At 34.8% G+C, this 72,089-nt stretch overlaps 1 protein-coding gene across 12 annotated transcripts; it reads left to right on the forward strand.

Annotated features, from left to right (window-relative positions):
- The first annotated feature begins 21,962 nt into the window (after nucleotides 1-21,962).
- Nucleotides 21,963-59,351, forward strand: LOC142357905 (uncharacterized). 12 transcript variants are annotated; one of them, XM_075409416.1, is made up of 8 exons: nucleotides 21,963-22,299; nucleotides 41,241-41,365; nucleotides 42,091-43,146; nucleotides 47,833-48,042; nucleotides 51,591-51,797; nucleotides 52,203-52,489; nucleotides 54,522-54,692; nucleotides 58,492-59,351. In XM_075409416.1, exons 3-8 carry the CDS (start codon nucleotides 42,966-42,968, stop codon nucleotides 59,170-59,172), a joined length of 1,737 nt encoding a protein of 578 aa, XP_075265531.1. In that variant the 5' UTR covers nucleotides 21,963-22,299; nucleotides 41,241-41,365; nucleotides 42,091-42,965; the 3' UTR covers nucleotides 59,173-59,351. The 12 variants fall into 12 exon arrangements, with proteins under 12 accessions (XP_075265531.1, XP_075265561.1, XP_075265554.1 ...); XM_075409446.1 differs by lacking the exon at nucleotides 41,241-41,365 and having other exon boundaries at nucleotides 42,114-43,146; XM_075409439.1 differs by lacking the exons at nucleotides 21,963-22,299; nucleotides 41,241-41,365 and adding an exon at nucleotides 22,309-22,412 and having other exon boundaries at nucleotides 42,114-43,146.
- The last annotated feature ends 12,738 nt before the right edge of the window (nucleotides 59,352-72,089 follow it).

Raw genomic sequence — 72,089 nt, forward strand, 5'->3', positions numbered from 1 at the left:
AGTACTCCAAAAGCGAAAGGTGTTTCTTGAAGGCTTCTATTTCAGCTCCAGTACAGACAATTTGCTGTTTCCTCAGTACAGTTTGACCACGACTGTCAACTTTTTCCTCTTTGACAAATGTAACTGTTAATTGATTTTCATCCGCTATACAACTGCAAACCACTAAATTTGGGGAGAAGTTCACTTGAAGTAGAGACGGTGCTGCTTTTTCGGAAAGTCGATTCATTCGTTAGCCACATGTAAAAAATTTTAGCTTTTTTATATTTCTTTGTTGCTTAGAACAGCTTAAAACATGTAAAGTACAAATTGGTGTCTCGTGAAAAAATTTCAAATTTTCAATTTTTGGGCTTAATAAAATCTCTAAATTGATATCGTCCTTCTTGAGAATTTTCTGAAGAGTTTCTGTTTTCTTCCTTCCCTTTGCATAAAAAGTTGCCAAGGGAAATCGAAGTGCTATGCTATCAAAAATTTGTTGCAAATAACAATATGGATAATCTCCACTCTCCCAATTCAAACGGTGAAGATTTTTTGACACCCAACTGTATGATCGTCTCTCACTCGAAGACAGTATGTTGAATGAAGTTGGGGGTAAAAATGACACAGTCTTGCAATAATGTTCTGTCGAAACAGCTAGTTCGTTGATAATAAAACCAGACTTTTTATGTCAAAAACCTTCAAAATCTAGAACAACTGGTCGTGATTTCAACATTCCAGCAAACTGAATAAATTGCTTTTTAAAAGTTTTTACATATAGACAGAAGGCAAGTACTGTCACGTGACCAAGATACTCGTTTATCACTGGAGAGGGTAGGACATACGAATAGCCCGGCCCTTTTTCACTATATTCAAAGATAAAACCTGAAGCGTCGTGAAGTATAGCATGTAACCTCAAAGTTTTGTAAGAGTTGAAATAATTGTCCAGAGAAGAATACCAATCAATCCATCATAGGGTCTCATTTTCATCGCAATATCCAAATCAAGGTCAGGATCCAAGTACTGACATGTTGACAAGAAAAAAACAAACCTTTCACCGTATTGATAATAATCCTTTTTCAATTCCTTGTAAATTTCGTGAATAGTTTTCAAATCAACCGTCGCTAGGGTTGTCATGACGGAAAATTGAGTTTCAAGGCAGCCTAATCCCCTTAATCCCTTTCTGTCTAGGATAACCCTCTATTATCCCATGTTTATGTATCGTAGAACAACCCCCTATCTTGAGACAGTATTAATTTACTACTAAAGAGGCTTGGTAATGTGCGTTGGCACTTAAATGTGCGTTGGCACATTCCGACCTCGCTCATCACACATTTAGCATAATTGTCTATTAAATGAGGAACAGATAAAACAACCCAAAAACTAGAAGATTTCCTCCGACGCAAAAAATTGGTCGTATATAAAACTCCGCATTAGATTGGTGCTTTCTCCCATTATTAAGACAGCAAGGCTAGACGAACTACAAAATAAAAAAAACAAAAAGCATTAATTACATTCAAAACTTTATGTCCATTAAAAAAACGTAAGAACAGAGTCAAGATAGCGTCAGATAAAACTGAAACTATAGAAAACAACTTGTATTTATTTGAAAAGATATGGGATTAACCCATTATAAGGCTCCGTAATAATTAGACAAAAGAACAGAATCAACAATTTAAAAAAAAACTCACTTATGTTTTTTTAAAAACAACTATATTCAAAAGTAATGAAAACCATTAGATATCAAGTGAAAGTATCTAAATGTTTTACAGTAACCCTATGCCTCTATTGCTTCTATAAGAGGGCATTAAGACCTGTCACTATTCAATTTTTTTGTGCTGTTACAAAAAGAACAACAAATAGAGACAACAAAGAAAAGTTCAATTAAAAATTGTGACAAAAAGCTGTCAACGCCGTAAGGCCTATTTCGCCCATCAAAAAAGTTTGATTGCGACTAGGTAAAAAATAGAACAAAACAAAAAAGAGGAAAAATAAAAAAATATCTTTGTATTTTTTGATAACAATTAATTTCAAAGTCATGAAAGACATTAGCTACAAAATGAAATAGTTAAAGAGGTACGATGGTTTGTCCAAACGCAGAGCTTGAGAAATAATGTGTTCAGAGTATGTCTTACGTCTAAAAAGAACGTCCAATAGCAGTATCAAATCGAGAAAACCATAACTTAACGCGTAAAACCACAAAAAAGATTCAAATTTAATTCACTAGAAAGGAGACTTTGAAGAAGAAGCATTCTTTGTTTGCAGGCGCTAAGCTACAAATCGACCAAATTAAGAGAAAAACAGTGGCAAAATTCCATAAGCCATTGTTTATTTAAAAATCACATTTTTAAATTCTTTAATTAAAAACACATTTAAAAGCCAAAACTATCATAAAAGTTCGGGTGAAGAAACTAAATACATTAATTTGGAATTGCTTAGGAATTGCTTGGACCTGTCAACAGTGAGCTTTGATTTGAATTGTTCTGTTCTCTAATAAACAAAGAAAAGATCAGTTTCTTTCTTAGAAGTAATAGGACCGACTGACAACAATCCGATTTTTTTTTGGATTGTAAAAGTGCAAGATTGTACCAAAAACAATTTTTCTTTTGCTGTTCATCCATTAAGAACACTCAATTGTTCCTAATGTTATAGATATAGATAATTTGTTAGTTAAGAGATCAAAAAAGGATAATGCGTTTTCGATAATCAAAGAGTAAAGTTAGCAGAAGTCGGCAAAATTTTAATTCCAGACAGCTCTCAACGGACGTGGAAGTAGCCCTAGCTCCCAATGTAGTCTAGGAAGATTGTGTTAGTTTTTTCTGGGTGTGTACATCCGGCAAGTTTAATCAGGGTAGACTAAATTAGCTTCTTTTGGGAAATTTTTGATGAAAAAGGCTGAATTTTGAAATATTTAGCCAACATTTTGGCCACAAAAAATCAAATCAAAATGATCAGAAAAACATTTTCATTTTTTAGAATAAAATCAACAGTACTATTGTTAACAATTTTTACATAATTTAGCAAAATTGACAAAATTTTGGAAAATGTGAATAAAAATATGTCAACTTGTTCAAATATTCACAGAAATTCAAACCATGACAACTCGCTCTAGAAAACGAAATTCAAAAAAGTCTTTTGAATTTCATATTACGCGCTGGAGGGTATTTTTAATGATACCACTCACAACTCTGTACGAGAATATACTGATCCGTCAAAATTGTCTGAACAAAAAAAACCCATTTGAGTATATAGTTCCTCCCCCCTCAAGAAGGTCGGAACAAAAATGATGCAGTTATTTTGCAAAAGTAGGCCTTTGCCAGCTTTTATGCCTTTTTATACCAGTCTGTTCATAGTTTGAGTCTTTCCAATTGTGGGTAACACAATTTTTGAGAAAAAAAGGAAGTTCCAGAGGCAATCCTGAAAGGTGATCAGGATGAAACTTTTATAAAATGAAACATAGAAAACTGCAGAAAAACAAAATCACCATTATATTTCATTCTTTTCGTAATCAGCTTGCAACGTTTAGCAACTAAATTAAACTTGTTAGTTGTTTGATACATTAAAAACTTTTTCTATTAACATTTTTTTTCACAAGGTCTTCATTAGTAAAAAAAATGATGATTTGGATGTTTTTAAATGTCTGCTACCTCGTTTTTTTTTCACTCTTCAACCCAAACCCATCATAAATCGGTCATCAAATTAACTTTGGACACCATTTTAATAGAAAAAAACTGGAACAGTTTTTCAAAGGATTATTTTAACAAAATGGAAAAATTGGCCGAAGTAAGTTTTTTATGCGGAAACAAAATAAAGTATAAAAACGGTGAAAGTACGCCAGAGATTTAAACAAAATGTTATAATCAATATCCAAACACTTTTTTATCGATGAGAATCAAAGTTCAGCTTGACACTTTGAATTTTTATTTTACAAAACTTGAAAGAAATTGATCTGTTAACTCGATATTCTTTGAATATTGGATACACAATTTGCCTAAGTTTGTTGCAAGAATTTTAAAAGTTGTAATATAACAAAATTTTTTCTATTGATGTAGTTTGTAGTTTTTTTTTACAAAAAATCAGAGGGTTAAAGTAATGTTCACAGTAAATCCAGTAGGCAATCAGCAAACCTGTTAAGAACTTTAATAAATATACAGAATTGAACCTTTATGCACTTCGCCAAGTTAAACGAGGTTGTAAAGAACTTGATTACTTGGTATCAAGGCACGAGTTCATTGGTTTTCATGTGCTTTCAAATAAAGTATCCAGCATTTACGTTAATCTTGTTGGCCTTTTCTTACGCAATTTTTGTACTTCTGGCTTTTTGCCTGTTCGCTAATTCGCATGAACAACAAAATCTAACTTGCTGCAGAAGATGCAGAAGCTGATGACCACCATAGCCAACCCCTTACCTATCGCTGTAAAGTAATTCGCGCGTCGTACGTCCGGTTGTTTGTTTTGCTCATCAAGAATATGAGCCTTCGTTGCTTTTTGCACACTTTATTTTTTTCTAAAGTCAAAATAGTTTTTTATATGTGACCAGCTCGTAAAAATAATCTCGCCAAAATAATTTTTTTCAATGGGTTTGATGTACTGCAATAAAGCATGGAGAAATCAGAGGGTTTTGGTTCTATTTTGCTTGTGGTATCTTTCTTAACTTCAAGAGATTTTCCAATTGTCGAGATTTTTGGACTCGAAGAAGTGTGTAAGATACAGGAAAATTTCGTAAGTTTCGTAAGTTAGATAATTTCGTAAGTTTCGTTTCGTAAGTCACATAATTTAGGTCAAATCAGACAAGTTAATTAGTGTTTGAAATAAGCGTTCTTTCTGAAAGGGTTGTTGTTTCGAAGGTGCCAGAGAGTGATAAATCTTAAACAAACAAATTGATGAACAAAAGCAAATTGAGCTGTCGATATATTTCATTTACTTAGCAAAATTGTATTTGTGCATCAGGCCAAAGTCGAAATGAGTGAATTGACTTAAGAAGAAAACTAGAGAGCGAACATTTGAAGTAAAGCAGTAGTACTAGCATGTACTGTGCAGTAATGTATTGGGTGATCATGGCAACGGTTTAGAAGGTTGTGGAAGACATTCTTCGGAACTTTTATATAAGAAAAGGCAATTTATCAGTTTTTCGAAATACCCTCGGGTAAAAAGTTGTCCGACCCCCCCTGGGATAGAAAGGAGTTATTGGTTGATAACTGGTCAATGATGTGATGGGGAGGAACCCCTAATAGTTCTCTATTGCGAGTATAGATTTCAGGCCGATCCGACCACCTGACACCAAGCTATTAACACCGGAAGTAGTGTGATTTGAAGGTTTTTATGTATTTTACTGTAAAATATGACTGTTTGAGCAAAAAATAATGGGATTAATCAGTCGTAATGTCATTCACGTATGAATTAAGGTTTTTGGATGATCTTGGGAAGGGTTTGGGATGTAAAATGGCGGTTTTTGAGTTTTTTGGTAATTATCACAGGGAGGTAGTTAGCACCTATATTGAAAAAGCATTTTTTCGAAAAGTGGAAGTCGGATTCACCTGAAAATTGGGGGATAGACTAATTTGGGTTCGAGGAATCCGCTTTTAAAGTCGGATTTGACTCCACACTAGCCTGCACAGGACTAGCGCACGTCGATGCTGCGGGACGTAAAATTTGAATTGCTCGTGGAGTATTGTTGGTAGCTCTATGATTTTTGGAGGGTTTGTGTAACCTTTCAAGGGCTTTCGAGTGGTGATATTTTAAATCCCGAATTCCGACCAGAAGTTGGTGCTTCGGGATAACCAGTGTGCCGAAAACCGGAAATTGGCCTTTTTGAGCGGCCGAATGAGTTTGATATGGTAAAATGATGATAACCCAGGATAGTTAGTGACAAAAAATACCCAACCCTGTAAATATTTACGAACTCGGATTTTTCGGGTTTCGGCACCCACGACTCGTTAAAAATCTTCAAGTTGCAAACGACTCGCAACGGCTGATTCGTTGATTATGAAACTTGGCAGGCAAGTTGGTGGCACCCTTTAGTTACTAGAAAAATTTACCAGAAGACGTTTTGACGATTACTTCGCGAGTTACTTTATTGAGTTTAGTGTTTTGGGGTCATCCGGGAGGTCGATGAAAAGTGTACGCGGTTATTGCTCATGTTCTAATAAAAGTTAAGCGATGAAGTTTTGTGATTAGTTGCAAATGAGAGAGAACTTTCCGTGACAGTAATTAGTTTTATTAAATTGACCCCTAGAGCTGAAATTTTGAGCTTTTAGGAATTTTAGACTTTTTGGCTGTTTTTAATTGAGGAATTGAAAAAAATAGTTTCAAAATTGGAAATTACAATTGGTCTTTGGTTTGGGGTTGGGTTTTGTAAATTATTCAACACATGATTTTTGATGGGTTTTGACAGGGATTGATTGCAGCTAGTTAATTTGATAGCGGAAATAAAGGAATAAGTACTTTTCAGAGCAACGTTCAATGTTTACGAAGCAAACACTGATTGACACGTCAAGTGCATATATGAGATGAAGCTGAGTGGATTTGTTTACATACGAGTCCAAAGGTCGTGTACTTAAGATAAGCAGAAAGTTGGACGATTGTTGGCAGCAGTTGAATGACAGAGCATAGTTTGATATTGGTTGTTTGCATAGCAAACAAAGCCCTTCTACAGAATGTGACAGATTTAAAGTGTAAGTTGCGTTGTTTACTTAAGAGATTAAGGTTTGTTTGCTTAAGATAAGATCGCATTGGTGGAGTATAAATTGAAGTGACACAGAGAAATTTTGGCAGAGGCAGATTCTGGAGATTCTGGTAGAACTTCAGAAGTTTGCATTCGCACAAGTGAGAAAAAGTAGTTGGTTCAGTGGGACTTAACTATAGAGGATAGTGTGAAAAGCAGGGAAGAGATTGAGAGTTTAGTGAGACTGAACTCAGGAAGTTTGTAATTGCAAGACCAGTTGGGATACTGTGAGCGGTCTTTGATTTAGTTCATTTGAGATGTGAACCACGGATATCGTTATTATTATTTTAATTACTATTATAAATAGTCTTTGAGTTTGTCCTCTCCATTGATGTGCAAGTAATTGTCTTACATTTGTTATCCATATAACTAGAATTGATATTACGAGCCCCATTGTGAATTGACCTATTTCAAGGCAATCTAATTTGCAACAGAATACAAGAGTGGAAAAGGGGAAATAGCAGAGTAACAAATTAAAGCCTGCTTCACCAATTCAAAACCTTTGGTTATTTTATTTGATCAATCGTCTGGGCGACAAAGTCCCCTCACTGTTGAGCCTAACAGCAATTCAGAAGACGACAGTGGCGCTACTGGGTGGGCTCCGTTTCTTTGCTACTTTTTGCAGTGGATTAGTTTCTGATTATTTGGAGAGCGTACGTATTTTTGGTCAGAGAAACTGCTGAGAGCTCACCGAAAATTGAATTACTTTTGCGATTTGGGTTACCAAGAGTTTGATTATGTTTGGTTAGCAATTTGTGAAGCGTTTTCCTTCACCAGGCTACGAAGTTTGGGAAGATCAACGTGAACATTATTTGAGCACAGGCATGAAGCTTGGATGGAAGGAAGAAGAGATGATGAAGTTGGTGCCTACAAAATTGTGCGGGTGGGCCATGAATGCAGTAAGTGATTTACCAAGAGGTCATTGTCAGTCGACTCCAGGGAAGCACGCATTGACACTGACAGAGACGCTGTATCAGTTTGATATACGATTGTCTGACAATCCATTTTTTTTATGAGAAAAGCTACAATATGTTTGGTAGAGGGAAAACGGGAACTAGGGAGGAAATCATTGAAAGCAGTGATAATATGGATCAGAGAACGCGACAGCAGTATTCTCAAAAGTAGGTAATTGATACGAATAGAAGTGTTGATATTTCTTTAATGACGAATTACGAAAATCTGGCAAAAGTTCTGAAGTGTTTGACATTGGGTCCAGCTGTGGTGTATCAAGAAAAGGAGCTTTCAGTAAAGATCCGTTTGGAGAAGTCGAAGACACGAGAATTGCTGAGAGTGGCAGTAGATTAAAATTTCCAGGTTACGGCGATGAAAAGCGAACTGCTACTGAGGTAGAGTTTACGGAGGAAGTTTGCGGTCAAGTAAATCAGGAAATTTGTAGAGCAGTGCTTTTGGTAAAGATCTGTTTGGAGAAGTGCGAGATACAATTGCTGAAAGTGGTAGTAGATTAAGAATTCCAGGTTACGGCAATGAAGTGCAATTTGGAACTGAGGTAGAACTCCAGGAGGATGTTTGTGGTCAAACAAATCAGGAAATTTTTAGCGCACCACTGAGAGAATATGAAAAAAGGGGATTCAGAAAAATTTCGGCAGAAGAAAAAATCATTGAGCGCAGTGTTGAGTCTTGTGGACCAGCTGAGCATCATGCTATGGAAAAGGATTCTGTACTGGCACCAGAGTCTGCGGAGCTAAGCGATGAACAGTCGGATGATAAATATTTGTTTGAAGATATTTCGGATACAGATTTTTTGGATGTAGAGGACGATGTCAACGATGCGAGAAGCCAGACAAGTTTTGCTGGGAGTTTGAATTCAGTAGAATTTGGCAATGTAACTGCAAAAGCGAGCAATTTTGGCGATGATGTTAAAACTAGCAGAAACGATATGTTCGGAGCCCGGGGCTTGATGGAGTTAAAGGCAGGAGGTTTGGACCAGAAGTTCTGCAATGCAACAAACGTTGCTGATGAGACACAAATGTGTACAACTGAGTGCTCTGTGGACACTTTGGAGAACTGGAAAAGTTCAGGAGGTATTGATCGGCAGTTAGTGTCTGAAACACAGAAGGGCCAAAACGATAAGGCAGCAGGTGACCGGAGTGATTTCGCACAGTTGGGAAAGGAGCTGGAGGAATGGGTGCAATCGCAATTGAATGAAAGTAATCTTAATAGTAGTGTTTCGGTCGAACCAATGGATGAGCATCAAGTGGAAAGTGCTGGAATTTACAGAACAGGGAATTGCGGTCAGAAGTCAACGGCTAAAGTGTTGCACAGTAGGGTTCATGACTATCAACAGCCTAGGAGGGAGGACACTAGAGTGTTTTCGATGGATGTTAAGCAGAAAGTGGAGAGAAGGATTACCTCACGATTTCCGGAGATTGCAAGAATATTGCTGGAAAACCGATCGTTAAGCCAGAAGGAGAGGTGGAGCCGTTTGGAAGCATCAGGACAGCAGTCATGGCAGTATTACAGGAGAAATGGTAGTTACAGTGGAAGAAGAGGTGAACATCCATTCAAGCATCAGAGGAAGAAGGTTTTCGTGTACAGGTGCACGAGTGTATGAGGAGAGGGACGTTGACAGCTAAGTTATTCAAATATTTTAACCCGATTTTTGCCTACATTGTATTCATCTATTTTATCAAGAGAAGTTGATCAAGCACTATAGCCGTAAAGAAATTTTTTTTCAAAGTTGTTGATTTAGGGAAATGTGTAGGTTTGGTAGATCTATTTTCCAATCATTAATTTAGTAATACTGGAGTTTCCCGGGGAGAATGTATGTCAGAGGCAATAGAGTTTGATCGATGGTGATGAGTTAGGTAGAATATGTTAAAATGTGAAAATGCAAAAATGTTTTCAAATCCGATTAAATCAAACGCTATGCAAATTTTGGTGCAGTTAGTTTATATTAACCCGGAGCTAAACATAAATGGTTCAGTTCACTAGATCGACTATGGTTAAAGTACGTAGGAGTAAGTTAATTGGGTCACAGGATAAAGTTTTGCAATTATTCGGGAGAATAATAATCTAGGAGGGAGGAGTGTAAGATGCAGGAAAATTTCGTAAGTTTCGTTTCGTAAGTCACATAACTTAGGTCAAATCAGACAAATTAATTAGTTGTTTGAAATAAGCGTTCTTTCTTAAAGGGTTGTAGTTTCAAAGGTGCCAGAGAGGGGAGCTGAGTGATAAATCTTAAACAAACAAATTGATGAACAAAAGCATATTGAGCTGTCGATATATTTCATTTACTTAGCAAAATTGTATTTGTGCATCAGGCCAAAGTCGAAATGAGTGAATTGACTTCAGAAGAAAACTAGAGAGCGAACATTTGAAGTGAACTGGATACTTTGAACAGAATTGGAATTTCAATTTGAAGTAAATGAAAAGTGCGATTTCGAATTTTCAAAATGATTGGCGTCCCCAAGACTTGTACTCTCAATTCTTTAAGTTATATTCATCATTGCACTCTGAAAGTTTGTGACGAGGTTCCCCTAGTGATTGTTCAACTTTAGTATGGATGCGCGGCCGATTACACTCTTTCGATCAGAGTTATTAGCACCGGAAGTGGTGTTATTCGAATGTTTTTGATATTTTAAGAACAAATTAGATAGTTTATGGATGAAATAACGGTATAAAGCAGTAGTACTAGCATATAATGTGCAGTAATGTATTGGGTGATCATGGCAACGGTTTAGAAGGTTGTGGAAAACATTCTTTGGAACTTTTATATAAGAAAAGGCAATTTATCAGGTTTTCGAAATACCCTCGGGTAAAAAGTTGTCCGACCCCCCCTGGGATAGAAAGGAGTTATTGGTTGATAACTGGTCAATGATGTGATGGGGAGGAACCCCTAATAGTTCTCTATTGCGAGTATAGATTTCAGGCCGATCCGACCACCTGACACCAAGCTATTAACACCGGAAGTAGTGTGATTTGAAGGTTTTTATGTATTTTACTGTAAAATATGACTGTTTGAGCAAAAAATAATGGGATTAATCAGTCGTAATGTCATTCACGTATGAATTAAGGTTTTTGGATGATCTTGGGAAGGGTTTGGGATGTAAAATGGCGGTTTTTGAGTTTTTTGGTAATTATCACAGGGAGGTAGTTAGCACCTATATTGAAAAAGCATTTTTTCGAAAAGTGGAAGTCGGATTCACCTGAAAATTGGGGGATAGACTAATTTGGGTTCGAGGAATCCGCTTTTAAAGTCGGATTTGACTCCACACTAGCCTGCACAGGACTAGCGCACGTCGATGCTGCGGGACGTAAAATTTGAATTGCTCGTGGAGTATTGTTGGTAGCTCTATGATTTTTGGAGGGTTTGTGTAACCTTTCAAGGGCTTTCGAGTGGTGATATTTTAAATCCCGAATTCCGACCAGAAGTTGGTGCTTCGGGATAACCAGTGTGCCGAAAACCGGAAATTGGCCTTTTTGAGCGGCCGAATGAGTTTGATATGGTAAAATGATGATAACCCAGGATAGTTAGTGACAAAAAATACCCAACCCTGTAAATATTTACGAACTCGGATTTTTCGGGTTTCGGCACCCACGACTCGTTAAAAATCTTCAAGTTGCAAACGACTCGCAACGGCTGATTCGTTGATTATGAAACTTGGCAGGCAAGTTGGTGGCACCCTTTAGTTACTAGAAAAATTTAACAGAAGACGTTTTGACGATTACTTCGCGAGTTATTTTATTGAGTTTAGTGTTTTGGGGTCATCTGGGAGGTCGATGAAAAGTGTACGCGGTTATTGCTTGTGTTCTAATAGGAGTCAGGCGATGAAATTTTGTGATTAGTTGCAAGTGTGAGAGAACTTTCCGTGACAGTAATTAGTTTTATTAAATTGACCCTTCATTTTGGACGAATGACCCCTGATTGACCCCTAGAGGTGACATTTTGAGCTTTTAGGAATTGCATGAAATAGTTTCAAAATTGGAAATTACAATTGGTCTTTGGTTTGGGGTTGGGTTTAGTTAATTATTCAACACATGCTTTTTGATGAGTTTTGACAGGGATTGATTGCAGCTAGTTAATTTGATAGCAGAAATAAAGGAATAAGTACTTTTCAGAGCAACGTTCAATGTTTACCAAGCAAACACTGATTGACACGTCAAGTGCGTATATGAGATGAAGCTTAGTGGAATAATTTACATAAGAGTCCAAAGGTCGTGTACATAAGATAAGCAGAAAGTTGGACGATGGTTGGTAGCAGTTGAATGACAGAGTATAGTTTGATATTGGTTGTTTGCATAGCAAACGAAGCCCTCCTACAGAATGTGACAGATTTAAAGTGTAAGTTGCATTGTTTACTTAAGAGATTAAGGTTTGTTTGCTTAAGATGAGAGCGCATTGGTGGAGTATAAATTGAAGTGACACAGAGAATTTTTGGCAGAGGCAAACTTTGGAGATTCTGAGAAAACTTCAGAAGTTTGGATTTTCACAAGTGTGAAAAAGTAGTTGGTTTAGTGTGACTAAACGATAGAAGCTAGTGTGAGAAGCAGAGTGGTGACTGAGAATTTAGTGAGATTGAACTCTGGAAGTTTGTAATCTCAAGACCAGTTGGGATACTGTGAGCTGTTTTGATTTAGTTCATGTGGTAAGTGAACAACGGATATTGCTATTATTATTGTAATTACTGTTATAAATTGTCTTGAATTTGTCTTTTTCATTGATGTGCAAGTAATTCTCTTACATTCGTTATCCATATAACTAGAATTGACATTACGAGCGCCTTTGTGAGTTAACTTATTTCAAGGCAATCTAATTTGCAACAGCATACAAGAGTGGAAGAGGGGAAATAGCAGAGTAACAAATTAACGCTTGCTTCACCAATTCAAAACCTTTGGTTATTTTATATTGATCGATCTTCTGGGCGACAGAGTCCCCTCAGTGTTGAGCCTAGCAGAAATTCAGAAGACGACAAAGTGATGTGATTTCTATTTTAAAATCGGAAATCCAGGGAGGGTATATGCCTGCAAAAAAGTTGATTTCGTAAGCAAGAAAACTGTACGTGAAGAAATTTCTGGTTAGCCAGCGTGTTCTTTTGTTCACTGGCGTTTTTTCAAACTGCTTATTTTCTAGATTTGAAATGTTATGTTGTCTGAAATGCTGAAATGTCAATATAGACTAAAATATTAGTATTCGGTTTGTTTTGAAGCGTAACTTCTACACTTATTTAGAAATTCTTCGAGTTTTGTGCTCTTGAGCGTTTTAAAATTCATTTTCGTTATGTATTATAATGTATTTATGTACTTATTATGTATTTTTCTTTTATGTATTATTTTTGCATTTATCTTTAACTGAGGGAAAACCTAACGCTCCTATGCGTTTTTTTTATCCCGAATAGAATTAGTTTTTCAGTCCAAAGCTTTTTTTCTATAAAGTTTGATAAAACAATTAATATTTTTATCAAAAACTTTTGTCGCTTCTTGTTGTAATTTTTTTTACTAAAGATTGTTATTTTCTCTGCTTTCATGCTCTCTGTCAGTAGTAAAAGCTATCCTATCTTTTTTGCGATGATGAATTCGGGACTTTTCTGGATCTTTCCCGCTAGGTTTGTACTGTTGTTCTCGTGCTTTTGAACTGTGAAAAAATTTGTCCTTCATCAAAAAGATCTTTTCACGTGTAATCAAGCAATATAAGTAAAATTGACTGCAATTTTCTTACATTGCCGTGATTTTGGTCTTAATATTCCGTACTTATAGCTGTACGCTATTTCACTGATGTTTTACTCGACCCAATATTTTGCCATGTTTAATTCCTTGATCTGCATTTTTTTCGGCCTTCTCAATCTTATTAGTGCTCTTTGCATAGACACGTAAAATACCTTAAAAGCGTATCAAGTTTGGTTTCAATGAGTTGACTTCAGTTTTGTCTAATTACTGAAGAATTAAATTCTAAGGTTTTTGGTGTTCAATAAGTCATGGTCATCATCACATTTTCATCACATTGGATATCATGACACTGTTATCATCATGCTTCACTTGTCATAGTGTCAAGTTTCAGATTCTGTTATGTCAAGCATTATGTTGATTACCATCAAGACAGCACAAAGAGCACATGCAAACTCAATTTCAGTTTTTAATTTTAGGTAAATTGATGCATTTTGAGGCGGTCAATCCCGGGTCGAGGTGTCACCGCTAAAAATCGCTAAAAGATGTAAGATTTGCGGTGAATTTGAGTAAAAAGTGTAAGATTTGCGCTCAATGCGCTCAATGCGGTGAAAAAAAAATTTTTAAGCGGTGAAAAATTTTTTTTCACCGCTTATGCGGTGAAAAAATTTTTTTCAACGTTAAAAATCGCAATTCTTACAAAAATTCACCGCAAAACTCACCGCTAATTATACAAATTTTCATCATTGGAAAAGTTGCATTAAAAACATGCAAGAGTAGTGCTGAATGATCAGCAACCTCGTAATATTAAAAAAGATATAATACTATAAGTTATGTCGAACACGCTGTCCATAGAGGATCACCTAATGGATAGACAATTCTGACGGTAGCGCTGAAAAATTTTCTTTCACCGCTTAAGCGTTGAAAAAAAAAATTTCACCGCTACTAGCATAATGCGGTGAAAAAAAATTTTTCAGCGCTACCACGAAGTGGTGAAAAAAATTTTTTCACCGCTAAAATCGCTAATCTTACAAAAAAATCACCGCTAAATTAACCGCTAATCTTACAAAAATTCACCGCTATGAACGCATTGAACGCTAAAAGATGCGGGCACTTTGCGGTGAAAAAAGTTTTTTTTTCACCGCTATTCATCGCTAATCTTACATTATTTTTTGACCAAACCTCGACCTGGGAAGTATTAAGACATAAACATTCAGCTTTTCAATTTTGACATAAAATGAGAGATTGAGGTCACATGTTTTCTCTATTGACATTGTCTGTTTTTAAGGATTTTTCTGTCACTTCTTTGTTGATCAAACAAGAACGCAGGGGAGAGTTACGGATTGATTTTATGAAAGCAACAAAAAAGGTGCAATTTTTAGGAAAAATTGGGAGGAAAATTTGCGTGGGTAACTACCCCACCTTCTCTTTAGTTAATCCAGATTACGACAGGGCATATAGTTACTATGGCACCTTTGTGTCATAAAAGTGTGGCTCTAATAATCAATGTCTCCGAGGCAAAACCGGCGAACAACAACAACACCAACGTAATCAGCAAGAAATGTTAGAGTCCTGATTGCAATAGGTATGATATGTATGAAAAACTGCAAGTGAAAAAGTCCAAGAGAAACAACAGGTGCTGAAAGAGTTAGATGGGAGAGAGGTGGGGTGGGGAGGGGGGTTAAAAAGGAAGTCTACGTAATAGATTTATTGTAGACTAGACGTCGCTGGAACACCGCCATTGTTACCATTCATTAAACATCATCAGATGAGAAGAAAAATGGAGAGAGAGAGAGAGAGAGAAAGAGACAGAATAAAAGAAATAGTGAACGGTAGCTGGAAAAGTAGTCAACCGTGTCATTGCCAAATTCCATCACATCACTCCCTTCAACCAGACTACCCCCCCCCCACCGGTAAAATAGCCTCAAAGAGAGAAAAGAAAACAGCCACCCAATTAATCCCCGGCTTTTACCATAGGACGCATTCAGCGATCACAACCTTACTCTATTACAGGGTCCACATCAAAAGCACAAAACTAACCGCATGATCAAATTGTAAATTGAAATCAACATCGTCACACCGAAAAATCCCCCCCGCCCCCCTCATTACCAAGGAGAGAATAAGGAATGAAAGTGACCGTCGATCTGTGACATGGCGAGCCTGTGTGTCCCTCAATTACGTAATCAAGATCCAAAGAGCTCGAAAAATACTCTATACGCCCTTTTATATAAAAACATGAATAGAGGAAAATTGGACATAAACTGTGGAAAAATAAAAATATGATGATGAGGATGATATTGGCGTGTATATGAAAGACACGAGACACGTCCAATTCATATCTTGTTTACTTTTGTTTGTTTGTTTTCCTTACCACCACAAACAACACTACCACAGCCGCCTCAATCACCTAACAGGCACTCTTGGCTTATTATTATTTCTTATTTTCTCTTCCCGATACACCATTCCCCCTTCCCCTCTTAGTCCAGAGTAAACAACCAGACAAATAAATAAATAAACAACATCAACACTCCTCTTCGGATTTCAATATGCTTTGCATTACACCCCATCTTCTGGTTATAAACTTTATTACCCAAAATCCTCCAGGGGGCCTCAAAATTATTTTACCCCTGTTTTCTGAGTTTTTAGCTCATTAAAAGGGCGTATCTTTTCACACGCCCTCAAATTGGTAATAAGTTACAAACTATCTTAAACTTGCTTTCAGAAAAACTCCTTTTTTAGTACTTAAATTTGATCGTGACGAAAACAGAATAATGCACGGTAGTACATAATTGTTCCGACCCCCACTTTAGTGGGGAGGGAGGAACTATATACTCAAATGGGTTTTTTTTTGGTTCAGTCAATTTTGGCCGATCGATATAATCATCCTAGAGAGCTGTCAGTGGAGAATCTTCAATAAGGAATTAAATTTTTTTTCATTTTTCGCTTTTTATAGGCAGTTATCAAGGTTTAAAGTTTTGTGAATTACTGCTGTTTTTATTCACATTTTCCGTATTTTTGACCAAATTTTTGTCAATTTTGCTTAAAAAAATGTAAAATTTGTTAACTGTACTGCTTTTGTTTTCTCTCTTAAGATAAAAGAGAATTGCTGAGTTGTTCAATCCGAGTTTTTTGGCTAGAATTTATGTTAAATTTTTTAAAAATCAGACTTTTTTCGAGAAACATAGGACCAAATTTGCTTTTTTTAGCCTACTTGCTTTAAATTTGCTGGAAGTAGACACCATAAAACTGCGGTCAAAATCTTCTGAAGCTCAGAAAGGAGCTATTTGTAATCCCGCTGGCTCTATGAGTCTTTTGGATTATAAATTCGCAAATTTAAACTCGATAATTAAAAAAAAGCATCCTTCATTTTTTGACAAACTGAAAGTTTTTTCAAAAATTGATCTATTTTGCAATCACTTGAACAATTGAATGCTTTGTTAGACGCGCAGCAATATCTGGGCTGATCTTGATCTCACCATGGATCCTTACGATAAAAAGTTTTTTAGATTTAATTGGGGCGCGACTTTTCTTTCAAAGCATTTGCGCTATGTAAATGTTTTTATGTAACTTACTGACGACAATCTCAACTCAAGGCTCCATTAATAACAGATATTATTGGCAAAAAAGATGTCCAACGATATTATAATATGGTTTAATAGTTAAGCTCATTGTTTTGTGGCTTTGACCAATTGATTTCGTAAAAATTTTTAGGACTTCTTGAGTTTCGCTTTCATTTGTTATACTTTTTGTAGCCCAACGACTTAGTGTTCCCAATCAAAGATAAAGATAAATTTTTAGTAGGTATAGACGAACCTAGACATTTCTTTCAGTTGTTATCTAATGTCTCTTATGACTTTGAATATATTTGATTTAAGAAAAGATCGGTGAATTTTTGAACTTTGCCACTATTTTATCTTATTTCTCTCAACTTCGGGCGAAGCCTCATTAGAAACAGGCAAATATCAATTCCGTTTGATTATTACATTTTTTTGGAAACGGTCTCATATTCAGATTATGTTTTGACACTACGCGTTTTCAAATATTTTTTTTTTTCAATTTCATTTTTGAGCTTAATCGCATTTTTTATGAGTCCATTTCGTTTCCTTCTCAAATTATCACATTGTTGTCAAATCCAATTGAAAACAAGCATAATTTTAAATTTGAACAACGTTGGAAAAAAAGAGTATCTGTATATTTTAAATGTTTTTGTTGAATAGTTTATGCTTTTTGGGCTGAGGCGAAGATATCTCGCAAAATTTTGTGTATTTTTTTGTTTTTTCTATGCTTGTCTCTCCTTTTATTGTTGTCCAACATATACTTGTTAACAATACGTCTTAATTGTTTCCCCAGGGCGTACAACTCAACCTAGATAAAGATTTCAATTTATAGTTGTTTGTTTTAATGACTTTCAGACTAAATTTTTTAAAATAGCTTTTTTCAACTATCTCTACGTTTGATGATTAATCCACTTTTATTGCGCTTTGTTATACGTTGTGACTGATTGCTTCGACCATTTATTTTCAAAAAAAAGTTCTCGAGATTTAAATACTGTTCAATTTTCGGCTTTCTTTTTGTTGTCGTGTCTACGTTGTCCTTTTATAAGGAAGGCTCGCTGATTTTTGGACGAGGAGAAAAAAAATGATTTACTGTTTTTGCGGGTAACATCTTAAAAGTATAGTGCCTTGAAAAGTGTGATGTCGTAAAATTGTTTGAAGTTGTGGCTTCTTTGTGTATTTGTTATGTATTTGTTATTTTATGGGGTCGTGGCGTGGTCTCAGTATTAATAGGCTCAATTGGCTTCCTTAGGTGCTTCAACTTAATCCATCGCTTTTTGATGAAATCTTAAACCTGTTATGACTTTTGGAAATGTTTTTGTTCCCAAAACAAATTTGGGTTTTTGAGCTTTGTCATTTTAGAAAATAGTTTTTTTCAGTCTTTGTAAACACAGGTCACAACCCGTTGTTTGCAGTTCCTCGGATTTCTTTTACTATTTGTACTCAAAACTTCATAAAATGTTTGAGATTTTTATTTAATTGTACATTTTAGAGGATTTTTGCTTCGTTTTTGGTTTATAACCATAATCGTAAGGGCATTGTGCAATTGAAGATTGGATTCTGGTATGTCTCAATTGTTTTCTACGGAGTTATAAATGAACATTTCATTGATTTCAGGTGATATCTAAAGACATTAATAACTGTGAATTTAATTGTTTTCAAAAATAGATACTTTGAATGAACCGTATTTTTTTAATTTTGCACCTTTTTGCTTTTTTTTTCACTTTTTTTTCGACCTGTTAACCAGTCGCATTGAGAACCGGTCGCATACTTTTTCTAATGAAGTATAGGTTAAACTGTTTTGTTTAGATTTTATCTGACGCGAGTTTGATTTTGTTATGATTTTTTAATGGTAGACATCGAGTTGGGGTCGTAAATAATGCTTGGTTTTCGATTTTTTTAATGGTCTTTTTTAGTAGTTCTATTATCAACAACTGTCATCGGCCCTCTAGCGTGGCATTATTATATTCGATCGGTTGTTTACTGACCGATATCTATGTTTTTGATCTCTTCATCTTTTGGTATACAATTAAGTTGAGAACGTGATGAGCGGGGTTGGAACAATATGTGCGTACGCACATTACCGAGCCTTCTTGTTCATGTTAATCTATAAAAATGTTCAAGTAACGATCAACAGGATGGCAATTTTTGGTTAACAAGAAAGACTAGCGGAATAGAAAGAAAATATCGGTAAAAAGTCACCCAAATTGTCCAGCAGTTTTGAAATTTCCAGGTTTTTCGGCCACTTTTTATCAAACCTATGAACACTGTCAAGAAACAATTTGTTTTAATCATTCGGCGATTTCGAAAACTCTCAGAGGAAACAAAAAGGTCTTCGAAAAGTTTAAAATCTATCGTCCAATAACCGATCAAATTTTACTCCGAGGCATTCAGTGATTGCGTAAGAAACTAACATGTTTTTGAGTTTAAGAAAATAGAGGGTTGATAATAATATATTAACATATATAATATCATAATAACACATTAGGTAAGTGAATCTGTTGTAAGACCTAAGTTTTTGAAAACAAGAGAGCGTTTAAAGCGGATGACGTTTTTGGCGGCCCATTGTGGGTTCATTTAGTTTTGTATTTATTGTGTTATGCCATTAACTGTCTTTTTTTCTCAACTGTCTACGTGGAAGATTAATAAGTTGGTTTTCGAAAATGTTTTCAATCAGCGCTAACTTAATTGAAAGTACGGCAAAAAATTTCGAGCTCTATTGAAAGCAATAAAAGAATTGAGAAAAAATATTATTTTTAACTTACCACGATAGTGCCAGGAGTAGTTGCTTCATGGTAGCAACGTTATTGAATGAAAAGGATAAGTTAAGCCAAGAAAAACAACATTTTGCTCTCTCGCTCTAACCTACATAATTTTCAATAGCCCTAGGTTATCTAACGTTGAACGTTCTGGTCCCCATCTTTAGGTACTTTCATGTCAAGTTACTCCTCAATATAGACTCCAAAATGGGAGATTGGAATGAGCTATCAAGTTTTGGTCGAGCTTACGGCTCACATTATGAGTAATTGTTGCTGCAATTATATTCTTGTCTTGATTTTTCTAATTGATAACGGGCATTTATTTCGGCAACTTTTCAGTTTCATTTTACTCACAGATTAAAATCACCATATTGATTTAACAATGAAATCTCTCCTATAAACTTCTCAATTATTCAATATAAAATCAATTTGCTCTTCTTGAGAAAATCAAATTTCTGACATAATTAAAAAAGCTTTTTCTAATGTTTTTAGAAAACAGAAAAATGTTCTTATGAATTGTATGAACACCATGGCCAATTGTTTTCTACCAAACATTGGAGTTAGAGATCAGAGTCCTTTCTATGTCAAAAGATCCCACTAGAGTCTATATGAAAGAAGATTTATCAAAAAGTCTACTGTTTTTGAAAGACAGCACCCTTCTTCTCTCTTTTTACAATTGTTTTGCTCGTCCAAAAGATAATGGACCAACAAACGCTGAAAATGATGACGTACAAAAGTAGAAGACAGAATCTCCCGATCTAGAGCACGAGGCTTATGGGGATGAAGCAGACAAAGGGCCTCTCTAAAGTTTTTACTGGAGACAGAAAAAACCCAATTAGCCCCAGCCATTACTTAACGGAGTAAACAATTAAACAAAGAAGGCCCACAAATTGTAGAGGAACCCTTATGGAAACTTAGTTGCAAAAATCAGTAACAGGAAAAACCAATTTTGCTACCATTTGTCACATATTCTAGATGCAACAACTTTCATTCGAAGGAGATATGACTGAATAGTAGATAACGTTATTAGAGATAAATCAAGGTCTTATAGGGTTTGTGCAATAGAGTTTTCATTTCATAAACGACTTGCCAGTAAGCTTCTTTACAGCAAAGCTCGTTTGACTGGAATTTGAGAAAATAAATTTGTTGGAAAACAGTTTTATTAGATGGCAGGTTCTGCTTGAAAGACTCCAAAGAACTAAAAGAGAAAGTATGATAGACCCTCTCCAGTGCTTTGTGGTCTTCACTTGTTGTTCATTATTTTTTGACCAAACCTCGACCTGGGAAGTATTAAGACATAAACATTCAGCTTTTCAATTTTGACATAAAATGAGAGATTGAGGTCACATGTTTTCTCTATTGACATTGTCTGTTTTTAAGGATTTTTCTGTCACTTCTTTGTTGATCAAACAAGAACGCAGGGGAGAGTTACGGATTGATTTTATGAAAGCAACAAAAAAGGTGCAATTTTTAGGAAAAATTGGGAGGAAAATTTGCGTGGGTAACTACCCCACCTTCTCTTTAGTTAATCCAGATTACGACAGGGCATATAGTTACTATGGCACCTTTGTGTCATAAAAGTGTGGCTCTAATAATCAATGTCTCCGAGGCAAAACCGGCGAACAACAACAACACCAACGTAATCAGCAAGAAATGTTAGAGTCCTGATTGCAATAGGTATGATATGTATGAAAAACTGCAAGTGAAAAAGTCCAAGAGAAACAACAGGTGCTGAAAGAGTTAGATGGGAGAGAGGTGGGGTGGGGAGGGGGGTTAAAAAGGAAGTCTACGTAATAGATTTATTGTAGACTAGACGTCGCTGGAACACCGCCATTGTTACCATTCATTAAACATCATCAGATGAGAAGAAAAATGGAGAGAGAGAGAGAGAGAGAAAGAGACAGAATAAAAGAAATAGTGAACGGTAGCTGGAAAAGTAGTCAACCGTGTCATTGCCAAATTCCATCACATCACTCCCTTCAACCAGACTACCCCCCCCCCCCCACCGGTAAAATAGCCTCAAAGAGAGAAAAGAAAACAGCCACCCAATTAATCCCCGGCTTTTACCATAGGACGCATTCAGCGATCACAACCTTACTCTATTACAGGGTCCACATCAAAAGCACAAAACTAACCGCATGATCAAATTGTAAATTGAAATCAACATCGTCACACCGAAAAATCCCCCCCGCCCCCCTCATTACCAAGGAGAGAATAAGGAATGAAAGTGACCGTCGATCTGTGACATGGCGAGCCTGTGTGTCCCTCAATTACGTAATCAAGATCCAAAGAGCTCGAAAAATACTCTATACGCCCTTTTATATAAAAACATGAATAGAGGAAAATTGGACATAAACTGTGGAAAAATAAAAATATGATGATGAGGATGATATTGGCGTGTATATGAAAGACACGAGACACGTCCAATTCATATCTTGTTTACTTTTGTTTGTTTGTTTTCCTTACCACCACAAACAACACTACCACAGCCGCCTCAATCACCTAACAGGCACTCTTGGCTTATTATTATTTCTTATTTTCTCTTCCCGATACACCATTCCCCCTTCCCCTCTTAGTCCAGAGTAAACAACCAGACAAATAAATAAATAAACAACATCAACACTCCTCTTCGGATTTCAATATGCTTTGCATTACACCCCATCTTCTGGTTATAAACTTTATTACCCAAAATCCTCCAGGGGGCCTCAAAATTATTTTACCCCTGTTTTCTGAGTTTTTAGCTCATTAAAAGGGCGTATCTTTTCACACGCCCTCAAATTGGTAATAAGTTACAAACTATCTTAAACTTGCTTTCAGAAAAACTCCTTTTTTAGTACTTAAATTTGATCGTGACGAAAACAGAATAATGCACGGTAGTACATAATTGTTCCGACCCCCACTTTAGTGGGGAGGGAGGAACTATATACTCAAATGGGTTTTTTTTTGGTTCAGTCAATTTTGGCCGATCGATATAATCATCCTAGAGAGCTGTCAGTGGAGAATCTTCAATGAGGAATTAAATTTTTTTTCATTTTTCGCTTTTTATAGGCAGTTATCAAGGTTTAAAGTTTTGTGAATTACTGCTGTTTTTATTCACATTTTCCGTATTTTTGACCAAATTTTTGTCAATTTTGCTTAAAAAAATGTAAAATTTGTTAACTGTACTGCTTTTGTTTTCTCTCTTAAGATAAAAGAGGATTGCTGAGTTGTTCAATCCGAGTTTTTTGGCTAGAATTTATGTTAAATTTTTTAAAAATCAGACTTTTTTCGAGAAACATAGGACCAAATTTGCTTTTTTTAGCCTACTTGCTTTAAATTTGCTGGAAGTAGACACCATAAAACTGCGGTCAAAATCTTCTGAAGCTCAGAAAGGAGCTATTTGTAATCCCGCTGGCTCTATGAGTCTTTTGGATTATAAATTCGCAAATTTAAACTCGATAATTAAAAAAAAGCATCATTCATTTTTTGACAAACTGAAAGTTTTTTCAAAAATTGATCTATTTTGCAATCACTTGAACAATTGAATGCTTTGTTAGACGCGCAGCAATATCTGGGCTGATCTTGATCTCACCATGGATCCTTACGATAAAAAGTTTTTTAGATTTAATTGGGGCGCGACTTTTCTTTCAAAGCATTTGCGCTATGTAAATGTTTTTATGTAACTTACTGACGACAATCTCAACTCAAGGCTCCATTAATAACAGATATTATTGGCAAAAAAGATGTCCAACGATATTATAATATGGTTTAATAGTTAAGCTCATTGTTTTGTGGCTTTGACCAATTGATTTCGTAAAAATTTTTAGGACTTCTTGAGTTTCGCTTTCATTTGTTATACTTTTTGTAGCCCAACGACTTAGTGTTCCCAATCAAAGATAAAGATAAATTTTTAGTAGGTATAGACGAACCTAGACATTTCTTTCAGTTGTTATCTAATGTCTCTTATGACTTTGAATATATTTGATTTAAGAAAAGATCGGTGAATTTTTGAACTTTGCCACTATTTTATCTTATTTCTCTCAACTTCGGGCGAAGCCTCATTAGAAACAGGCAAATATCAATTCCGTTTGATTATTACATTTTTTTGGAAACGGTCTCATATTCAGATTATGTTTTGACACTACGCGTTTTCAAATATTTTTTTTTTTTCAATTTCATTTTTGAGCTTAATCGCATTTTTTATGAGTCCATTTCGTTTCCTTCTCAAATTATCACATTGTTGTCAAATCCAATTGAAAACAAGCATAATTTTAAATTTGAACAACGTTGGAAAAAAAGAGTATCTGTATATTTTAAATGTTTTTGTTGAATAGTTTATGCTTTTTGGGCTGAGGCGAAGATATCTCGCAAAATTTTGTGTATTTTTTTGTTTTTTCTATGCTTGTCTCTCCTTTTATTGTTGTCCAACATATACTTGTTAACAATACGTCTTAATTGTTTCCCCAGGGCGTACAACTCAACCTAGATAAAGATTTCAATTTATAGTTGTTTGTTTTAATGACTTTCAGACTAAATTTTTTAAAATAGCTTTTTTCAACTATCTCTACGTTTGATGATTAATCCACTTTTATTGCGCTTTGTTATACGTTGTGACTGATTGCTTCGACCATTTATTTTCAAAAAAAAGTTCTCGAGATTTAAATACTGTTCAATTTTCGGCTTTCTTTTTGTTGTCGTGTCTACGTTGTCCTTTTATAAGGAAGGCTCGCTGATTTTTGGACGAGGAGAAAAAAAATGATTTACTGTTTTTGCGGGTAACATCTTAAAAGTATAGTGCCTTGAAAAGTGTGATGTCGTAAAATTGTTTGAAGTTGTGGCTTCTTTGTGTATTTGTTATGTATTTGTTATTTTATGGGGTCGTGGCGTGGTCTCAGTATTAATAGGCTCAATTGGCTTCCTTAGGTGCTTCAACTTAATCCATCGCTTTTTGATGAAATCTTAAACCTGTTATGACTTTTGGAAATGTTTTTGTTCCCAAAACAAATTTGGGTTTTTGAGCTTTGTCATTTTAGAAAATAGTTTTTTTCAGTCTTTGTAAACACAGGTCACAACCCGTTGTTTGCAGTTCCTCGGATTTCTTTTACTATTTGTACTCAAAACTTCATAAAATGTTTGAGATTTTTATTTAATTGTACATTTTAGAGGATTTTTGCTTCGTTTTTGGTTTATAACCATAATCGTAAGGGCATTGTGCAATTGAAGATTGGATTCTGGTATGTCTCAATTGTTTTCTACGGAGTTATAAATGAACATTTCATTGATTTCAGGTGATATCTAAAGACATTAATAACTGTGAATTTAATTGTTTTCAAAAATAGATACTTTGAATGAACCGTATTTTTTTAATTTTGCACCTTTTTGCTTTTTTTTTCACTTTTTTTTCGACCTGTTAACCAGTCGCATTGAGAACCGGTCGCATACTTTTTCTAATGAAGTATAGGTTAAACTGTTTTGTTTAGATTTTATCTGACGCGAGTTTGATTTTGTTATGATTTTTTAATGGTAGACATCGAGTTGGGGTCGTAAATAATGCTTGGTTTTCGATTTTTTTAATGGTCTTTTTTAGTAGTTCTATTATCAACAACTGTCATCGGCCCTCTAGCGTGGCATTATTATATTCGATCGGTTGTTTACTGACCGATATCTATGTTTTTGATCTCTTCATCTTTTGGTATACAATTAAGTTGAGAACGTGATGAGCGGGGTTGGAACAATATGTGCGTACGCACATTACCGAGCCTTCTTGTTCATGTTAATCTATAAAAATGTTCAAGTAACGATCAACAGGATGGCAATTTTTGGTTAACAAGAAAGACTAGCGGAATAGAAAGAAAATATCGGTAAAAAGTCACCCAAATTGTCCAGCAGTTTTGAAATTTCCAGGTTTTTCGGCCACTTTTTATCAAACCTATGAACACTGTCAAGAAACAATTTGTTTTAATCATTCGGCGATTTCGAAAACTCTCAGAGGAAACAAAAAGGTCTTCGAAAAGTTTAAAATCTATCGTCCAATAACCGATCAAATTTTACTCCGAGGCATTCAGTGATTGCGTAAGAAACTAACATGTTTTTGAGTTTAAGAAAATAGAGGGTTGATAATAATATATTAACATATATAATATCATAATAACACATTAGGTAAGTGAATCTGTTGTAAGACCTAAGTTTTTGAAAACAAGAGAGCGTTTAAAGCGGATGACGTTTTTGGCGGCCCATTGTGGGTTCATTTAATTTTGTATTTATTGTGTTATGCCATTAACTGTCTTTTTTTCTCAACTGTCTACGTGGAAGATTAATAAGTTGGTTTTCGAAAATGTTTTCAATCAGCGCTAACTTAATTGAAAGTACGGCAAAAAATTTCGAGCTCTATTGAAAGCAATAAAAGAATTGAGAAAAAATATTATTTTTAACTTACCACGATAGTGCCAGGAGTAGTTGCTTCATGGTAGCAACGTTATTGAATGAAAAGGATAAGTTAAGCCAAGAAAAACAACATTTTGCTCTCTCGCTCTAACCTACATAATTTTCAATAGCCCTAGGTTATCTAACGTTGAACGTTCTGGTCCCCATCTTTAGGTACTTTCATGTCAAGTTACTCCTCAATATAGACTCCAAAATGGGAGATTGGAATGAGCTATCAAGTTTTGGTCGAGCTTACGGCTCACATTATGAGTAATTGTTGCTGCAATTATATTCTTGTCTTGATTTTTCTAATTGATAACGGGCATTTATTTCGGCAACTTTTCAGTTTCATTTTACTCACAGATTAAAATCACCATATTGATTTAACAATGAAATCTCTCCTATAAACTTCTCAATTATTCAATATAAAATCAATTTGCTCTTCTTGAGAAAATCAAATTTCTGACATAATTAAAAAAGCTTTTTCTAATGTTTTTAGAAAACAGAAAAATGTTCTTATGAATTGTATGAACACCATGGCCAATTGTTTTCTACCAAACATTGGAGTTAGAGATCAGAGTCCTTTCTATGTCAAAAGATCCCACTAGAGTCTATATGAAAGAAGATTTATCAAAAAGTCTACTGTTTTTGAAAGACAGCACCCTTCTTCTCTCTTTTTACAATTGTTTTGCTCGTCCAAAAGATAATGGACCAACAAACGCTGAAAATGATGACGTACAAAAGTAGAAGACAGAATCTCCCGATCTAGAGCACGAGGCTTATGGGGATGAAGCAGACAAAGGGCCTCTCTAAAGTTTTTACTGGAGACAGAAAAAACCCAATTAGCCCCAGCCATTACTTAACGGAGTAAACAATTAAACAAAGAAGGCCCACAAATTGTAGAGGAACCCTTATGGAAACTTAGTTGCAAAAATCAGTAACAGGAAAAACCAATTTTGCTACCATTTGTCACATATTCTAGATGCAACAACTTTCATTCGAAGGAGATATGACTGAATAGTAGATAACGTTATTAGAGATAAATCAAGGTCTTATAGGGTTTGTGCAATAGAGTTTTCATTTCATAAACGACTTGCCAGTAAGCTTCTTTACAGCAAAGCTCGTTTGACTGGAATTTGAGAAAATAAATTTGTTGGAAAACAGTTTTATTAGATGGCAGGTTCTGCTTGAAAGACTCCAAAGAACTAAAAGAGAAAGTATGATAGACCCTCTCCAGTGCTTTGTGGTCTTCACTTGCTGTTCGCTCTGCCAACGAGGTACGAAAGCCTACAGGAGAGCTTCAGCACGACAACAAAATTCAAAGATGAACGACACCCACAAACTATCGCTGTCTGTCTGAAAACCTCAGCTTATCTGAAAGTTTTGAAACACATTTTTTAGTGAATGAAAAATCGGCAACTGAAAAATTGTTTAATTGCCAATCAAAAGAAATGTCATAGAAATAACGAGAAAAAGAGAAGGGTGGCTGAACGATAGTAAAATGGTGCAACACAATAAAGTACTCGGCAACTTTGACAAAATGTAAACTAAAATAATGTCTCTTTCAACTAATTCAGCATATCCAAGCATGTGGAAGTGTTTCAAGTCAGATCTTTTTGATATCTTGGCGATTTTGTGTTATTAGTAACTTGGAAATCATTTTGTTTTGATGGAAATGAAAAATTCTGTTGCCATAAAATTTCTTGATTTGCACTCGTTTTGTTGCTCGAGAACAGACTCCAAATGAATGGGAGATTCTGAATTCGTAGTTTTTCTTTAACTTGTTTCTGTAGACAAAACAATTTTTTAAAATAATTTTTACCTGTGTGTTTTAATAAAAAGCCTAGAAGAGTCTAAAAGCGAAAGATGAAGGAAATTTTTGCTGCCCCCTGCTTAGTTGTTATATAATTTTTACGCCCCAGATGCACTTGCTATTTTTTTACGTAGTAACATGCTATATAACTACAAAAAATTTGTAATTCGGGGCATGAAAACACAAGGTATGAAACAAAATAGATAAAGTTAACTCATTGACAATTAGGGTTTTGTTCTGAACCTTATTCTGATACTTATCACGCATAAAATTAAAGTTAAAAAGTGAATACCCCAGTCGACTTCAAATGATTTTTTGCAGGGTTCTGGCAGTCTCTGCCAGAGTCTTTCAAGATAACCAGGCTTTTGGCCAGAATGTTTTTGCTGCCATAGTCTCTCAAGATTCCATTTTATTTTAGAATCTATCAACTTTTTTTACAAGTAATATATATACTAAAAGACGCTCCTAAGCCCAAGAACTCTTTTAAAAATCGTCCGAAAATTGAAATAATTGAAAGTACAAACAATCTTTATGCCATCTATCTAGTCTAATATAATGCGTATGTATCTATTATTGCTTCTTTTATATGGTATATTTCGGTCGAGAGAACTATAATGGTTAACATGACACGCTAGTATTCCATATTGTACGAAAAAGTGGTTGCGGAAAAAAACCCACCCAACAGTAGATAGGAAAAAAACCACGGAGAGAACCCCCATTAGAAAACCCTCACTTAAATAAACCCAGTGAAAGAGACTCAGCCTCATATAATTTAGCAACACATTATTACAGATAAAGACAAACGATTGAAATAGCTTCTCAAAATGACATATTTGGTTCAATTGCTTGAAAATATTCTATTAGCTCATTATTGTGTGCGGCACAAACGATTCGATTGATTCTACTGTTTCTCTCAATTTCTGTAACCATGTGTTTCCTCACTTTATGTTGTGCCACGGTAAATTCTTGAAGCGCTTGTAGTCTGTGTTTGGTCTAAAATTTCCAAACGTCGGGCTTGCTAATTCGAAGCATCGATTCAAATCCTTTATGTAAATTTTCTATTGCCTTGATGGTTTTCGGTAGGTGCTCAGTGAGGATTTTATAGAAGTTCTCGCTCGGGACAGCGTTTGAATCTTTCATCAGCAAACAATTCTTTGTTGTCACTAAGCAACTGCAAATTCTTTTCGGTTCCAAAGACTGTAAAACCTTTTTCTTGACTGTTGAAAGCTTCCTTCTTCAAAGAAAGTCGTCGCCCTTGTTGACATCAAGGCAATAGTTGAACACCTTGCCTTGCTTCTGAATATCAATTACATGGCAATCTGACGAGGACAGGTTGGTGTCGTTCCCAAAAATTCATAATTCGATCAACGAACAAGAAAAACTGTATGTCATTTATATGTAGAGTACATTCATACATTTCTAGCTGTAAATAGTCTCTAAATCTCAACTCCACTATTCAAGTTTGAGCACCATCTGTTCCCCCCTTAGAATTTTTTTTCTGTTCCATCAACATACTCGATAGCTGGTACAATTGGGCCTTGACATTCTAAAAGCCTCAATTGACGTAAACTTTTACAATAATCAGGAAATCTGTTTTTTTTTCGGTCACGCTATTTTTCCCAATTACAGTACCGATGAAACGTCAATCAGTTTTTTAGTCACAAAGCGTACCTTCATTTCAGCCAAAGCATAAAATATTTGAAACTGCTGAGTAGACAGCTAAAAATACGTGACCAAATTTGTAAACAAGTGAAAGGGGGTGTAAACATCAAATGAGATGTAAAACTCAATCAGGTGGAAAATAATGAAAAAGATGGCAAATTGAAAAATTATGGTCAGTTGATTTGGTGAAAGCTTTTGTCTTGTAAAATAATTCAGAGGTTTTATCGGCTCCTTTGAAATTTCTTTCAAAACCAAATTCATTTACAATTCTGAGGAAACCAAAGGAAACGCCAATTCCAATAAAATATACTTGACTGGCGTGGCTTGTTTCGAAGTTCGAGTGAATCTTAACGTAACCGCCCAGCCATAACAATTCGCAGGTTTATTTTTGGTATTATAATTTTAGTTATAACTTTTGGAAACTACATTTAATTTTAACCTTTAAATACGGAATGAAAAGCATGCCAAAAAATTGTTTAAATATAAATTGCACAGCAAATTAAGGGCATTTCGTGTGCTGACTATCAATTTTTTTTATTAACTTAATGTTGTTTCAAGCATTTTTGATGATAATTGTTTTTTTTATTGAAATCGAATGTTACGTCTCAATAAATACAGGAGTGAATAACAATATAACAATGCATGGCTGTTAGTATTTTATTGTAACACTTAAAAAAATCATCCAGTAGTTTGCGATTGAGTGGATGAACCCTGCATGTGGTAACGATGGAAAGAGGGGAACGGCGATCCGGAAGCATATCTAAACGGTATCAACTGATGAACCAAAAAAATTTGCAATCACCTTGACATGAACTTGTCTCGTTTTGTAAGAATAGCAATACAGCATAAGACAAGAACGTAACCTTTTTGTTTTTGGCATTTGAAAGGTGCTCTGAATTTGAACATTTTCAACTCTGGGACAGCCAATTTATTTATGCCATGTCTTAGTGTAGTGGATAACAAAAAGAATAACAGCTGTATGAGTCCCCCAATATTTCCAGCCTTTTTGCTATCTCCAGCCAGACTGCTTCATAGTCAATTTTTGTTACAATTAACTCGAAACCCACAATTTTTTTTCAACTCGAAACCCATAATGGTTGGGGCTCCATAATTTTTTTCAATCAACGAATTTTTTTTGAAAACACGTTTTCGGAGCAGAAAGTATAGGTGGCCAACGAACTGCTCTCAAAGAAAAACGTAGAAAACTATTAATTACTACAAACCCTGCCCTCACTTATCCCCTTACCAACAGATTGGTTACATTTTTTCACTTGATAGAGAAATCCAACAGCAAACAACAATAGCAACCGGAGACAACTAAGCAAAAAAGCCAGGATAGGATGGCAATTTGTGTGAAAAATAGTAGAAAAATATAGAATATAGACCATTTTTGCAAAATAGGGCATCAAAAATGATTAGAACAAAACTCCTCGTAGTGTGAAGAAGTTAGATCAAAGCACAAAAGATTTGGAATAAAGTGGTGAAATTGAGTCGGGTTCTTTAAGGCTACTAGAACCATTAGAACAAATTTAAAACAGAGCTGATCAAAGTTGTCAGTATACACTAAAACTGCACTAAAACTGCACTAAAACTGCAACACTAAAACTAAGAGTTGTCAGCTTACACTAAAACTGCGTCGAATCATTTCGAATTTTTTTAGAAATTCGCACTGAAATTTCCTTCAATAATTTACTGATAGAACTCACCACAGGAACCACAAGTACAGAACAATTCAAATATCTCAAAACCCTGTTGTAAGGGGAAACTTAATTTTAATGTCATTGAAAAAATTATCAAATTAAGACAAAGAAAAGCAAAAGAGGTCGGGTTCACCGTATTGGTATAAAAGAATTAGGCAAAAACTTTTGAAAGTTGGTTTCCCCAATGCATCATACGTCTGAGAAATTGTCAGCAAAATCTCTGCTCAGGTCTCTCACAGTGTGAGAAATTCATTTAATAGCTATAGTTTCTTCAGAAAATGTTTTCAATTAATTTCATTTTGATAAATTTGTTGAACTGTTCAAAATTTTTGCATAAGTTTTCAGCTAAGAAACTTCTCTTTAACATATTAAGTTTTTCTTTCAATGTTGTCTATGTCTTCTCAGATTTATTTATTTGCGTTCTCCTAGTGAAAAAAGAAAAAAACTGCTGGTTTTGAAACATTTTCTGACAGTTGTATTTAGGATTGCCAAGTCTTATATCAGACTTGGATTTAGAATTGCCAAGTCTTAGAACGGACTTGGATTTAGACTTGCCAAGTCTCAGCCCAGATTTGGATTTAAACTGCCAAGTGTAAAAAGTGACATGATCATTGGTCTGAATCAGTAAAAAAATGAGCCTTGTAATTAGACTTGCCCAGTACTGAAATTGACTTGGCGTTAGGTCCGGGTACCCTGCAGTATTTTTTCTCCGTTTTGAGAACTGTTGGCAATTCCCTTTCAGTACTTAGAAATTCCCTTTTACAAAATCCTTTAGATTGGCAATTACCAAAAAAGTTATTTCAATTTCATCATTTTCTGCGACCAAATGAACTTGAAAAATACTGTTTTTATTGTTCTCTCTTCTTTTCTTAAAATTGAAACATCAGTTCCAGAATTTTTTGAGTTGTAAGTGAGGTTAAGTGACTACTGTTTCAAGACACAAATTTCCTGAGGCTCCTTTAGATCCATCCAGCGTGTTTTTACGTGCTGAGACCATTTTTGTACATTTAATTCAGACTACCTTTCCAGAGAAAACGGAGAAGAAAAATCAACATCAGCTATTTATTAACATGGAATTATCTGAACAAATTATCTTAATTATAACATGCAACTTATAATCAAGCTTGACTTTAAAGCAGTTTAAATTTTCAGATATAGTTACTCGACCTATTACGGGATTCAATAGTTTGTTGCGTGGGACGACAACTCAACGGTATTGACATTGAGTCAACATAACCATCTAATTGATGATATTAATATTTGAGTAACTGAATGCATTATTACTCAGTGAATATCCATGAGATTAGAAAGTTTTGAGCTGACGTCAATGAGTAGTAGCCTTAAAGACCCCGGCTCAGTGTCACCACTTTATTCCAAATCTTTTGTCCATTGATCTAACTTCTTCACACTACGAGGGTCTTTATTTTCTCTCTTGAACTAAACTCTCATGTCAAGCTCAGTCATCTGGTCACATTCTCTTAATATTAACCCGGATCTGAGTCCCGTAACATTTCAGTCCTGAATCATAGTATTTCCATTTTACTATGACCAGATTTTTACTATGACCAGAGTTCTGATCAAGGCAGTTATTGGACATTTCATATTATAATTCATAGTATAATTCTGAATTTCTAATGAACATTATGATTTTTTCTCTGTATTTAATCTGAACATTATGACCTTGAATAAAGTGCATATATATATAAAGCACAAAGTTAGCATCACTTTCGCTTGTTATATTTAATATTTATAAATACTGGGACAATTGTGAAGAAATGTTCCAATAGTTGCAAACAATTATCTTATCGCTGGTATAAACTGAACCTTTACTTTACAGTTTCTGATTTAATATTGAAAAACATTTTTAATTTTTTAATTCTTCGGAAAACGTCCGTTTGGCAACCCAAATTATACATGTTTTGTGCCTGCGTATTTCCCACGCTTACTCATACGTTTAAGCACGGAAACATTTTCCGAAACAAAAAATAATTCAATAATGAAATAATAAAAAATTGAAACTCTCTCGAAACCGTAACATAATAGAACTTAATTCGAAGTTACGATGCTTTATAAACTTTCCTTAAGCATTAGTGATAATCCCTCGCCCTTGGTTGTTCATTCGAGCCAGGGGTCATTTTTTCCACCGGATTAATAGCAGAAGCAGAGGCAAAAATTTGCTGAATTCTTAACCTCATCCGTTTGCTAAGACCTTAGTTATGATTTCTATGTGTTTCTATGGCTGCGAAGGTCTCAACGCAAAGTTTTTTATTAAAATTTGTGACACCTCAAATTTGTTCACAAGTGCCCTGGTTTGACAATGAGTGTTTGGCGAAATCCAATATAGTTGATCCTATTCAAAAACAAGGCGGCTCGGCAATGTGCGATCGCACATAAAGTTCCGACCCCGCTCATCCGCAATTTTGGCATAATTGTCTACCAAATGAGGAACAGATAGAAAAACACAAAAAATTCAAGTATTTTTCAAAAAAAAAACTGGTGCATGAACGAAAAGATAGAGTCCAAAGCAAATAACTCAGTGGAGTTAAAAATAATGCATTAGATTGATGAGATATGCCAGTATTAAGAAAGCGAGCGAAGACGAACGGCAAAGTCAAACAACAACAACAACAAACCTTACTTACATCAAAAAATTTATGTCCGTTTTAAAAAACAAAACTTATTAACAAAGTCAAAATAGCGTCAAATAAAATGAAAATAAACAAAAATGACTTGTAATTCATCAGAAAAAAATAGTTATTTACCATTTTATAATAAAGCTTGGTAACAATCAGACAAAAAAGAACAGAAACTTTAAAGTAAGAGAATTCGCAGAATTTTTTTTAAAAAAACAATTAATTTCAAAGTGAAAACCATTAGGAATCAACTAAAATATCACATAGGTTTACAATTACTAATGCTTCTATAGAAGAGAATTATGAACTCTTGGTATTCAATATTTTCTGCAGTTACAAAAAGAACAACAAATAGACAACAAACTAAAAATCAATTAAAACATGCCAGAAAACGCTTTGCAAGCCGTCAAGCCATACTTTGGCCACCAAAATATGTTCGATTGCACCTTTGTCGAACACCAATAATGTAATATGTGGCAACTAATTTTTGAAAATAAGCAACATTTAGACAAAATAAAAATATGCAAAATTATGTAATATTTGTTTTTTTTTCGAAAAAAATTTATTTCCAAAGACATGAAGACCATTAGTTACAAAACGAACAAATTAAATATCTTCGTCCATTCTCCCGAAGGAAGCTCTAGAGAACCGCAATTATCCAGAAACTGTCTTACGTCAACAAAAAGAACGTCAAATATGACAAAAATCAAAATTTCATTTGCTTTTTTTTGTGGAAAAATCCGTGTCGAAGCCAGTAAAGTCATAACGAATTCTTTCAAAGCAAAAGATTTTGTGACACCAATCCCTTTTGACACCTTCCCTTGACAAAAATAATGTCATCTTTAATTTTTAATTAGCGGGACCAGGTAACAAACAGACAAAAAAAGTATGAAAATTGCGAAGTTGAAATGTTTTTTTTTTCATTTTGGAGAACAATTGTTTTCAAAGTCATGAAAGCCCTTATCTATCTTCTAATATCATAACATCGACTCATCTACTCTTGCATGAAAAATCAATCAAACCGGGTCATTGTACAGGACATTAAATGCGACTAAAAAGACAAAGTAAAAAGGACAGTTAAAGACAAAATTAAAAAATTCAAGTAAATATTTCAAGAAAGTATTGTCGAAGTGGTAAAGAACCACAATCTATATCTGTAAGGCGTTAAAAATTATCATTTGTGTGTTATTTTGAAAGCGAAAATTGTGATATATAAACTGACAATAACGTGACAATTTGAGAAAACTAGAAAACATGAACAAATATCTAAAAATTTTAAAAAAAATTGTAAAATCTAGTAGTATCAAAGCCGGAACACCATAACTGAAGAAGTAAAACCGCAATAAAGAATAAATTTGAATTCAGTAGAAAGAAGGAGCGCTCTTTGATTGCTGACACTAAGCTACAAGTTGACCAAATTAAGAGAAAAATGGTGTCAAAGTTCAATAAGCCATTTTTTTAAAATCAAATATTTCAAAAGTCGAAACGACCATAAGCTTTCAAGCAATCAACTAGATAAAACAATTTTGAGCTTATTAGGAAGCCAATAGGACCTATCATTAGTGAGCTTTGATTTGAAATGTTCTGTTATTTAATTATTATAAAAAAAGATCAAATTTTTTTTTATAAAAAACCGACTGATGACAATCCGAATTATTTTTGGACTGTAACGGTCCAAGATTGGTACAAAACTAGTCCTGCTAATGTTGATTGTCCATTAGGAATTTTAGGTTTTTGGAACGTCATTGATAGAGATATTTTGTTAGTTAGAGAATCAAAAATAAATCCTTCGTTTTTGATAATCAACGAATAAAGTTAGCAAAAAACGGCAGAGTTTTATTTACAGAGCAATCTCAACGGAAGTTGAAGTCAAATTAGCCCCTTTTTCAGTCTACAAAGATTATATTAGTTTTGTTTGGGGGTTTACTGCCGGCAAATTTAATCAGAGTGGACTAAAGAAACTTATTTCCTGCTGTTTTTGATGAAAAAGTCTGAATTTTGTGAAATATTTAGCCGGAATTTGTGACAAAAAAATCAGTGAAAATAGCCGACAATATATTTTGTCTTTGAACGTAAAATCAACATTTTATTGAAAAATTTTAATAAATTTTATCAAAATTGGCGAAAATTTAGTCAAAAATTCCGAAAAAAGGTGAATGAAATCAACGGAATTCACTCTATTTTCTCGAAAGTTTAAACCTCGATATCTCCCTGTCAAAAACGAAAATCAAAAAAATCTTTTTAATTCCATATTCTACGCTGGACAAGCTTTCTAATGATACCAGTCTGAACTCTCTACGATGAATATATCGATCGGCCAAAATTGACTGAACAAAAAAAACCCATTGGAGTATAAAGTTCCTCCCCCCCCCCTCAAGAGGGGTCGGAACAATTAGGGACGGGAAATCAAATATGACTAATTCAAAAATAAAATTCATGATAATCAGTGTATCGTGATTGATCCTTAGTTAACATTTTATCTTGCGTTTTGAAGACGACCGAAATTTTGTGAATGAAAAGGTTATCCTCGGTGTTTCCCCAAAATTATCAAAGATACATAATTTGTACAATTTCTTTATCAATGACAGATTTATATTGGAAAGCTGGGTTACCTTTCAAATAGAATAATTTACGCCGTCGAACAGTTGCTGTTGGGGGGTCTATTCAGGTGCAAGTACTGCGAAAATGGACCAGTACTGGATTCGAACCAGCATCTCTTACTTGCAAGCCTAGTGTGCTACCCAATTACTTATGGGTTCCTCAAGGCTTCATTTCTCCAGCCAAGTATACCTTGAACAAGTAGAGCTTCTTGTCAAGCTATGTCAAGCTTATCTTATGCTCAATTTACATTAGGTTGTTCTCTTTCAACCTTCTAACACTCCCCCTTAAATTGCGCATCCTCTCTTTCACAGTTTCTAACTATATTGTCTCTCTTTTGCGGTTAAGCTCAGAGACTAGGGTCTGGGCCCATAACCTGTTGGGGGGTCTATTCAGGTGCAACTACTGTGAAAATGGACCAGTACTGGATTCGAACCAGCATCTCTTACTTGCAAGCCTAGTGTGCTACCCAATTACACCAACTGGTCTTAAGCTCTCGAACTTGGGCATCTCTTATAACCCGTTCTTACGTTCTTTCTTGTTCCTCAAGTCTTCATTTCTCTAGCCGTTGAACAAGTAGAGCTCAAGTATACGTTGAACAAGTAGAGCTTCTTGTCAAGCTATGTCAAGCTTATCTTATGCACAATTTACATTAGGTTGTTCTCTTTCAACCTTCTAACAGTTGCCATCGAAACTATTCATATTTTCATATTTAAGATTAAGGTGCCAGGTTCTAAGGGAAGCATAGCCGGGTTAATTTGTATGAAAACACAAAAATGTGTGATCATTACCTTAGAAGTTATTGGTCTTCCATTTGTATGTTTTTCTTTTTGATATCCGTGAACAGTTGGTTATTTACATTGAAGGAAAGCTGAAGTTGCTCTGCAAGAGGCAGAAATCTTTGAGTAAATTTGTCGAACCTGTTTTACAGTTTGAAGTACAAAAATACTGGCGACTGCAAGGCCTAATTGAAAGACGGTCTAAAAAAGTCCGAAGATACGACAACAAGCTAGCCGCCAGAGTTGAGTTTCTTACAACGTACATGTAAACATTGACCAGTAATTGAGTACCGTAACCAGACAGTGACAGATACTATGAAAATATAGTATCATGTTACAAAACATGAACAATTCAGCTTTTTTCGCGACAAATAAATTCACCTAAAATATACACAAACTATTACTTCCAACCATAAAAACGGTTTGAGATCAGCAATTGTCAAGGACAGTTAGGTGAAAATGACTTAGCACTTTTATAAGTCCTTCTTCGTTATAATTTTTCCTCAAACTGAAAAGCGTGAATTTTGAAGAGTTTTGCTTAATTAATGAAAATGATACTTAGCTTGGGTTTTGTTTACAGAGTAAGTAGAGTACAACATCTTGGCTATACATCATGAAACTATATGTATTGTTAGTTGACATTTTTTTGCGTGTTGAAGAATTGCAAAACATAGTTTGTACAAGTTCGTTATCAATGTGAGATCTGTATTGGAAATGTCTGTTGGCTTGCACTTTACTTTAAAATACACTAATTTTTGTCAACAAGCGGCAAACGTCGTTAACTAAATTATTCGTTAAATAAATTAAAACTTATTTAACGTCGTTAAATAAATTAAAACCTGTTTTAAAGCTTGAAGTACAAAAAACTGTCGGCTGTAAAACTTAATTGAAGGGAGGAGGAGCTAAAAAGTTATGGCAACTGGCCGACGGTTATTGTTGAGTTTCATACAAGGTCAGGCATACATTCACCAGCAGTTGAGTACTGCAACCGTCAGTGCCAGGGATTATGAAAATGCTACAGCATGTTGCAAACTCTAACTTGGTTTTACATTGATGTAGTGGGCGAAAAATATTTTCAATTGAAGGCATTAAGTCTATTTTCAAGTATTGTGCACGCGAGATCGAACACGATTTATTCAAATATAAATTTTATGAGAATCGGTGTTTCCTAATTATAAGTATTTTTAACCATTTGGAACTAATCTTCACAGTTGTAAAATGAAACTAATGACCACTTGATTTTGAAAATTAACTCAAATTTTCAATAAATTTTTGTAAGTAGGAATTTAGCTCTTTTTGCGACGAACAAAATCCTTTCCAATACTAAGCAAACTATTTTTCCCTCCACAAAAATGTTTTGAGATCAGAAATGGTTGAAGAAAGTTAGGTAAAATGCTTTAGTTCTTTTATGATCCCTTCTTCGTTATATTTTTTCCGCAATCAGAAGAGCGTGATTTTTCAGAGTTTTGCCGAATTTTTGAAAAGGATACTTTGTTTTGCTTCGGATTTGTGTTACGCTATCAGATAAAACATCTTTGCATTATATCACAATAATATTTGGATCGCTACTCAATATTTTATCTTGCGTGTTGAAGATGTGCGAAATATTGTGAATGAAAAAGTTATCCTAGAAGTTTTCTCCAAAAAATCTCAAAGATATATAGTTTGTACAAATTAGTTCTCTATGTGAGTTTCATAGTGGCAATCTTTTTTGGATTGAAGTTTAAATAGACTATTTTAAGTCATCAAAACACTTTCTATCGGAAGTTGATTCATTTTCTTATGAGGTTAAATTACTCAGGGTTCTTTGGCAGGGTTATTTTATGGGAAAATGATGAATTGTGTGACCAATTACCGTTGAACATTTTTAAGTCTAGAGCAAAGGAAAAATTTTTCAATATTTGGTTTCTGTTTTTGACAAATTTGATTAGTAGTTAATTTATAATGACGGAAAGCTAAATTCTTTGTGCAAGAGGCGAAGTCGTTGAGTAAATTAGTCCAACTTTTGGAGTAAAAAAATTGATATTATTCACCACTTTTTGCTTCGAGTCTATATCAAAATGGCAGTGTTTTGCCTGATTTCTACTTTTCCTACGGACTAATTAGCTATCATTATAACCCAATATATATTTTTTCAGCAATGCGCCTTAACTACAAAACCCGACAGCTCTAATTATAGGTTACCTATAAAAAATAATCGTAAAATTATCAGTTGCTGAAAAAACGCCCAAGTTAAAACTTGCTTTGCAGAAATACATGATTTTTGCATCGGTGCATTTTATCCATTAACGTGTAAATTAATTTCTATTAGTCTAATACTTTCGATAGACGTGTAACGGTATTTACTCAGTAGTCTACTGGCCCCGTTTCAATCAATCTTTAACTCGATACGTCGACTAACAATTGTTTAACAATTACGTTCTCCGTTATTTACGCATATTCATTCATTATGACATGAATTCCACATTTCACAATTTTTTTAGAAATCACTGAAAAACAGCTCAAACGGCTACTCGTTGCAAGCATATTAAACTTCATAACTTCAGTTTTATCTTGCATTAAAAAAAATGTTTTTACACGGATAGACGGTGACGTTTGCGTTGTCTGTGAGCAGAGAAATGAAATGAGCCGTACATTTATGTGACATTATAAATGCATTAATAATGATAGCTCTACAATAAATCTTGTGATCCTGTTTTGATTTTATTTGTTCTTTTTTCCTCCACCTTTTCACTCAAGTCAAATATGAACACCTGTGTTGTGTATGACTGTTTACTTTTTTGGGAAAAGTAAACAGTATGAGTACTTCTAGTATGGAATGTTTTTTGAGAGCGTGTGTTAGTATTTTGTACATTGTTTTCCACGTATGTGTACTTAAAATACGGTAAGACTGTCTAATTTTTGCAAATGTCCAAAAAATCGAAGAACTGAATTTCGGTCGTTTAGAAAAATATTGTTGACAATTTTGGCAGCACCTATTATCTAAGAACGTATCAAGTACAAAAATAAGAATAGTGAAAAATAAACAAAGATACAAAGTAAAGCTGGCCTTATATGGAATAGTATAGTGGTTAGGGATACACAAATCAATATCGTCATTGTCTTTTATTGCACTCCTCGGCTTGCTATGAATTATGGATGTGTTGATTGTAAGGAATAAGTGACGACACCTCTTGTGGGGAGAGGGAAGAGACTCGTTTCAGTCTCAATTGGACGAATTCCGTATTGGTGTCAGATATAAGTTTTGTCTAGCAAGATCTTCCAGCATAGCCATTTTTGCCCATTTATGTCCAGAATATTACAAGATTTTACAAGATAACCATCTTTTCTCGCCTAAATTTGTCCCAAATCATAAATGGGACGAATTCAACATTACATTATTTAAGCGAACGTTCCTTGAAATCTAAAATAATTTAAACAATCAAATTGGCTCCCTGATTTTGAAGTTCGAATGCAATCTCTTTTTAAAACGTTTTTTTTAGCAGTCTTAGATTTTTGGAGCTTTTGAGCATGTGCTACGTCGTTTTCACCACCTTTTGAGATTGTTCCAAAAGTTTTTGTAAACTTCTCATTCAAAATGCGATTATTTACTGAAAAGAACCTGAATGAATCGCTTGATTCTGTAAAATTTTTCGAACTCCAATTTTGAATTGCAAACAAAATTATTTGAAAAAGTTTTTTTTCTGCACCAGACTGCAGAAAATAATTTCTCTCAAAGAAACTAGCAAAATGATTGTTTTTGGAAAAATAGTGTAATTGTCTTAGTGAGATGTTAGTCTAATTGAGCGCCGCACATGATTCGCAAGCGCTACTTGTCCGTTTAATGAATAGACCTGAAAAATTGTTCATCCTTGCATTTCTGTATGAAAGAAAGAACCTAGCACAGTAATTGCTTTAATCCCAGTTAGAAAACTAACTCAATTTTTCAAATTCCGTCTGAGCTGAGAAATTGGAGTTGATTGAAAAGTTATTTGACAGCTTTTAACCGATTCTTCAAATTTCTAATTGAAATTTCATTTTAGAATTGAGGGGCAGATAAAATTCAGATGGACACAATTATCTATTCAAAGTCCCTCAAGAATTAACTGCGCTCAATTATAATTTATGCCCTAAAGAAAAATGCCAAAATATAGAACAATACTTTCTGGTTTAGCCTCTACGCATTTTTAACCAGGCTTTTTTATGAAAGACAAGTGGGCTACATTGGACTATAACTCTCTCTCAGATCATTTTGAGGTCTATCTGGCAGCTTAGTTGGAACGCCTTCTCGGACCTCTTCCAATCATTTCAAAATGATGCGCATAAATTTGAAATGCTCACCCCCCCCCCCCCCCCCCACCCCCCCACACACACACCCACACACCACACATATAACACATACATAAATACACACACACACACACGCATGCATACACACACATACACATGCACATACACACATCACATAAACAACACTCACACATAGATACACACACATACATACATACATGCATGCATACATACATACATACATACATACATACATACATACATGCACACACACAAACACACATACATACATACATACATAAATACATACATACATATATATATATATATATATATATATATATATATATATATATATATGAATAGATAATTGTGCAATACCAATTTCCTAGAAATCACTTAAGTTATCACACGAACAATTGTGTTCCCCCATCTCGACTAGACTTTTTATCAACTCCGCCATTCCCCTCTCTGTATTTCAAATTGTAGTGTTCACCCCGCTGTGGGACTAAGCATGCCAGCCATTTCTCTAGTCTTTAAGATTTTGAATGGCTCTTGTCTTAATGTCGACTAAATTGCCTGACAATGCGTTGAGATTAAAAGTTATGCTAATTGAATTTCACCAGCTTATAACTCTTCCCCATTTTTATTGATTTATTTCAAAGAATAGCTTTTCCAGCTAAATTTCCTGCCCTTTTCTTACTTAAATTTCTACTAGTGCTATTTTTATTCGGCTGCACTGATTTTATTGTACATTACTGGTTCAGATATTTTTATTGGCCTGTATATTTGAGGTCAGATTAAATCAAGTTACTCTAACAAAGAACTGCCCAAGTTATATTCACTTTTATTTCACTTTTTTATTTCCAGGAAGAATTATTATTCCACTAGGGAAATACCACTGATTATTCAATACAGAAATTCTCAAGATGTAGTCATTACAGCTCGTATTGACTTTTGGTGCCAAATCTCGTACGTCATAAGATTTTGAAGAAAGCGAAAAAAGAGTGTTTTTAATTAGTGAAAACAAGAGCTCGCTATCTGAAGTTATTTTGTTTTCTTTGATGTATCTGCAAAATTTTTCAATGCAGTCACGTGACCGAAAACGGGTTAAAACAACTTTGCTCACGTAGTAAGAAAAGGAAACGGTTTTAATTTACAACTTACTACACACCAACAGAGGGAATTTTAAAAATTGGAACACAAGTTGTACCAAATCGGCTGATATTAGTCAAATCAAATCAAACTACGAAAATTTGCAACACGCGCTGCTTGTATTTTGCATTCTGCTTTGATTACAAGCTACAAATTTTAAAGAAATTTCAATTGATTAACATTGCATCTTGTTGACGTTATTATCTGTTCTCAAATCTTTTCTCTTTCCTTCATTCAAACACTTCTCATTTCATTAGATGTGAATTAAATCGTGATTACATCGATGTTATTCGACAATTTTGAGCTTCAAAGAATACTTAAAAATGCTTATCCAAGTGGCTCAGAGAATATCTTCAATTCGGAATAAATTCGATATGTGGTATCCTTTTATCTTAGCAGTTGTACTCTTGAACAAGGGTGTTGATAGCGCTTCTGCTTCTAATAACGAAGGTCCACATTTCATGACAGAAGCTAAAAGCAGCCCAACAGACGTGAACAAAACAGGTTAGTCCAACATAATCTCTAAGATTATTAAAGCTATGCATTTCCTGTTGTTGCCCAAGCAGCAGAACCCGGGTCGACGAAACTGCTGAAGTTTTTACAGCAAAGGATTTGAAGATTTTGACTTAGGTTGAGGTGCCAGATGTGATCTCAGATCAGACCCTTTCCAAACTTTGTCCTCTGATCAGGCAATGCCAGAACGAAATGACCTCTGATCAGACCTCCGTGATAAGCGAAAAATAGTGTGATCTTTGTGCGACCGTAGCCGTCTCTGATCAGATAAATCGAAACCACCGCGGCCTCTGATCAAACTTTTGTGCGATCCAATTTTTTGCGCGAGTTTCTGGCAACTTGAAATTATTGGGCAACCTTAGCGCGTCCCGTGCCTTCTGACCATACCATTCTCAAATACGTGTTCAAGATATTTGAATTAAGTAAAGAAAATGAATTCCAACCGATAGTACTGAATCTTAGTTTGAATAAAGTTATTATATCGTTAAAGCTAAGACAAAATCAATTGACAAAATTACTATCAAAAGTTTTTTAAACGCGTTAAATGAGTAAACAGAAAACACTGGCAATAAAACAGTTCAAATCAGAACCGTTATTTATTGCTTTGTGAGCAGTCTTCACTGTTAATTATGATCAGATCACACTTTTCTGTAGTGCTTCAAGATCCTTTTCCAGACTTTCGTTTGACTTATGATCTCACTATATCTAGAATTTGATCTCAAATCAGACTTTTGTGCGACCATGGCCCAGACTAACGTCAAATTTTTATCTCTTTCAAAGATCTGTAACTCGAGCCCAATTTTACTGCTCTTGTGCAACACAACAAGTTTCACAAGAGGCGGCTCAGGTCTGGCACCTCACCCTGGGCAGCGCTAAAAAGATTAGTCTAAATTGCAACGAAAATGAGCGCGCTGATTATGTTGAACTAGATGCTTGCGCGACCAAAAAAAACCTAAGCACCACTTGGGCGCATGCATCGATTTTCCCGAATATTTTTCAGCGCTTTTCCCATTCAATTTTTTTCAGTTTTTCAGACTTTCATTAAGTTTTTTTAAAATCAAATTCGAAGGTTACTTTTTCTCAAATTATGTAGCAGTTCTAATTTTTAGAATATAAACCATGATATTTGAAGAGAAGTTTCTGGAACCGAGTATTGACTGCAATAAAGTTTGTTTAGTTCAGAAAGAAAACAACTGCGCTTCAATGAATAAAAATGTGCTTGAGACCCTCAAATTTCTTTTTCACAGGAAAATAACTTTTTAATTGCTGAAAGCTAGAAAAAATTTTGGTTATATAAAAGTACAAGATCTTATAAACGATTCTGAATAGCGCTGAAAATAGAAGCGGAAGTGAAGTGCCAAAGTTTAACTGAAAAAGTTTTGGATAGCGTCATAAAATGCCGAAAATTAATAAGTAGGAAAGTTGTTCAATTAGCGCGTGAAAAGCTGATCGAAATGCTGAATTGCAGCTGAAAAATTATGGAGAGCCATGAAAAATGTAAACGGAAAAAAAGTGGAGTCGGTTGTTTTGAAGCTACTAGGTTAGTTGAAAAACTGGTCTGTCGAAGAGTAAGTAGCGTTGAATTGGTTGAAGTGAACAAATAATTAACGCAAAATTTTTTCCAATTGCTAAATAGAGCTAAAAACGCTAAAGTAGAAAATCTGAATTCCCTATTCAAAGACTTCGGCATAGTTGTGCGAAAAAAGCATTAAATAAGCACACTAGGCTTCGACCCGTCTGAGAGCAATCAAAGAATTAAACTTAAATGATTGTGTCTAAGGAAAATATAAGAGATAATTCTAGATAAAAGAAATGAACTTTCTTAAATGATTTGGGACATACCGCAGAATAAAAGTCATAAGAGAATATCATGTTTTAATGACTTTTTATAAAAAGTTTTTCTTCAAATTTTGAAGATAGACGCACATTTACACACGACTACACGCATATGGGCTCGCGTGTATTTTTGCCTATTAGTTTCATGATTGTTTCTTTGTTTCGATTTATTTTTTGCTTCCTTTCAGATGTTCAAAAACCTATGCAGAAAAAATTACTGGATTAATCTTGATTTTTAAAAATTGTCAAAAACATGTTCTTGAGCTTATATCTATTTATGAAAATCTTTATGTTGCATTTTTAAAGATACACACAAACAGGAAAACTTAATTTTTCAATGGCTATTTATTTCAAATGAGTCTTTTCTTTGTCAAACTTTTTCTATATTTTGTAATAAGGATTATACGTAATCTTTAATTGACAATTTATTTGATAAAACGTTTTTCAGAACTGCTAAATATTTTATGACGGCGTTGAGTTCCATTTTTTTTTTAATATTTTAGAAATCGTTGAATAGCAGATGAACGACAAACTCGATGTGATTGCAGTCAATTTAGAAGTTTGTCAGATAAACCTGCCGTAAATATTTTTTATATAATAACAATAACATGTCTCAACATGTTTTTCTCACTGTCAGTGAACTTTGTCTGGATAGTGTCTATCAATAAGGATGAGAAAATTTTAAAAATCTAAGAGAAAGTTCTTGAAGTTGATTGAAGTGATTGAGGTGTTCAGTTTTTAGACAATTTTGTGTGTTGTAGAAAGTACTTGGATCAAACACGTACTTTCTCCTATAATGCTTTTGCTTTTTTTCGTTGAAAAAGAGCATTTGGCCCATTTAGTCAAAATTTCCAAAAATAACAAAATATCCCAAACAGAAGCACTATAAAGAAGTAGCGGATTCTGTCTCACCACTTAAATCAAAATTAAGCGTTTTCAAACAAAATAAAAAGTATTAACAAGAATTACCTGGCAAAGTGTTAAACGTATTTTTTTCCAGATTTAGAAATGTTGGGTTTTGTGTTTTCTACTAATTTCTAAAAAATTTCTCCAAATTTCCGATATAAAATCAAAGTCATTCAAATAAAGCAACTAATCATTTAAAATCGTTAATCTAAAGTTGAAGCTAATTTTGAAGTTGATAATAACAAGAGAAAGTAGTCTGTATTTTTTATCAATTCGGATAAAAAACCGATCTCCTTGCGAAAAAAATTTCAGCATCTTGAAAAATACGAAAAGGTTTGGTTCTAGTTTCATTACAAATAACAAAAACTTTTGTGAAAAAAATTTTGTGCCAACTACATTTAAAGATTTTCAAGAGTTTTGCTATTTTAATTTCAGTAAATTTTTACTATTTTGACATCAAAGATCTTCTCTGATAGATCTCTAAAAAATTTTTGCTTAACAGAAATTATTGCAGCTGATAAATTTAAGATATCACATGGCAGTTCCGCAGCTCCACAAAAAGGAAGAAATTGTTAAATAATCTCAGTGCAACTAGTAAGTGGGGGTTAGGAGTCGGGGTGAAGAGGTAAATCATGCAATGCAAATTTGAAAAATATACAATTCAAAGTCAAATGTTTAATAAGTCCTTAAATCATCAACATCTCAAACATTTGCTTGTATTATTTTCAGGACATCAAAGACAGAACAATCACATTAAATGAGAAATTTTGCGTTTCGGTGCTGTATCAAATCATATATTTTTGATTTTCTGTTTCTATGAAAACTCTTGGAACAGTTCCAATAAAATTAATCATATAAATGAGAGCTGAATTGTGCAGACGTATCTAGAAAATTTAGCTGCTATTTGAGTTTCCGGCTCTCTATACTTTTTGTACTTATTTTTCATCCTTGTCTGTCTCCGGCTCGATATCTACCGATCGATATCTACCGGCTAAATCCCTCCAAATGGAAAATTAATAAAAAACTGTTTTTGTTTAGTATGCCTTAAAAAAACAATGACATCTGTCGAGTTTATGTTTGTAATGCAATGTAACCAGCTAAAATATACTAAAGCTCGAAATATACATTTTTTTTTCAAGTAAATGCGCATTTTGGACTAATCATGTTTTAAACATAGGTTTTGATTTGCTTGAAAGTTTTTCTGTTTATTTTTTGATTGATGTTGTAGATCGTTAAATATTCGACAACTTTGTAGATTGTTAAAAATTCGACAACAACAAAAACAATTTTCAGAGTGCATAGAAATGCATCTTTGATTGCAGATTCTGCGGTGACTTCAATGGCTAAAAATAGTTTCTTCTGGTTTATAGGTTTTGGTATTTTGCTGGCTTATTTTAAAGAAGCTACTTTTTGTTAATATAACATTAAAAATTTGCTGAAAAAATTGTCACCTTTTTGTTTTTTCAAATTTTTCCAGAAAGCATAACATTTTTTGTTTTTTCCAGAAAGCATAACGGACAAACAGAGCTTGTCTGTTATGCTTTCAGTGTTGTTACCTTTTTTAGAATCCACTGTATTTTAAATTGACAATACCTATAATTTTTTATCTGTTTTCTTCTAAGATTTTTGAAAACGTCGTCTCTAATGCCTATAGCTATTCAGTTTTCAAATATTTTTCATAAGGTAACAACTGCACAAAAAATTTTAAGGTTTTTCACTAAAACTTCTTGTTTTTTATGGACAATAAAGCACCTTTTAATGAATTTCGGAGCTAGAAATAAATTTATCGTACATTCGTTTGGAATACTTAAAACGAAATCTTAGAACGGAAAGTTTTCAACTAGAAGATCCGATTTTTAGGTTCCTAACAAGTCGCACTTCTACTTGTTTTTTTAGAGGAAAAATTTCACTCGGGTATTGATGTTCACATTTCAGATTCCTGCCAGAGTGCCTTCTATCCTTGTTCAAACTATATTCTGGGCAACTCTGTCCTCATAGCCTACTATGGCATTACTCTTGGCTACGGGGCCAAGTTAATCTCGGATGGGGCAGAGGGACTGCTGGATCTTGGAGTGGCGCCAGCTCTGATCGGGGGTGTGATTCTGCCAGTGTCCGGAGTGGTGCCAGACAGCATGATGATATTAGGCAAATGTTTCCTAACATTATTATAATTCATTAAGTGTATTGTGACAACTGCAAATTTATTACCCACTCCTTTATGGAGCCCATTTTAACCTCAATGTTATTATGTCTAGACAGTCTGACTTACAAGAATGCGATGTGAGATCATTATTTACATCGATTACTTTGTTCTGACCCAACTAGTTGCTGAGGAATCATATACTCAAAGACAATATTTTTCTAGTCAATTCTGGCAAACAGAAAGATTTGAAAGATATGAATATTTAATCAAAAAGCCGTCAATTGTAGGATACGAGAGTCTTAAGAGTTTCGCCGTTCTCGAGGAGTTATTATGGATTAAAATTTGGTGTTTTTTGACCGTTTCGCTCTTTTTACATATTTTGCCTAGAAATTGAAAGCTATGGAGCGCAGAATGCTTTAAATTTATTATCGAACTGTTTCATCGTTGTTCTTGTAAGTTCATCTGGCCAATTTTGCCCCAATGAAATTTTAAAAAGTCGGCAGCAAAAGTTGGCAGCATCATTTTATTTAAGTTTTCAGACACGCTTTTCTTTATGAGTGTCACTTAAAATTAATTTTGGGACAAAATTTTCGCTAATTTATGTTTACTTCCATAACTTGAGCTGATTTTGATTTTTATATCTTTCGTTTTAGAACTTATTTTTAGAGGTCAAATCAATATAGGCCTAATTTGTACTCATAATGATGATTTTTGAAGTTTTTTTTCTGCAGTCAAGGTTCAAGGCGAGTTCTTGGGACAGATTTTTTAAGACAGTTATCACCATTCGCTATTCAACGCATGCTGGGTTTCAAAGTTGTTGTCAATGGTTGTTTAGCTTATTTTTAAACGACCCTGAACGCTTTTCAATTTTGTATATTTGGAAAATGCTCGAGGTTTAATTATTCATCTATGTCTATGCAATTATTGATAAGTTAATTTTAGTCAAAATTCAGTATAATTTTTTAAAAATAAAAATGCTCTTAAGAATAAAAAAATCAGTTGATTTTAAAAAAGGAGTTCCATTTAAGTTATATTTATACAAGAAGATCAATCTTTGATTAGTTTCGTTTTTAATTTCTTTTCTTCGAAGATTTTAGTTTTTTTGATTTTAAATTGATTCAAAATTATACCTCAATTCGATTTTTCTTTTTTGTTTTGTGACTATTGTACCCAAGTTGTTTTTTCAGCGTCATTTACAAGTAAGTAATACATTTATACCCATGTGGAGTACATTATGACCTTTTAAATCTGTATTAATTCAATTACGCATATCTATATCATTAATTAAACAAAGAAGAAGAAAGCAAAACGAAATAAATTTTCTGAAAAATTTAATCCAAACAATAAAAGTTTCTTTTGCTGGTTAATTCTCGAAAATTGTCTACATTAATATTTTGATATATTATTTATTTAATTTTACTGAGCCGTCATGAAATTTTCATTTAGTATTTTTAGATACTTGAATGTTGTTTCATAAAAATTTGTCGCTCTTACAATAATATTTTATTCTGTCGTTTTTTTAGATGATTTTTGTCTAATACGAATTCAGTGGGAAACACGTTTGTACTAGCAAAATGAATATGCAGGTGCTAATAAATTTTTTATAGCTAAAGCTCTCCGACAAGATTTTTTGTGTTTTTTTCCCTGAGATTAAAATTTTAGACGCTAAGTGAATATCAAGGACTCTTGTACTATAAAAGTAATTTATAAACTAATCAAACGTTTTTCACGTTGTCATTTGCATGTGCCATTTGAACAAAATTTTTGCGTAAAACTTCGTCGCATTTATTTCAAGTTCAACGTGGAAAAAAATTAATCTCCTGAGAGAAAAATTGAATTATTCCTAAACCCTGAAAAATACTGTTTTCAATGAATAAGTGTGCAAACAGAGAGCACTATAGAATTTAAGAGTTAGTAGAATTTAAAATTAAAAAAATCAAGTAGAATTTGAACATGTTGCCAACTGGGAATGATCATAGCCTACCTACTTGAAAACAAATAAATTATTATTATTATTACTATTATTATTATTAGTATTATTATTATTATTATTATTATTATTATTATTATTATTATTATTATTATTATTATTATTATTATTATTATTATTATTATTATTATTATTATTATTATTATTAATTTTATTATTACTTTTATTATTGTTGTTATTATTATAATTTTTTTTACTATTGCTATTGTCATTAGTATTATTATTATCATCATCATCATTATTATTATAATTACTATTATTATTACCCGGGATACTGCCAAGCAGATTTTTTGAAACACGAATTCAGTAAAACACTATGCCAATTTTGTCGGCCCATTTGTTTTGCAAATTTTACGTAGATAGATTATGAGAAGTTATGAGTTTTGAAATTAATAAAAAAAAACAAAGTTTTTCGGTGGATTAATACTTTCTTTTCAGAAAAATTATCAAACGGCATGAGCGTTGTGAGTTTCTGATCAATTGTTATCGTTTATGCTGGTCCCATTTTAAGTGAATTTCGTACCGCATTGTCAAAAGTTGGCCTTTCTTACCATGCATTTCTTTCAGTTTATTTTCTCTAAATTTCAATGACAAACGTTTTTTTTGTTGTTTTTTAGGTTGTTTCATGCAGTTAAATTGTGTTATAGAGACAGATTTCTGTTGATTAGTGAAAAAAAATTGGCTGCAAACTTCAGTTTAATGAAACCGGCTGTTTCTAAATTAGTCAAAATTAGATGTTTCTCATAATTTTTATAACTATACCAGTCATCCCTATTTTTAAATTTATATTGAATGCTATAGTAATCATGTAAATATGTGAAACAAATTCAACCATGGTCTTTTCGAAAAAAATGTCTAATGTAGAAAACACTGAACGAGACTCAAAGTGGATACTAAAAAAAGTTCATAAGGGCTGGAAGAACATGGAAAACGTAAAGTATTGTTTCAGCAGTCATCGTTCATCAGATCCACTTTTTGCAATAATTAGAAGCCTTAAAAACACAATTTCAACGTTAATGAGTATAGTCTAAAATGATACAAGTTTTTTTTCTGATCTCTCCCCCCTAAAACACAAAATAGAGCTAAACTATGCTTGACAAAGCATTCACATTAAAACTATAGGAATGTAGCGTTCAAAGTAAACTTGAAAAAAGCATATTTTGATTTTTTGTTTCCCGGCACTTTTTCTCATTTGTTTGGAATGTGACAGGAATCAAGAGGGTGGTTGAAGATTTTTCGGTCTGACCAACACTTATAATTGAATATGATCGGTCTGGAACCCTTCGGTCCACGACCCAATCGGTCTGGCCAATACCTGTCTTGGGTCGCGGACAGATGACAAATGTATTCGTATACGAAATGAAAAATATGGTGCTACCATATTTTTTTTGTGTTTTCAATAAAAATTTTTGGATGCTACCAAAACATCAAAAGACATCTATCATTAATCAATTCAAATACTAAATGCGTAAACTAATTTCAAAGAATTAATGGAAAAAGTGAGTTATGGCAGATAGGGAGGATGAGGGAAACAATTGATGGAATGATTGTTTTTTATAGTGTCTGGACTTGGAGACCGGGAGACAGCGCAGAAGCAGATCTCAGTTGGAATGGGAACCCTGGCTGGATCCACAGTTCTACTGCTGACAGTGGCCTGGGGTGCCAGTCTGGTGGTTGGAAGGGTAGACTTGGTGACGTCACCCACCTGTCATGGTCTGATGGCCAATAGTGAGAACAAGTGCACTGGATACAGTCTCACAAAGCAGGGTTTGTTGTTACAATTGGCAATTTGCGTACATTGAGAAGGGTTTGTTTTAGCATTCAATGTCAGGATGCTTTCTTCCTGGAAATCAACCGCAAAACTTCTTCATTAACGATGTACGTAAGAATATGATGCGTAGAATTAGGGAAGAATATGCTGCGTAGAATTAGGGAATTAAATAAAATTCTTGTTTTATTTAATTATCCTAATTAATTAAATTTATTGTATCAGTGAAAATACAGAAAAAAGACGGGCGAAAAATCACCACATTTGAAAGAAACTTGCGAACAATTTCTCTAATTTAGAATTTTTTAAAGGATGAATTTTATAATAGTTTGATAATAATTCGAAGTCTTTGTTTTCCCGTTTCCATGCTCTCCCATAGTTGTAAAGTTTATTCTTTGTCGCAGGAGTGGAGGTGTCGAAGGAAGTAACTATGACAGCCGTGATCATGTTAATAACAACTCTGCCCTACTTCATAATACAGTCATCCGACTGGTACTTCGGGGCCACTCTTGTTCACGTGCAGGGGGGACAACCAGCCTATGTCAGAGTAGCAGCCCTGGTGACCATGCTGCTGGCCTTTACTTCCTTCTGTGTCTACATTGGCATGCAGTTTTTCATGGCTCACAGGGGCACTAACACTCCACCAATGGTTAAGCATCAGAAACACAAAGAAGAGCAAATTATGTTCAGGGTTGGTGTAACAATTGAGAAAGTTTCCGTTGACCTACTTCCTTTTAATATTGAGGAGAAATTTGTCATGGAACAACAAGAGACAAAACAGGCTGCATCTGACAGTAGTCAAGTTAACATACTTAACATTTAATTGTAAAATCTGCATGAAAAACTCTTTTGATTTAAACTACTTTATTTTGATCGATAATTTTGTTGGAGTGTATTTGAAACTGCTGCAATTTCCGGATGTAAAAGCTAAATGATAAAGCCAATTTGCTGAACAAAATGAAGGTGAGAGAAAAGAACCACAAACTGAACCACATCTTTAAGAGAGCACGAAAACTAGGGGTAAAAAATTTCGATGGCGGATACCGCATTTTGTTCACTTGTGGCGATTTCAAACAGTAATTTTCAGCTTTTCAGCACTAGCCCAATTATTATTATTATTATTATTATTATTATTATTATTATTATTATTATTATTATTATTATTATTATTATTATTATTAATATTATATATATATATATATATATATATATATATATATATATATACACATATATATATATATATATATATATATATATATATATATATATATATATATATATATCGTGTTTGTATCATCACAAGTGAAAAAAATTTGGACTCGGCTCTCGAAATTTTTTACCCCTAGCTTTCTTGCTCTCTAAGAGATGTGGTTCAATATGTGGTTCTTTTCTATTTACTCAGCAATTTGGCTTTAACAATTAGCGTTCACATGCGAAATTTGCAGTTCCAAATACACTTAATCGGGATTATCGATCAAAATAAAGTAGTTTAAATCAAAAGATTTATGCATGCAGACTTTACATTTAAATGAAAGTTACTAAGTATGTTAATTTGACTTTTGTCAGATACAGGCTTTTTTGTCTCTTGTTGTTCCTTTTGTGGCTTTTTGTTTTGGCATCCGTCAAATGCATTTTCTGTTGTTTGCTATGAGTGCTTAATTCCTAAGTTTTCAAAGCAAAATTGCCAAAAATCAGATACGAGACAATTGGTATGCCTTTTTCGTGATGACAGTTTTTTTGAAGTGCCAAAAACTGTTTTTTAGGTATTGAGATGGGAAAGGTTTCCTTCTAACTTGTGGGCCCAAATATTTCTCAGAAACGAAAGAATTTTGAAATAATTTCAATTTTTTCCTCTGTTCAGCATCTAATTAATTTTTTTCTTGTCATGCAAAATTTTTTCAAGATTTTTTGTTAGAATCTTTTTGTACGTTCTTGATCCATGGCGCATGATTATTAATGTTGGGCAGTTTGCGGAACTGTGCTCTGCACACCAATCTCATTCAGTTTTCGCATTTAACGCTTTATGTATGTTTTAATTTCAATTATAACATTTAAATTACTCTCAAAAATTAAAGAATATGCAACCAAATGTGAAATAAAGAGCAAAGTTGGCTTAAAATACACGTCAGTTCAATAAAAAACTATATGAAAAAATTGACTTTTCTGTCATAAATTTTTTTACATCTCAAAACAAGATAAATGAATGGAGTAAAACAAGACAGATGAATGGCGAAGACTTTACTAAAAATGCTTTGCAAAAAAATATATTTAGCATATTTGGTAATTTCCCCAACTTTTCAATCTGCTGCATACAAAAAAGATTGGGGCAAAGTTTATTTTGTTTGTGACACCGATTAACGAATGGTTAACTTGATGACGTCAATTTGTCTAGTGAGCTTCCAACTTCCAATAGTTTCCAATGGTGTTCTATAGTGTTTTTTTAATTAAGGTGCATAATCACTTTTTTCTTCTTGATGGCTTTTTTTAAAACTTTCCATGTTTTTTTTCCAAAATTGGATTGATTTCAGTTTTCAAATTTTTAAGGGTCTAGTTCTTTTCATCTTTTTAGTTACAGTTTCATCAATAAAAATTTGTTAAATTGTGCAGTTTATAACCTGTGAAGGGCATAACTTGCTGTGCAGTTTCATTCATATGTTCTTGTTCGTCCGAATCGTTAGTTATTTAATTAATTGTCCAATTAATGCACTCTCAAATTCTAGGCAGCTAAGATGTTCTACATGTCCTCTGCAATACCACCCAGACGCATGACAGATATCATGTCTCCCAATGGGTCTGGAGGAGTGGAGAGTGGGATGGAGGGGATCTCGGAGGAACACAAGCAGTACCTCCTTAGTAGGAAGTATTTTGCCAGTTGGAGACTAACCACTCAGGTGTATTCACCTTGTTCACTGTTTTCGGTTTTGGAACTCCACGAAAAAAGCCCCCACTTAATTTTATATAGGAAATAAACCCCCACGGAAATAAATCCCACATGAATTTTAACGAGCTGCGCTTCTAGCGCGTTTGGCCATGCCTCAGGATCCATGGTCATGCGTTATCTGCCCCTGGGACTTGATATGAAACTATTATCACCGAAAAAAAATAATTACGGCCAAAATTCAAATTCAAAATTGCGGTTTGTTTCCATGGCGTTTATTTCCTATCTAAAATTATGAGTAGTGTCCACTATTGGGTAACCTTTAGATAACTGTGTCTGTTTACCGCCGATGAACATAACAATTTGTGATTGATTTATTATTGATTTTATTTTTTACAATGTTATGCATTACTTGTTCCGACCCACTTGTGGGGGAGGAACTATATACTCAAATGGGTCTTTTTGTTCAGACAGTTTTGGCCGATCGATATATTCATCGTAGAGAGTTGAGACTGGTATCATTAGAAAACTCCTCCAGCGTAAAATATGGAACTAAAAAGTTTTTTTTCGTTTCTTACAGGGAGTTATGGAGGTTTAAACTTTTGAGAAAAGTTGAGTGAATTCCGTTGTTTTTATTCACCATTTTCGTCATTTTTGACCAAATTTTCTTCAATTTTGCAAAAAACTGGTTACTTAAAAAAGTTAGATTGAAATTGATACCCTACCCCCGTATGCCATAGTAAACTACACCTTTATGTTCCGATCCCAACTTTAGTGGAGAGGGAGGAATATATATACTCAAATGATTTTCTTTTGTTCAGTGAAATTTGGCTGATCGATATATTCATCGTACAGAGTTGTGAGTGGTATCTTAAAAAGCACGTACATCGTAGAAAATGGAATTAAAAAGATTTTTTTGAACTTCTCCTTTTACAGGGAGTTATCGAGGTTTAATGTCTTATGAATATTCGACAGTTTTTATTCAAATTTTTAGTAATTTTTGCTCAAATTTGGAACAATTTTGCCAATATAAGTTTAAATAAATTAAAATTTTTAACGGTAGAGTCTTATTGTTACCGTAAATGTTTGATTGGAGTTTCTTTGGCTAAAAATTGTGATAAAATTTCCAAAATTCGGACTTTTTTCATCAAAAGTTGCCCAAAACATGATTTCTTGGTCCACTTTGTTTGAAACGGAGGCCCAAAAGTCGCTAACATAATCTCTTTTAACTCCAAAATATAGCTATTTGAAGCTCGGCGCAATATAAAAGTCATCTGGAATTAAAATGTTGCCGTTTTTTGCAAATTTAAATCGATAATCATTCAAAATTCATCATTGCTTTTTTTAATATTTGAAGTCTTTCACTGAACAATTGCCCTAATTCACAAACACTTGGAACACTTGGTTTGTTGGAAGACAAAATCAGGGAAAGGTTTGATATTGTCATGGATTCTTACAAACAGAAATTTTTTTTATTTTCATTTTGGTGCTGCCTTTCAAAGAGTTTTAATGTTTTGCTTTCGTTTTTTTAACGCTAATTACTGACAATTTTTTTTTATTCAGGACTCTATTATTGAAAACTCTAATTTACGTAAATATGAGGCCAAATTTAGATATAGCTTGTTTTCAGAGAACTTAAGGGTTTCTATGGCTTTGAGGAAGAGTTTTTGTAAACTTTAACTGATTTCTTGTGTTTTGCCTTCAATTTTTATTCATTTTGCTGTCGGATTGCTAAGTCTATACTTTCAAAAATAAAAATGGCTTCTTCAGGAGGTGTAAATGAACCTGAAAAATGCATTCGGCTGTTAGCTAAGGTCTCTTATGTTCTTGAATGTGTTTCTTTTAAGGAAATTTCGATTTTTTTGAACTTGTCAATTTTTTTGAACTTGTCATTTTTTTTAGTTTTCTTTGTCACCCTTTACCTTGTTCTCAATAAATACAGGTCAAACTGTCTGTCATAGCAGATATAAGGTAACCTTTGCTGCGGATTTTTTTACATAGGCTTCTAGGTTTTGGTACTACGAGTTTTTACAAAAAAATTTTGTGATTTTTGCGCATAATTGCCCATTTTTGCTGGTATTTTTGTTTCCTTTGAATATTGTCACAATACTTAACAATCTAACTGAAAAAGTTCTTACAGTTTTGGTAACCGACCATATTTAATAATTTCATAACATGTGGATTTAAGCGTTGCGAAACCGTTCGCTTTGAGAAATTGGCAGAGATTTTTAAGTTTGCCTTTTATTTGTTGCATACTTTTTGTCGTACGCCAAATGTTTGGAAACTACAGTTCTCGGTGGCGAAATATAGAGACACACGAACTAAAAAGCTGATATTGGTATTTGGCTTATACTTCTATTGACTTTCAAATTGAACTTTTACCAAAAAATATAAATTTTTTTTCTGGTTTGCGTTTTCTTTCGCAGTTTACATTGTTGTAGCAGTTTCGTCACGTCGCCTCATTATTGAGAGATCTCTTTGATATTTTGTTGAACCAAACATTTTGATTGATGTCTTTGGGGCTTAGAAAATTTTTGAGAAATTTTTTATTTTTAGATACTTTTCAGTATTTGTGGTTCTTTTTTGCTGTCATTTTGAGATAGTCGTTATACTAAAAAAGACGTTATGATGTTCAAAAGAGACAAAAATGAAGATTGAATTTTCTCGTGGTTAATGTTTTATAAATTTAATGGCTTCGTAATGTTGTTCGTGAAGTTTTTTTTTAGTTTTGCTTGAAATTGATGTTGTTTTAAAGTCTTATGACTTAGTCTCACTAATAACAAGCGCAATTAGTTTTCGAAGAAGTTGCAAGATAAACTGTTTACTCTTTTAGTAGAAATATCGTGTTGACTATGACTTTTGAAGTCATTTGTTTTTTAAAAAAGACAATGGATTTCTGAGATTTGCCAATATCCTCAACTGGTCTTGGTTCTTGGTTCAACCAGTTTTAATAAAATGTTTGTGATTTTTCATATAGCCCATTGTTTGTAGGTTGTGGTTTTCTTTTCAAAGTATTACAATAATGGGCGGTCCGCTGGTTATTTGAAAAAAACACACCCAGATTTTTAAATTTTTTTTAGCGAACAGCTTAATGTTTAATTGGCTGGGACATCGTTTTCGTGCAAGTTTTTTTGTGCACATTTCTTTGTTTTTTTTTCATTTTGTCGGTAGTCGTTCTTTTTGTGGTCGTATGACATAACCTGGATAATGGCAGCTCTCCGTCCAGCTCTATGGGTGTATAAACGAATCTCTCAATGATTTCAATTGTTGCATAATGTTTTGAATCAGTTTTACATTAAGAACATTTTTGAATCAGTTTTACATTTCAACATTTTAGAAAAAATAAAAAAAAGTTATATTTGTAATTATTTGATTTTTATCGCCTTTTGTTCTGGTATTCATATTATGGTAGTTACAGGTCTCATCGACCCTCTTAGGTAGGTTGTTTTATTCATTTAGTAGTTTTTTAAACGATATGTTTATATGTTAATTTTTTTTATCTCTTCCTCATTTGTGGACAATTAAGTGAAAAATGTAGATGAGCGGGGTCGGAACTTTATGTGCGAACGCACATTACCGAGCGTCCTTGTTCTAATGTCTAGTCCCATACCTCATCAAGCTATGCAAACCAGTATCAGTGCAAAACTGCGTATTAGTTTGTTCAAACATGTTTACGAAAACAATTATTTTGTTCTTTCGAAAAGAAAATGGTTCCTCGAAATTACGGAAGCAGGCGCATTTACAGTAAAACAAATTTTAAAATTATTATGCATTAATAACTTGATCCTAAAATTGAAGAGAACTAATTTTAGGCAAACAAACGAGCTCGTGACTTATTCGATGGTTCGGCAGATCAGCACCAATATGGATCCACATTTTCGGAGACAAACATGAACGGAGCAGTAGCCTATGACCACTCAAAACTCATCTCCGAGAACCCAAACAACCCAGTCCAATCCCACAAGCAAAAACTTTCGATGTCCACAATTAAATGGGACGTTTTGGGCTCGGCCGTCGGGCGATTGACAGTAGGAGTGGGGCTCGTTACAATTTTCTCGGACCCAATGTGCGATAGTTTAACCCGCATAACTGACCCAAACAACCCGGAATATATTCCGATTAGCTCCTTTTATATTTCGTTCATCATAACTCCATTATGCTCAAATGCCAGCGAATTAGTGTCTTCAATTGCGTTCGCGATGAAAAAGGAGAAAGAAAATTTGGTGATGACTTACACGCAGTTATACTCCGCGGCTATTATGAACAACACAATGTGTTTAGGCGTGTTTTGCGGATTGGTTTATTTCCGAGACCTAGAATGGTATTTTTCAGCTGAAGTGACATCAATTTTGTTCACAGAATTTCTAATGGGCGCCCTTGCGTTGAACTGCAGGAAAATATACAAACTCTACTGGGCAGTTCCCGTAACTTTAATTTATTTTCTCTCACTCATATTAGTAATGTTTCTGGAGAAAGTTTTGAAGTGGGGATAAATTTAGGTCATGGAGGTTTTAATTTGAACTGACACTAGCTGATTAACCAATTTTCACCTTTCGACTGATTATACTAAATTGATTCATGAATAGTAATTTGTAATAATGAAATATTTCTCTGATTATTCAATCATCATGCTTGCGAAATATATGAATTGAATTAACTTGTAACAGATCAAGTTTAGTTGTTGACTTGTTGATAATTAACCGATAACACAGCACCGCGCATACAATATCTAAGGGTTGGAAATCTGATCTCTTCCGTCTGACCCCCCCCCCCCCCCCAGTTATAGAGCACGTGCCATTACATTGTAAATCATTAGTGAAAGTAGCACGTGCTTTGGGACTGGAGTGCCCAAAACAAAAAAATATATCCAACTTATAAGCCTCATTGCCCATTTCTGATAGAGGCAATGACTTTCGTATCTTTTTCACTAATACTGAACAAAGTTTTTCAGCCTGCATTTTCAATTGAACAATTTACCTGCGTCTGAGGATTGCTGAAAAATCGTAAAAAGCGTCAATGACATTAAATAGAGCAAAATTGTGAGCTGAAATTAGTTCTCCAGTACAGCCTCATTACGCCTTTATCTTTTAAACGTCTAGTAGACGGTTTGTATAGTATTATTGTTCCGCCCCCTCTTGAGGGCGGAAGGAACTATGTACTCAAATGGGTTTTTTTTGTTCTGTCAGTTTTGGCCGATCGATATATTCATCGTAGAGAGTTGAGACTGGCTTCATTAGAAAGCTTGTCCAGCGTAGAATATGGAATTAAAAAGATTTTTTTAATTTTTGTTTTTTACAGGTTTAAATATCGAGAAAATAGAGTGAATTGTGACTAGTTTTGGACCAATCTTGGTCTGGTATAATCCAGAAATATTTCGGACTGTAATAAGTCGATCTTTTTTATAAAAAAATCGATCTTTTCTACATTACTCAAATAACAGAACATGTAAAAAAGCTCACTAATGATAGGTCCAATTAGATTCCTAAACAACTCCACATTGTTGTATCTAGTTGATTACTTGAAACCTTATGGTTGCTTTGACTTTTAAAAGCATTTGATTTTTAAATAAATAATGACTTGTTGAAATTTGCCTCTATTTTTCTCTTAGTTTGGTCAAATTTTAGCTTGTTGCCAGCAATGAAAGAATGCTTCTTATTTCTATTGAAATCAAATTCAGTCTTCATTATGCCTTAAGTTATGGTTTTCTGGCTTTGATATTACTAGATTTCACATTTTTAAATTTTTTTTTTAGGTATTTGCCCACTTTTCACGTTTTATAGTTTTGTCATATTATCAGGTTATTAACAGTTCGTATATCACATTATTGACTTTCATAATAAGTTTCAATTGATAATATTAAAATCTTTGAAGATATAGATTATGATATTAACGGCTTCGACACTACTTTTTCGGGGAGTTTATTAGATTTTTTTAAAATTTGTCTTTATCTGTCCTTTTTACTTTGTCTTTTTAGTCGTATGAAAATTCCAGTACCATGACCCGGTATCATTGGCTTTTCATTAAAGAGTAGATGATCCGATATTCTGATATTAGTAGATAGCTGATGGCTTTCTTGACTCTGAAAACAATTATTTTATAATTTAAAAAAAGACACTTTGTAACTTAGGAATTTTGCTACTTTTATTGTCTGTTCGTTATCTAAACTCGTTAATTAAAGCCAAATATGAAATGTCAAAGAAGAAAGTTTCAAGAGGGATTGGTGTCACACAATCTAATGTTTTCAAAGAAATCGTTGACTTTACTGGCTTCGACACGGAAACAAAGTAAATTAATTTTTGATTTTTGTCATGTTTGACGTTCTTTTTGTAGACGTAAGACAAATTCTAGATATTTTAAATTTTCAAGAGCTTGCTTTGGAAGAATAACCGAACCTATTTAATTATTTCAATCTGTAATTAATGGCGTTTATGTCTTTGGAAATAATTTTTCGAAAAGAAATAAAGTGTTACATAATTTTGCATTTTTTTCATTTTTATCTATTTGTTACCTATCTTCATTAATGGGAGGTTACATAATACATTATCGGTGCTCACAGAAAGTGTAATCAAACATATTTTGATTGCCATAGTATGGTTTTACGGTTTCGAAAGCGTATTCTGGAAATTTTTTATTGATTTTTTGTTTGTTGTCTATTTGTTGTTCTTTTTGTAACCGCATAAAAAATTGAATACCGGCAGTTCTTAATTCCTTCTATAGAAAAATTGAAAATGGTAATCGTACACCTATGGGATATTTTAGTTGATTTCTAATGGTTTTCATCACTTTGAAATTAAGTGTTTTAAAAAAATAAGGTTTTTTTGAAAAAAGTTCACAAATTTAATTTTCAACGATTTTGAGGGACTTCAATGAATTTTAGCACAATAATTTAGCCTGCAGAAAAACGCCACGCAATTTAAAAATGGGGAAAAATGAGAAAAAATTCATTCTCGAACAATTGAAGTTCATACTTTTCTTCAAGCCTGCAAACATGCACAGATTTTTTCAAAGATCAGAAATCATACAGCACAATGCTTTTTAGTACCTCACTTTATTTGTTACCTATTAAGAACTCGGAGTTTCTTGACTGAGGTAACATGGAAAGAGCAGAAGACTTTTGTACAGGATCTGGCCTTAACTATGACTCGTCTGTTGCGAAAATCCGTCTCTCACTCAGAAACCAATGCGGGTACTAATTTAGAAAAAAAACCCTAAATTTTTTAAACAAAATTATCAGCATTGACTTGTTATCTACCTTACAATAATCTTTACGTTAAAGTCATAGACAATTGTAGCACCTACAACGAAACATTCTTTTGCCCTTTGAGTTGTGCAAATATTTGGAAAGAATTTGAACAGAGCAGTTCATTCCTTATGCAAAAAAATCCAAAGTGTCTTTTTTATTTGATTACAACTTTCGGTATGGAGGTGTTCCATGGAGATCATCGTTAGTATACCATACCAAGTCCGGAACAGCTAGCGAGTTCTTGCAATCAACTGCTTGTTCTTGCACAGTTGGGGCTTAACATTCCCCTTAATGACCTTTTGGCTCGTCAACAGTGTTGTGCTTAATAATATTCTTTTCCCAAATTGTCCCAGAGGTTGATCTTGGTTCCAATGAAGGTGGTATCCTTACAGAACTGTAATTATTTATAGACGGAAAGATAATAAATTGGACAATTTGGTTAATCAAGGGTGTCACTGACATGACTTCTTTTTGTCGAAAACGAGCGGAAGTGATTTTCGACAAGAGCCTCAGAACACAAAACACAATCATACAAAGCACTCGCAATCAAAGGAAACTAATATATTTAATCAAAATCAAAATAACAAACAACATTTTTATGAGCACATTCGAAAGATAACCCCCACCCAAATTAAGTTGTTTTTGATATCACATTTTGACGCCCAACCACATCAGGCAACGAATTCAACCCCTGAAAAAGCTAAGTATTGCTCTAAAAAATTGTTTGAAAAGGAGAACAATTGATCTGCACCATGAATTTTTTTGATGTTTCAGTATCCAAAGATCTAGAATTTTCACAAAAACAGTCCGAATGTAACAGCAAGAGGGTTCGCAAAACATCACAAGAGATTGAAAAGATCAAAAGACAGTCCTTAAAATTTTATCTTATTATTTACCCCCGCGCTTTGCTGTTCGGTTTTGGGGTTTTACCCGCCCCAATTCCCCCGGTTGGTTGCCTAACCAACCCCCCGCGCTTTGTTTGCTTTCGGTTTTTGGGGTTTTAGCCGCCCCAAATCCCCCGGTTGGTTGCCTCCCAACCCCTTGCGCTTTCTTTGCTTTCGGTTTTTGGGGTTTTATCCGCCCCAAATTGCCCCCGGTCGGTTGCCTCGCACCCCCCCCCCCCCGGTTGGTTGCCTTCCCAACCCACCGCGCTTTTTTTGCTTTCGATTTTTGGGTTTTTACCCGTCCCAAACCCCCCAGGTTGGTTACCCTCCCAACCCCCCCCGCGCTTTCTTCTTTTTCGTTTGTTGGGTTTTTATCCTCCCCAAATTCCGCCGGTTGGTTGCCTTGCCAACCCCCCGCGCTTTTTTTGCTTTCGGTTTCTGGGGTTTTAACCGCCCCGAAACCCCCGGTTGGTTGCCTTCCCAACCCCCGGCGTTTTGTTTGCTTTCGGTGTTGGGGTTTTGCCCGCCACAAATTCCCCCTGGTTGGTTGCCTCCCAACCCCCTGCGCTTTCTTTACTTTCGGCTTTTGGGGTTTTACTTGCCCCATATTTCCCCCCGGTTGGTTGCCTTCCCAACCCCCCGCGCTCTCTTGGCTTTCGGTTTTTGGGGTTTTACCCGCTCCAAATTCCCCCCGGCTGATTGCCTTCCCAACCCCCCGCGCTCTCTGGGCTTTCGGTTTTTGGGGTATTATACGCCCCAAATTCCCCGGTCTTTTGCCTTCCGAACCACTCACCTTATCTTTGCTTTTCTTTTTTTTGGGTATCATACAAATCTTAAATTCCCCAGCTTGATTACTATCTTAACTTTTCTGCATTTCACTAATAGGTGTGGCCCTATTGGTAAAAGCTGTTATAGGTAGATCTCAGGTATCGAGCAACAGAGCTGCCGGTAATTAGAACGTAGGTATACGTAGTACAAGTTGCAGCAGGTAGGTAGCAAGTATTAGGTAGGTAAAAATTAGGAGCTCGTAGGTAGGTAAGTTTGGTATCAGTTTGCAGGTAGGTATAAGTAGGTACAAGTTGCAGCAGGTATGTAGGAGGTATTGGGAGGTAAAAACTGGGAGCTTGTAGGTAGGAAGGTTGGTATAAGTTTGCAGGTAGGTATGAGCAGGTACAAGTTGCAGCAGGTAGGTAGCAGGTATTAAGTAGGTAAAATTTGGGAGCTTGTAGGTAGGTAACTTTGGTATGAGTTTGCAGTTGGGTAGCAAGTGTGAGTTAGTTGGATTATTAACAACACGTAATTAGATTTACTTTGTATAAATTTTTAGAAAAAAAGTAGCAAGTGACAGGTAGGCATATAACAGGGAGGTAACTGGTATATGTAGGAACACCTGGATAGCGCTGGTAAGTAGCCCTTCAAAAGTTGTCAAGCAGTTAGTAATTTGAAGTTAAATTTGTTGTTGCTTATCTGGTGGGAGTTACATAAGCCAATAACCAAAATAAAATATTCTCCAGTAAGGTAGAGAAAACAGTCTACGTTGTAGTCATGGTAGACACTCGGTCAACCGCTAACTCCGAGAGCGACCAAAGGGAAACAACTATCTAGGAAAATCTTCACCAATGTTCCAGTGCACTAACAGAGAGCCTCTCTGAAAAAAAGCCAGAAGCACTTCAAAAACAGAAGAGGCTCGAATCCTCCAAAATGATGATAGTGGACGATATACATTTTCACCTTGACTACCCAAACTCCTATGATAGATGAATCAGAAGATGTTGACATACTACAGGAAACAGTCGAAGAGATAAAAAAGAAGCAGTGAAAACTTGAAACCGTAGTGTCTCAATTAATAATTCTGATTGATCCATCAGAACAGAGCAATTCTTCTCGCGAACATAGTCGTCTTAAGATAGAAGTTACAAAATGCATCGATAAATTCAAAAAATACGTAAAAGGAAAGTCACAAATAAAAACTGGAGAGGACTTCAGTCTGAGTGTTGGTGCCACCACAAGACCTAATTGACCGCCGGACAGCTCTAATTTTTAACTTTCTAAGCCAGTTCTACCAGTTCTACCAGTTCTAAGCCAGTTCTACCTTTAATATCAGCAACCAGGAGCAATATGCAATTAGTTCATCAGCGTCCTCTGTGAACAACAATGTTAGTTTTTCTGTATCCAGCAGCTTACTTTTGATTCTAACGCCGCACCATCGTCATTGCTTAACGCACATTCCTTCAATTGGCCCACTGCTCAGAGTATTTTCCCTGAAACAAATCGTAAAGCATCAAACAAAAATTTCGATCATCGAGGACTTCTAATCGCGGAAAGCTCAAACCAATGTTCAACCAATTCAATGTCAGTATGATTCCAAAAATCTGTCCCAAAACTGCATGCAGAAACGTTCAAGGGTGATCCAATGAAGTGCATAGAATGGTATAGCATTTTCAAAGCAACTATTGACCAATCACCCATGTCCCCAGCTGAAAAAAATGATCCATTTGCAACAACTGCTCACAGGAAAAGCTAAAGCACTAGTTGATGGCTACGGTTGCAATGGTGATCTATAAGCAGCAGCTTTATCAAGACTGCAAGAACATTTTGGCAATCCAAAGAGGATTGTCAATGCTTTTCTTGACAAATTGTCTAACTTTAGAAACCCAAACTTATCAAATCAGGAAAATCATACACAGTACTCTTGTTTCTTCTAACGCTTGTCGACACATTTCAACAACTCGGTTTTATTCATGGTCTTCACTCCACCATCAACATGAAAATAGCTTTAATAAAATTACCAAATCCAGCCAGACTCGAATGGAACCGTTACGTTTTGGAAAAAACCATCACACAGCCATCCTTAAACAGGCTTGGTGAGTGGCTCCTAAACTATGCAAAAGCATGCCGAGATTTAGCAACAAACTCAAACTTCCCACCTTCTCGCAATATTAGTGTTCATAAAGTGGCTGGGAAAACATCGCACTCTACTAGAAATAAGGATAATTCAAATCCAAAGCATCAATTCCTGAGTGATAGAGATCAAATGCAATTTCAGTCTAAGACGAAAGAAACCGTTAATTGTCCGAACGGTTTCTTGACAACTATCAATACCTCTACAAATGCATACTTTGCCAAGCACTGAGTCCCTTGAAAAGGAAAGATGATGTAATGAAATAAAAGGTTTGTTTCAATTGTTTTGGACATCATCCGGTAGATCAATGCAATTCGAAAATTGTCTGTCGCTCAAAAGGTTGCGGCAAAAGACATAACCAAATGCTGCAGGATAGTTTTGTGATCAAAAGCAACTCAAAAGTTAAACCAGAGCAATTTGTTGGAGCAGGCCAGGTAGCGTTTGTGGCAGTTCAACTGTTAAATGGAAACCAGTCTGTGAAGACATACGCATATCTAGACAACGGTAGCCATCTAGACAACGGTCAAAATCTCCTTCTGAAATCAACCTCAGAAGAACTTATTCTTATCCTCGAAAAAACAGGTAAAATGCCTATAAGTGGTTATCACACGACTAAGGAAATTGATTGCTCTAAAGTTTGCTTTGACATAGAGCCAATAGTTAGCTCAATCGAACCTGTCAGACCTAATGATGTTATGGCAGTACCAGATTTGAATGTCCGCAGTGAATGTAGCTCAACTAAACGCTTTTTGCAAAAATTATGATCATCTCAGTCATATAAATTTTCCTTAATTTGAAGTGAACAACGTCTCAATTAGTATAGAAATTGACAACTTAGACTTGATTCACTATGAAAAAATTCTGAACGGTCAAGAAAATGCCCCATTTGGCGTTGAAACTCCATTAGGCTGGACGTGCGCCGGTAAAACAAATGTAGTTTTCAATGAGTCTACACCTGTACAGTATACTTAGGTTAAAAACTGCCCTAATATATAAAACTCTCTTTTCAAATTAGACCAAGATTGGATGAAAGTGGAAAATTTGGGCATTGCATTGCCCCGAAAAGCTTTGTCGGAAAACGATAAAAGAGCTATTGAAATTTTAGAGTCTACGACCAAGGTCGTTGACGGCCATTATCAGATAGGTCTCCTCTGGAAGCAAGGTGCCTTTTTTCCTAACAAGAGATGGTTAGCATTAAAACAACCTGATCAATTAGACCAAAAACTTTCAAAAAATCCGCTACAAAAGGAAAAGTGTCAGTTTACTCTGGACGCAGACTTGGAAAAAAGATACGTTGTTAAAGTTCATGATGCCAACTCTCCAACAGATAATGTCTCTTTTTTGCCCCATCATCCAGTGACCAACGAAAATATACCTGGTAGAGTTCGTATAGTTGCAAACGATTTCAGTATTTTCCAGGGCCAGTCCCTCAACTCTATTTTACTGAAAGGGCCAGATCTGCTCGGCAACTTAACTGGTGTCATTATGAGGTTTCGTGAAAATCGAATTGCGCTGTGCGCAGACATAGAACAAATGTTCATGCAAGTGAAAGTTGACCCTAAAGACCGACCAAACTTACGCTTCCTCTGGAAGAACAAGGGACACATAGAAACTTATGAATACATCAGTCATATATTTTGTGCAACAAGTTCACCTTGCATAGCATCAGACGCGCTCAGAGGATCTGCTCAGGACAATGCAAAAGCGTATCCAGGTGTGCAAAAGGTCATAGAGCGCAATATTTACATGGATGATTTGTATCTTGCCGTATCGAGTTCAAATGAAGCAACAAAAATTGTCCACGAGACTTGCAATGTTCTTGCTACTGGTGGCTTCAATCTGACGAAGTGGAATTCATATAGTCAACAAGTTCTTGACCTGCTAGATCCGGATATGCGACTTAACACAAAAACATCCGCACCACAAATTCAAAAGGTTCTTGGTCTACCCTGGTTTCCTGAAACAGATACATTTTTTATAGAGCGAAAACAGTTTAATGAGATCAAATTGGACGAAAAAACGAGTTAGCGTAAAGTACTTCGCTTTGTTGCTTCCATCTTTGATCCCCTGAAAATTATCGCACCCTTTACAATAAGATTCCGCAAAATTCTCCAAGCAGCATGGTACCATGGTCCAAAATGGGACAAACCAATACAGCTCGACGAGAAGTCTGATTTCAAGAATCTGAAAAAAACTTTTGTTTTTTCAGGATGTACATCTTCCTCGCAAATTGTTAAACGAGACACCGATTTCATCGATTGAACTACACACGTGCACAAATGCATCTGAGTTAGCAATATCAGCAGTCAGTTATCTACGAATTGAACACGTTGACGAATCTGTCTCAGTCGCATTTGTTATTGGTAAAGCAAGAGTTTCGCCAAAAAACGGATGACGATTCCTAATTTGGAACTACAGGCTGCGATATATAGTGCTCAACTAGCTCAGTTTGTCAAAGATGAGATGGATATTGAAATTCATAAAAAAGTTTTTTTGGTCTGATAGTACGACCGGTTTGTATTGGCTACGGACACCTGAAATTCGTCATCGGATCTTCATTGCTAACAGACTAGCCAAAATTCTAGACTTTTCCTCTGCCCAAGATTGGTTCTACATTTCGTCTACCAGAAATCCCACTGACGATGGTACCCGAGGCTACAACGTTCACCAGATGAATGTCAACTCACGTTGGCTATTAGGTCCATCCTTTCTGTGTCAAAACAAAAATACATGGCCAAAACAAGATTTACTTTCTGCTCAACATGTAAAAATTATAATGGCAGTTCCAATGAAAGAACTGAAATGCCAAATTGACATATCGCGTTACAGCAACTGGAATCGTTTACTCAGAGTTTCAGCGCTTTGCTTCTTGTTTGCAGATAAATGCAGGAAAAAGGAATCGATTTTGTCACTAGCACAATATACCAAAGCCTACAATTACTTGATAAAGAGTGCCCAACATCAAGATTTTAATTCGCAAATTTCAAACTTAAGAAAAGGTATTGCAGTATCATCTACCAGTGGATTTGTCTCTTTATCACCATTCGTTGATCATAACCAGCACTTGCGGGCTCGAAGACGATTGTCTAAAGCATTGAGACTAGGAACTGCACGCTTCCCGTTGAACCTAGACGGAAAAAACCAGAGTGTTAGACTAATGGTAAAACATATCCATCAAACAAACAGGCTTTGTGGCACAGAACAAACTAGAAATTTATTAATGGAACTCTATTGGATTCTTAGGTGCAGGGCGGTAGTCAAACAAACATTTAGACAATGTATTCATTGCAGACGTATGATTCAAGAAGTAGCTGCCCCCCAAATGGCTGACCTCCCAGAATTCAGATTACCACAAGAAAATCATAACGTTTTGCAAACCACAGGCTTAGACTTCATAGGACCCTTTCCAGTTAAAGAGCATGGAAAAAACATGGCTAGATACATACTACACTTCACATGTTTAGTAGTACGCGCTGTCTATCTAGAAGTTGCCGTCGACTTGACAACAGATTCAACAATCAATTGCATCCGTCGCTTTGTTAGCCTTAGAGGAAAACCAAAAAAGTTCCTTTCCGATTGCGGAAAATCTTTTGTTGGATCAAATAACTCATTGCAATCCAGTATTGCAAGCATTAGAGATTGCCAAGAGTTTGCAAGTCATTTGCATCTGACGCTGGTTGAAATTGAGTGGGTTTTTAACCCCCCTGCGGCTCCACGCTTCGGTGGAAGTTGGGAACGCATAGTGCAGATATTTAAGCTATCTCAGTACAAAATAATTGGGTTTAAAATGCTTTCAGATGATATTTCGTTGACACTGGTTTGAGAGATTGAATCCAGTATGATTTCTAGACCCCTAACGAATGTCCCGAATGAAATTAACGATCCTCTGCCTCTCACGCCTAACCACTTTTACTCGGAAGACCGTCAGTTAACTACCCTCCTGGTATTTTCGAAACTCAAAAAGTCACCGTGTCCAGGTCATGGAAATTTGCTCAAGAACTAGCCTCGCACTTTTGAAATAGATTTCTTTTCGAATACATCCCTAATCAACAAACAAGGTCGAAGTGGAACAAAATTTCTGAAAATCTCAAGGTAAATTATTTGGTTTGGCTACTTGAAGACTTCACGCCGCGAGGTGTCTGGTCTCTTGCAAAAGTTATAGTAATTTACCCCGGTTCAGATGGTGTAGTTCGCTACATGAAACTGAGAACTCCACATGGCGAGAAAGTAAGACCAGTCATCAGGCTAAGCAAAGTCTTAATAAACAAATAAATTATATTTGTGTTCTCATTCTCACGAGCAGATTTATACTTGAGTTTTCAATAGGAAAAGGTATAGAATCGTAAGTCAAGTCGTCTCTAAAAGTTGATGCAAGCAGTCACATTATTGCAAAGTTTCACACCAAATGTCGATGTTTCGCGATCAATAGTCAAGCACCGTTGCATTATTTGCAGTCCCTTTTTTGCGCCAATTTATTTTTGGGTTATTCTTTTGTTCATTTTCGTTTGTACCATCCTCAGTCGCCCATACTTTAGTTCCTCTCAAACTTCTTTTTCCGATTATTATATTTGCGATTGATTATCTTATCTTGTCTTCTTATCTTGCTGATTTTACACTGATATCATACAGCACAGCAACAGTTCGTAATCCTGCAATTGTGGCCGAGGATGTCACTGACATGACTTTTTTTGTCGAAAGCGAACGGAAGTGACTTTCGACAAGAGCCTCAGAACACAAAACACAATCATACAAAACACTCGCAATCAAAGGAAACTAATATATTTAATCTAAATCAAAATAACAAACAACATTTTTATGAGCACATTCGAAAGATAACCCCCACCCAAATTAAGTTGTTTTTGATATCACAAAAGGTTTGACAAGGAATTCTTTTTTGCATTTTGCTCAATGAACGCTTGCGCAAAACTGACTGGAATATATAACCTTAGTAATCCCTGTAAACTGGAAGGCAAGGTTCGCATCCTTGTTGCAGCAACGTCAACAACGACATGCTAAATAAATGTTGTGCAGAAATAGCATGCTAACCATTTACAATTGAATGAGCGAAATAACAAAAGGTTTAAAGATATCATAACATTCATGTACATTTGAACATAATTATTCGATTCAAAACAAAGAATGATTTAATTAAGTCTATTACATGACAAATTTGATGCAAACGCTGCGTGCACACAGTTTTAATGGATATTTTTTGTCAACTTCGGCTTAGGAAGCACCTCTTTTTTCACACCTGCAGACCAGTGTATAAACAAAATGAGATTGGAGCCATGCTGGTAAATCAATTAACGTTCTTTCTTTTGAAGATTTTTCTGTTAAAAAATACTCATGAACAAAGATCTTTCGGTTTCACAGCAAATTTTTTGCTTTTTTGGGGACTATTTTTTCTTCCAATAACATTATTTTACACGATCTTGCAAGATTGATTTTTTTCGACTCGTCTCGCAGAAAATGTCTTGATTGCGGGTTCGTGATCACCCAAAAGTTCTTATTTGTATTCAGATCTGGACTATAAACCAACCATTCCAGTACCTCCCAATACCTATCTTAGAAAGTTTTTATGGCAGTTTTTGATTAATGAATGAATTTTTTTTCTGGAAACGTCGAGCAAAGAGTTTTGCATCTCCGAATTGAGACCCCAGTCATCTCTATGGTTGCAACCAAAAGCTTAACTTCATTTGAACTAGTTAAATGAAATTTCTGTCTCCTCTTCAACCGATGGTCAGGGAAAAATGCGACAACGCGATAAGCGTCTGAGAGCTGTCACGAACGAGAATGAGTTGACAATATTTATATTAAACTAAAAAGTGAAGTGTTGGCATCCCATCCGGGCCAGCAATAGAAAATCATCACTCAAAACGAAGAACTCTCCTAATCTTTCAGGTCAAAGGTCAGATCCTGGAGACCACTGACATACTGAATGTACTTTAAAAAACTGGCAAGCTTTAAGAGTTAAGTGTATAACAAACTAAAATCGGACGCGTATTCCGTATGTTAATTTTGTATTCTATCAGAAGTAGGTGATGCTCAAAAAACTAATATGCGCGACGACAAAACCAGGGCAATTCTCTTTTAGCTGTAGACCAGACCCTTCTAGACGCCAGCATGGCGCACTGCAGGGATTGAACCTCCAATTTATTTCTTTATGCGCAAGTTCCGCGTCATTTTTGTTGCGACTCTGGTTTTGAATGCTTTCACAGCTCTTTACTGTTTTCTCAGCTTCAATAACAATTGAAATGTTATCTGACCAAATCATAGCTTCCGTACCCCAACACCGCTGAGAGACGAACCCCTCCACTCCTATAACACAGGAACCAATATATAATAACAAAGTGACTTCATCATTGACAACAAGAATTGTCG

Source organism: Convolutriloba macropyga, chromosome 2 (genome assembly GCF_964194025.1).
Source record: "Convolutriloba macropyga chromosome 2, txConMacr16.3, whole genome shotgun sequence".
In the NCBI taxonomy this organism is placed as follows: domain Eukaryota; kingdom Metazoa; phylum Xenacoelomorpha; order Acoela; family Convolutidae; genus Convolutriloba; species Convolutriloba macropyga.

What these genes read in the sequence shown, in the direction of transcription:
- LOC142357905 (XM_075409416.1), top strand. Translation starts at nt 42,966, where the DNA reads ATGCTTATCCAAGTGGCTCAGAGAATATCTTCAATTCGGAATAAATTC. An exon ending in AGACAGCATGATGATATTAG is followed by an intron (nt 48,043 to 51,590) that starts GCAAATGTTTCC and finishes TGTTTTTTATAG; the next exon opens with TGTCTGGACTTGGAGACCGG. An exon ending in AAGAGCAAATTATGTTCAGG is followed by an intron (nt 52,490 to 54,521) that starts GTTGGTGTAACA and finishes CTCAAATTCTAG; the next exon opens with GCAGCTAAGATGTTCTACAT.